General features: G+C 38.7%; 3 protein-coding genes across 18 annotated transcripts; 1 reads left to right on the top strand and 2 right to left on the bottom strand.

Annotated features, from left to right (window-relative positions):
• Positions 1 to 22,097: 22,097 nt before the first annotated feature.
• LOC104101520 (uncharacterized) lies at positions 22,098 to 33,132 on the top strand. Of its 4 annotated transcripts, none has more exons than XM_033657460.2 (15): positions 22,099 to 22,303; positions 22,609 to 22,743; positions 23,834 to 23,920; positions 25,240 to 25,311; positions 25,898 to 26,099; positions 26,918 to 27,036; positions 27,657 to 28,082; positions 28,177 to 28,311; positions 28,977 to 29,096; positions 29,320 to 29,475; positions 29,893 to 30,132; positions 31,475 to 31,632; positions 31,879 to 31,993; positions 32,126 to 32,206; positions 32,601 to 33,132. In XM_033657460.2, the coding sequence occupies exons 1-15, from the start codon at positions 22,175 to 22,177 to the stop codon at positions 32,844 to 32,846; spliced, it is 2,421 nt and encodes an 806-aa protein (XP_033513351.1). In that variant the 5' UTR covers positions 22,099 to 22,174; the 3' UTR covers positions 32,847 to 33,132. The 4 variants fall into 4 exon arrangements, with proteins under 4 accessions (XP_033513353.1, XP_033513351.1, XP_009607277.1 ...); XM_009608982.4 differs by having other exon boundaries at positions 22,100 to 22,303; positions 27,693 to 28,082; XM_033657462.2 differs by lacking the exon at positions 28,177 to 28,311 and having other exon boundaries at positions 22,098 to 22,303.
• A 1,509-nt stretch (positions 33,133 to 34,641) lies between these two features.
• On the bottom strand, positions 34,642 to 41,633 carry LOC104101521 (COP1-interacting protein 7-like). 11 transcript variants are annotated; one of them, XM_009608990.4, is made up of 11 exons: positions 41,446 to 41,633; positions 40,796 to 40,891; positions 40,304 to 40,489; positions 40,062 to 40,173; positions 39,937 to 39,961; positions 39,801 to 39,841; positions 39,660 to 39,694; positions 39,431 to 39,583; positions 35,384 to 37,866; positions 35,158 to 35,235; positions 34,642 to 35,032 (listed from the first exon to the last, which is right to left on the bottom strand). In XM_009608990.4, the coding sequence occupies exons 2-11, from the start codon at positions 40,864 to 40,866 to the stop codon at positions 34,986 to 34,988; spliced, it is 3,231 nt and encodes a 1,076-aa protein (XP_009607285.1). In that variant the 5' UTR covers positions 40,867 to 40,891; positions 41,446 to 41,633; the 3' UTR covers positions 34,642 to 34,985. The 11 variants fall into 11 exon arrangements, with proteins under 11 accessions (XP_009607285.1, XP_009607278.1, XP_009607279.1 ...); XM_009608983.4 differs by having other exon boundaries at positions 39,660 to 39,697; positions 39,801 to 39,844; positions 39,937 to 39,970; positions 41,446 to 41,559; XM_009608984.4 differs by having other exon boundaries at positions 39,801 to 39,844; positions 39,937 to 39,970; positions 41,446 to 41,559.
• A 2,176-nt stretch (positions 41,634 to 43,809) lies between these two features.
• Positions 43,810 to 50,780, bottom strand: LOC104101522 (uncharacterized). Of its 3 annotated transcripts, none has more exons than XM_033657463.2 (9): positions 50,762 to 50,780; positions 49,861 to 50,062; positions 47,030 to 47,177; positions 46,762 to 46,912; positions 46,552 to 46,677; positions 46,359 to 46,439; positions 45,572 to 45,764; positions 45,229 to 45,499; positions 43,810 to 44,404 (listed from the first exon to the last, which is right to left on the bottom strand). In XM_033657463.2, coding segments are annotated over exons 1-9 (1,443 nt in total). In that variant the 5' UTR covers positions 50,764 to 50,780; the 3' UTR covers positions 43,810 to 44,135. The 3 variants fall into 3 exon arrangements, with proteins under 3 accessions (XP_033513354.1, XP_009607286.1, XP_070053193.1); XM_009608991.4 differs by lacking the exon at positions 50,762 to 50,780 and adding an exon at positions 50,325 to 50,502; XM_070197092.1 differs by lacking the exon at positions 50,762 to 50,780 and having other exon boundaries at positions 49,861 to 50,507.
• Positions 50,781 to 72,089: the final 21,309 nt, after the last annotated feature.

Raw genomic sequence — 72,089 nt, 5'->3', positions numbered from 1 at the left:
CGCTTGGTCAAAACCCGAGGTTCGGACCAAAATCCTTTTACCCATTCACCCCTGAGCCCGAATATGTAGTTAGTTTTGGAATCCGACCTCAAATTGAGGTCTAAATCCCCAAATTCTCGAAATCCCTATTTTCTACCCTAACCCCCTAATTCTACCATGAAACTCTAGATTTCTAGGTTGAATTATAGTGAAATAAAGTAAAAGATTGAAAGAAACGAGTTAAGGAACACTTACCTATGATTTGGGGAAGAAAATGTCTTTGAAAAATCGCCCTAGGCCTCCTATCCTTTTGAAAACGAGAAGAAAAAAATGGTTGGAGTCCGAATTAAATGCTCACTGCCCAGCGACCTTCGCACCTGCGGTACTTTGGTCGCACCTACGCATCCGCATGTGCGGACGGGGTGTGCGCTTCTGCGGAAAAGGGCTGGACTAACTGGGACTGCACCTGCAGACATGGTTCTGCTTCTGCGGTCCCGCTTCTGCGAAAAAAAGTCCGCATCTGCGGAAAAACGAAGTTCAGGCCTGGGTCGCATCTGGAGGCTTTCTCTCACACCTGCGAGCTCGCACCTGCGACTAAAGGCTCGCAGGTGCGGGCACACCAGATTTGGTGCACCAGCAGCCTTGTTGAGGTTTGAACTCAACTCGCGCATCGCCCGAATGGCACCCGAGCCCTCGGGGTTCCAAACCAAACATGCACGCAAGTCTAAAAATATCATACGGACCTGCTCGCGCGATCAAATCGCCAAAATAACACCTAGAACTCTAAATTTAGCACCAAATCAAATAAAATTCTCAAGAACACTTTAAAATTTCTATTTTCTCAATTGGACGTCCGAATCACGTCAAATCAACTCCGTTTCTTACCAAATTTCACATACATGTCTTAAATATCATAATGAACCTGTACCGGGCTCCAGAACTAAAATACGGACCCGATACTAACAATGCCAAGCATCAATCAATTCTTAAAAATAATTAATTTTCAGACTTTTAATTTTTATCAAAAATTCATAACTTGAGCTAGGGACCTCCGAATTCGATTCCGGGCATACGCCCAGGTCCCATAATTCGATACGGACCTACCGGGACCGTCAAAGCACGAATCCGAGCCCGTTTTACCAATAATGTTGACCGAAGTCAACTAAAATCAACTTTTAAGGCAAAAATTCTTATTTTCATCAGTTTTCAACATAAAAGTTTTCCGAAAACCTGCCCGGACTGCACACGCAAATCGAGGAGGGTAAAAATGAGATTTTTAAGGCTTACGAGTGCAGATTTGAGTTCTAAAATATAAGATGACCCTTTTGGGTCATCACATTCTCCACCTCTAAAATAACCGTTCGTCCTCCAACGGACATAGAAAAATACATGGGCTGGTGAAAAGGTGGGGATATCTACTCCGCATAGCGGACTCAAGGGTAACTCTTTGACCTCAACTGACGAACCTGCCGGTCTAGAATGGCCACCGGCTCCTCCTCGTAAGTTAAATCCTTGTCCAACTGGACATAGCTGAAATCTAACACGTGGGACGGGTCACCATGATATTTTCGGAGCATAGACACATGGAATACCGGATGAACTGAGGATAACCCTGTAGGCAACGTAAGGCTATAAGCTACCTCCCCCACTCTCTCGAGGATCTCAAATGGCCCGATATACCTAGGGCTCAACTTGCCCTTCTTCCCAAATCTCATAACACCCTTCATGGGTGATACCCAAAGCAATATTCTTTCTCCAACCATGAATGCAGTATCACAAACTTTACGGTCATCATAACTCTTTTGCCTGGACTGAGTTACACGAAGTCGATCCTGTATAATCTTGACCTTGTCCAAGGCCTCCTGAACTAAATCTGTACCCAATAACTGAGCCTCCCCCTGCTCGAACCACCCAACTGGCGACCTGTACCGTCTACCATATAATGCCTAATAGGGAGCCATCTAAATGCTCGACTGGTAGCTGTTATTGTAGGCAAACTCCGCTAACGGCAAAAACTGATCCCAAGAACCTCCAAAATCAATAACACAGGCGCAAAGCATATCCTCTAAGATCTGAATAGTACACTCGGACTGCCCGTCCGTCTGAGAATGAAATGTTGTGCTCAACTCAACCCGCGTACCCAACTCACGCTGAACTGCCCTTCAAAAGTGCGAGGTAAACTTCCAAAAAGAAATTTTATGTGCTAATAATTGAAGCCCGCACGTTAGAGATGTTTTAGAAGACATAATTAAGTAAATAAATTAAAAGACTACTCTCAACACATAATTAAGTAAATAAAAGTGTTATTGTATCTAACAACCACACCATCAAATTTGGCTTTTTCATACTACTCTTCTTTGTTCTATGGTTTATTTTTCAATTCTTAAGAAATATCAACCAAGAAAAAATGTGAACTTGTCAGTACCTATATTGTTAAAATGTGATAAAGGATATTCATCAATAATTTGTAAGTAAATAATAAGTTAAAAATTACGTAAATAAAATATAGTATAAATAATATTCCAAGTTCTCCAGTTTTTGTAATTTATACTTCCAATTGATATTTTGTAAGTACTTAATGAGAAATTGAAGTAGTTACTTGAAGCCTTGTATTTAGCAAGTAACTTAATATTTTTCCAGATTATCAATCTTATTTGAACTAATGTAGTAATCTTATATATTCCTTCGAGGCCTATATAAGTGTACTAACTACTGAATATCAATAACAACAAATTCATACTTCACATCATACACAATTTAAGACTCATGAAGAGTTACATTGTGCTTTCCCTCCTCTCTACGGCAGTACTTTTCGCTTTGTTTGACCCTTCGCTAGGTATAATTATATTCTTCAATATATGTTCGAATATATTTTCTGTTCCATCTTTTCATTTGTATTGATTAACATATAATCTTTTCATGTTTTTGTGTCAGGTGACCCTAAGTTTTCCCCCGGAAGTTTCACGACTAATGGAACATGTGATAAAGTTGACTGTGGCGACCTAGCTCTCTTCAAGTGGTCAGCAAGTCAGATGCCACATAGTTGTGCGTGTTCTGTTTCCGGAAGTAATCAAAGTCTTTGTACATGTCAAATAGTTTGCTAAATTAATTAATACAAAAAAAAAATGGTAATCAATATCAATGTATTGGATAATTGATCAATGTGGAATCATATCAAATTTGTATTGAATGATTGAGAAAATTACAAATAAAATTTCTCTTTATAATATATACTTTTTGTATAATTTTAAGCTCAACTTAATATGGAGAAGCTAGTTAAGCTTGAGTTCAAATAAATACTTATAAGTTGGTCAATTATCATAATCATTTAAATATGATCATTTTAACTTTTGATGGGTTTACCTAACCACATTACTAAGTTATGAGCCTATATATGTTAAAGTTTAAAAGCGAATGCATATATTTATTATTTAGGGAATAATATATGTTTTTATATATCGGACTTTCTATTTTTTCAATAGAACGCTTAAACTTTGTGAGAGTCCTATAACCCTCTAGTCTTTGGTTAGAGTGAAATAAATATCATTTTTTTTACCAGTTCTAATTTTAAAAATAATAGTGTAACTAATACATGCACCACTCATATTTTTCCATGTAAAGTTTTTTATTAACTTATTCATTATTTATTTTCAATTTATCTTTCATTTTTTTTCTTTTTTTCTTTTTCTTTTTTTTCTTCTCCTATATATTGAAACCACTGTGGCAATTTCCTTTCTCATCTTCAATATTGCTAATGGCTTATACTTAATTTTGTCTTTACATTTCTTACACTTAATTTAATGCACCGATTTTTGACGATTTAACCATATTTCTAATTAAAAAAGCTTCACAAAAGCCACCATCGTTGTGAGGACCCAATTCAACGTGACCCAAGAAAGCAACTGAACTCAACCAAAACTCGCATTTTGAGAACTTAACATTTAACTGGCTGTCTTTTAGAGTCTGAAGAACGATCCGAAGGTGCTGCTCATGCTCCTCTCGACTGTGGGAGTAGATCAAGATATCATCAATAAACATAACCACAAAGGAATCCAGGTAGGGTTTGAACACTCGGTTCATCAAATCCATGAATGTTGCTGGGGCATTTGTCAGCCTAAATGACATCACTAGAAACTCATAATGCTCATACCAAGTCCGAAAAGCTGTCTTGGGAACATCAGATGCCCTAATCCTCAACTGATGGTAGCCAAATCTCAAATCAATCTTTGAAAATACCTTGGCACCCTGAAGCTGATCAAATAAATCATCAATCCTCGGCAATGGATACTTGTTCTTTGACGGTGACTTTGTTCAACTGCCGATAGTCTATATACATCCTCATCGATCCATTTTTCTTCTTCACAAACAACACAGGTGCACCCCAGGGCGAGACACTAGGTCTAATGAAGCCCTTATCAAGCAAATCTTGCAACTGTTCCTTCAATTCTTTCAACTCTGGCGGGGCCATGCGGTATGGCGGAATGGAAATGGGTTGAGTGCCCGGAGCCAAATCAATGCAGAAATCAATATCCCTGTTGGGTGGCATCCCCGGCAGGTCTGCAGGAAACACCTCTAGAAACTCACGAACAACCGGCACTGAATCCATGGAAGGAACCTCCGCACTAGAATCACGGACATAAGCCAAATAAGTTAGACACCCCTTCTCGACCATATGCCGAGCCTTCACATAAGAGATAACCTTGCTGGCAGAATGACCAAGATTCCCTCTCCATTCTAATCGAGGCAACCCCTGCAAGGCTAAGGTCACCGTCTTGGCGTGACAATCTAATATAGCATAATAAGGTGACAGTCAATCCATACCCAGTATGACATCAAAAGCAAACATGTCGAGAAGTAGAAGATCTACACGAGTCTCAAGACTCCCAATGGTGACCACACACGAATGATAAATATGATCTACAACAATAGCATCTCCCACTGGTGTGGACACATACACATGAGCACTCAAAGAATCATGGGGCACAACCAAATAAGAAGCAAAATAGGATGACACATAGGAGTAAGTAGATCCCGGATCAAATAGAATTGAAGCATCTCTACTGCAAACTGAAACAGTACTTGTGATAACAACGTCAGATGACTCAGCCTCAGGCCTGGCTAGGAAAGCATAACACCGGGGCTGGGCCCCACCACCCTGAACTATATCCCTGGGACGGCCTCTAGCTGGCTGGTCTCCACCTCTAATGGCTTGACCTCCACCTCTAACTGTTTGGCCTCTACCTCTGGTTGCCTGACCCCTGCCTCTGGTTGGCTGAGCAGGTGGTGCAGCAATTGGTGCCGGAACCATGGCACGAGAACTCTGATGCTGTGAGCTGCCTGTTGCCTGAGGGCAAAATTTAGCAATGTGCCTCGGATCACCACAAGTATAACATAACCTCGGCTGCTGTGACTTCTGACCCTGAAACTGACCTTGTTGACCTGAATGACCACCCTGATAACTCTGGAGTGGAGGTGCACTAATAAGAGCTGGTGGTGCACTATAGGCTAGCTGGTCTGAATAATGCATCTGAGGGCCACGACCACCTGAGGCACCATGGGATGCCTGGAGTGCTGAATGAGACGGCCTGGGAGGATGGCCTCTACCAAAAGTACTCCTGCCTCTAGATGAGGCACCGATGAACTCACCGGAATGACGAGGCCTCTTGTCAGACCCCTGACCTCCCTAAGTAAGAACCATCTCAACTCGTCTGGCAAAATTAGCAGCCGCCTGAAAAGAAATCTCACTCCCAGTCTCCTTAGCCATCTGCAATCTGATAGGCTGAGAGAGTCCATCAATAAACCTCCTCACCCCTCTCTCTCTCTCTCTCTCTCTCTCTCTCTCTCTCTCTCTCTCTCTCTCTCTCTCTCTCTCTCTCTCTCTCTCTCTCTCTCTCTCTCTCTCTCTCTCTCTCTCTCTCTCTCTCTCTCTCTCTCGGTGGGAAGCAGAAGAATGGCATGATGGGCCAAATCCACAAAACGGGTCTCATACTGAGTAACAGTCATACCGCCCTGCTAGAGACGCTTAAACTGATGGCGACGCTCCTCTCTCAATATGATAGGCAGAAACTTCTCTATGAAGAGCTGAGAGAACTGGTCCCAAGTAAGAGCAGGTGACCCAGCTGGTCTGGTCAACAAGTAATCTCTCCACCATTTCTTGGCGGAACCAGTCATCTGAAATGCAGCAAAATCGACCCCATTGGTCTCCACTATACCCATGTTCCGTAGAACCTCGTGACAACTGTCAAGATACTCCTGGGGATCCTCTGAAGGAGCACCACTGAAGTGAACAGGAAAGAGCTTGGTAAACCTGTCCAATCTCCATAAAGCCTCAAAAGACATAGCTGGCCCATCTCCGACCTGTGTCGTAATAACCGGCTAAACTAATCCGACTGGCTGAGCTGTTGGAGCCTGATACTGGGGAACTATCTGCTCCGGAGCAGGAGTGGTGGGAGTCTGGGCTCCTCCTCCAGCCTGAGAGACTACTGGTGCCATGGGAAATGCGCCAGTCTGGGCCACACTCTCCATAAGGCCCACCAAACGGATCAAAGCGTCCTAAAGTACTGGGGTAGCAATGAACCCCTCCGGAACCTGAGTTGGTCCGGCAGGAACAGTCTGGGCTGGAACCTCCTCGTCAAGCTCTATCTGAGGCTCCACTGCTGGGGTTGCTGCTCGGGCTCTAGGCTGCGCCCTGCCCCTGCCTCGGCCTCAACCTCTGCCCTATGTAGGAGCTGCCACTGGAGGCTCTAGCTGCTGCTCAGCTGAGGAAGCGGTACGTGTTCTCGCCATCTGCGAGAGAATAAGAGTAGAAGAGTTCAATCATCATTAAGAAAGCAAAATCGCACGACAGAGAAGAAAATATGTGAAACTTGTTCCCAAACTTCATAGCCTCTGGAAGATAAGCACAGACGTCTCCGTACCGATCCTCCAAACTCTACTAAGCTTGCTCGTGAATCGCGAGACCTAGGCAACCTAGTGCTCTGATACCAACTGTCACGACCCAGAATTTTCCACCGACGGGACCGTGATGGCGCCTAACATTTCACTTACTAGGCAAGCCAACGTTAGAGAATTATTTATCAATTCCTTATTTCCATTCAGTAATTAGCAATAATTAACTATGATAAAATATAACAAGTACGGAATATCATAAATCTGTATTAACTACTACCACCCGGATCTGGAGTCACAATTCATGAGCATTCTAGAACTTACTACAAGTAATAGTCTGAAAGAAATACAACTGTCTCAATGAAAGAAAATAGTAGGACATAAAAAGATAGACGGGGACTTCAAGGTCTGTGAACGTCGACAGATTTACCTTGAGTCTTCGGACAGCGGACCAATAGCAAATCTCGATCAACCTGAGCTGGTATCAAAATCTGCACAGAAAGTGCAGAGTGCAGCATCAATACAACCGACCCCATGTACTGGTAAGTGTCGAACCTAACCTCGATAAAATTGTGACGAGGCTAAGGCAAGGCACCTACAATCAACATGTACAATTTAACAGTGTATACGCAAATAATAGGAATGAAGAACTAAACAGGAAATGTCGGGAGGGGAGATATACTGAGGGGAATACAAGATAAAGAACTACAACAGAATGATCATCGAAGCAGTCAATATACCATGAATAAATAGGAATAGTGAATACAGTAAAGAAGAATGCACGGCATCACCCTTCGTGCTTTTACTCTCAATCTCACCATAAAATTAATAGAAACGGCACGGCATCACCCTTCGTGCTTTTACTCTCATATCATGACACGACATCACCCTTCGTGCATTAACACTCACAATATGGCACGCCCTTCGTGCATTAACACTCACAATATGGCACGGTATCATCCTTCGTACATTAATACTCACAATACGGTACGACATCACCCTTCATGCATTAACACTTTCCCTTACCATAATGCAATGCATAAATAACAACAGAGAGAGAGAATAACAAGTACAAACCTTACTTTAACATTTGGTTCCATAATATCAATCTTAACTTTTCCAACTTAATTCACCAATTAAATGATAAAAACAACCATGGATTCGGGTAATTTAATCAATATTGAGTTAAGAATACTTACCCAGTTATTTTTCTTGAAAAACTCAAGAAAATTTCTTATTCCCGAGCTCCAATACGTCAAAAACTGAAAATGGGACAAAGTCCCATTTTCAAAACTTAAACTCTCTCCCTAGACATTTACTCTACGTGATCGCGAACATTCCCATGCGATCGCGAAGAATAATTTTCCATCACCTAGATTTAACTCTACGCGATCGCGATGCACAACATCACAGACCTACGCGATCGCGGTCCAAACCACGCGATCGCGAAGCACAAATACGTGATTTTCATTTTTGCCCAATTTCCTCTATGCGAACGCGGCCTTCTGCACGCGTTCACAAATAAAAAAACTCACATAGCTACACGATCGCGTCCCGCTTCACGCGATCGCGAAGCACAAAATGTCACTGCCTCACATTAAACTTACGCGATCGCAGATATCCCCACGCGATCGCGTAGAACAAAACCCCCCACTTACCAACTAAGACTACGCGATCACAGACACATTCACGCGATCGCGTAGAAGGAAAACAACTTCAGATATCAGAAAATTCCAGCAGCTGTCCAAGTCCAAATTTTTGATCCGTTAACCATCCAAAACTCACCCGAGCCCTTCAGAGCCTCAACCAAATATACCAACAAGTCCTAAAATATTATACGAACTTAGTCGAACCCTAAAATCACCTCAACCAACGCTAAAACCATGAATTACACCCCAATTCAAGCCTATTGAACTTTGAAATTTCTAATTTCTACAAATGACTCCGGAACCTATCAAATCACGTCCGATTGACCTCAAATTTTGCACACAAGTCATAAATGACATAATATAGGTATTTAAATTTTCAGAATTGGATTCCAATCCCGATATCAAAAAGTCAAACCCCCCGGTCAAACTTCCCAAAAATGAAACTTTCGGCATTTCAAGCCTAATTCCACCACGGACCTCCAAATAATTTTTCGGACACGCTCTTAAGTCCAAAATCACCATACAGAGCTATTGAAATCATAAAAATTCAAATCCAAGGTCGTTTACGCATAGGTCCATATCCGGTCCACTTTTCTAACTTAAAATTTTAATTATGAGACTAAGTGTCTCTTTTCACTCTGATTTTTTTCCGGACCCGAACCAACTAACTCGGTAAGTCATAAAATAAATATAGAGCATAAATTGACCAGTAAATAGGGAGAGGTTATAATACTCAAAACGACCGGCCGAGTCGTTATATTCTCCCCCTCTTAAATAAACGTTCGTCCTCGAACGGGCTTAGAATAATACCTGGAGTCTCAAAGAAGTGTGGATATTTGCTCCGCATCTCTTGCTCAATCTCCCAAGTAGCTTCTCCAACTGGCTGCCTCTCCACTGCACCTTAACTGATGTTATGCTCTTTGACCTCAGCTTTCGAACATGCCGATCTAAAATAGCCACTGACACCACATCATAAGTCAAATTACTTTCAACTGTACTGTACTAAAATCTAGAATATGAGACGGATCCCGACATACTTTCGGAGCATGGATACATGGAACACTGGATGAACACCTGATAGACTAGGTGGCAAAGCAAGTTCATAAGCCACCTCTCCAATTTTCTTAAGTATTTTAAAAGGCCCAACATACCGAGGGCTCAACTTGCCTTTCTTCCCGAACCTCAACACATCCTTCATTGGTGAAATCTTGAGCAGAACCTTCTCCCCAGCCATGTAAGCAATATCACGGACCTTCCTGTCGGCATAACTCTTCCGTCTAGACTGCACCGTGCGAAGCTGTTCCTGAATCACTTTGACCTTCTCTAAAGCATCCTGAACCAAGTCAGTACCCAATATTCTAACCTCACCCGGCTCAAACCAACCCACGGGAGACCGACACCGTCTCCTATATAAAGTTTCATACGGAGCCATATGAATGCTTGATTGGTATTATTGTAAGTAAACTCCGCGAGTTACAGAAATTGATCCCAAGAACCCCCAAAATCAATGACACAAGCGCGTAGCATATCCTCCAATATCTAAATAGTGCGCTTGGACTGTCCGTCCGTCTGAGGGTGAAATGTTTTACTCAACTGAACTTGTGTGCTCAATTCTCGTTGTACTGCTCTCCAAAACTGTGATGTAAACTGCGTGCCCCGATCTGAAATGATGGACACTGGCACACCGTATAAGCGAACAATCTCGCGAATATAAATCCCAGCTAACCGCTCCGAAGAATAATTAGTAACAACTGGGATAAAATGTGCGGACTTGGTCAACCGATATACAATCACCCAAACATCATCAAACTTTCTCAAGGTCCGTGGGAGCCAAACTACAAAATCCATGGTAATACGCTCCCATTTTCACTCCAGAATTTCAAGTCTCTTAAGCAATCCTCCCGGCCTCTGATGTTCATACTTTACCTGTTGACAATTTAGACACCGAGCTACAAACCCACCTATATCTTTCTTCATCTGCCTCCACCAATAGTGCTGCCTCAAATCCTGATACATCTTCACGGCACCTAGATATATGGAGTACCACGAACTGTGAGCTTCCTAGAGAATCAACTCACGCAAACCATCTATATTAGGCACACATAGCCTGCCATGCATCCGTAATACACCGTCATCTCCAATAGTGACTTTCTTGGCATCACCGTGCTGAACCGTGTCCTTAAGGACAAGCAGATGTGGATCATCATACTGGCACTCTCTGATGCGATCATATAAAGAAGACCGAGAAACCACATAGGCCAAAACTCGATTCGGCTCGGAAACATCCAATCTAACAAACTGTTTGGCCAAGGCCCGAACATCCAAGGCTAAAGGCCTCTCTGCTACCGGTAAGTATGCTAAGCTGCCCAAACTCTTCGCCTTATGACTCAAGGCACCGGCCATCACATTGGCCTTTCCGGGATGATAGAGAATGCTAATGTCATAATTCTTAAGCAACTCTAACCACCTACGCTGCTGCAAATTAAGATCCTTTTGTTTAAATAAATATTGTAGACTCAGATGGTCGGTATATGCCTCACACTGGATACCGTACAAGTAATGCCGCCAAATTTTCAAGGCATGAACAATAGCTGCTAACTCAAGATTGTGGACTGGATAATTCTTCTCATCTACTTTTAACTGTCTAGACGCATAGGCGATCACCCTACCGTCTTGCATCAGCACTACGTTGAGATCAATACTGATGTGTCGCAATACACAGTATAAGACTCTGAACCTGTAGGGAACACCAATACTGGAGCTGTAGTCAAAGCTGTTTTGAGCCTCTGAAAGCTCTCTTCACACTCATCCGACCACCTGAATGGAGCATCTTTCTGGGACAATTTAGTCCTAGGCGTCGTCATACGAGAATCCCTCCACAAAATGACGATAATAACCGGCCAAGCCGAGAAAACTCAAAATCTGAGTAACTGAAGATGGTCTGGGCCAACTCTGAACTGCCTTTATTTTCTTTAAATCCACCTTAATTCCTTCACTGGACACTATATGTCCCAAGAATGCCACCGAACTAAGCCAGAACTCACACTTAGAGAATTTGGCATAAAGTCTCTCCTCTCTCAGCCTCTGTAATACAATACCCAAGTGTTGTGCATGCTCCTCCTGGCTACGTGTGTACACCAGAATATCATCAATAAATACTACTACAAATAAATTAAGATATGGCTGAAACACACTATTCATCAAATGCATAAATGTTGCTGGGTCATTGGTTAGCCCAAAAGACATCACAAGAAATTCGTAGTGGCCATAACGCAATCTGAATGCCGTCTTTAGAATATCCGAATCCTGAATTTTCAACTAGTGATACCCATATCTCAAATCAATTTTGGAGAACACCCTCGCTCCCTGAAACTAGTCAAATAAGTCATCAATACGCGGCAAAGGATATTTATTCTTGATTGTCACTTTGTTCAACTGCCTATAATCAATGCACATCCGCATAGTACCATCTTTATTTTTCACAAACAGAACTGGTGCACCCTAAGGTGACACACTAGGCCTAATAAATCCCTTTTCAAGGAGTTCCTGAAGTTGCTCTTTCAATTCTTTTAACTCAAATGGTGCCATATGATACAGAGGAATAGAAATGGGCTGAGTGCCCTGCACCAAGTCAATACCAAAATTAATATCCCTGTCGGGTGGCATACCCGACAGGTCTGCAGAAAATACATCCGAAAAGTCTCGCACGACCGGTACTGAATCAATAATAGAAGTATCAACATTAACATCTCTCACAAAGACCAAATATGACAAACATCCCTTTCCAACCATATGTTGGGCCTTCAAATAAGAAATTACCCTACTAGGGACAAGATCTAGAGAACCCCTTAATTCAACCTTTGGCAACCCCGACATCATCAATGTCACAATTTTTGCGTGACAATCCAGAATAGCATGACATGGAGATAACAAATCCATACCCACGATTACATCAAAATCAACCATATCGAGTAATAAGAGATTAACTCTGGTCTCCAGTTTCCAAATAGTTACCACACACGACTGATACACACGATCCACAATAATAATATCGCCCACCGGTATAGATACACAAACAGGTGAAACTAAAGACTCACATGGCATATCCAGATAATGAGCAAAATACGATGATACATATGAATAAGTGGAACCAGGGTCAAATAATATAGAAGCCTCCCTGTGGCATACTGAAACAATACCTATGATCACTGCATTTGAAGCAACAACATCTGTCCTGGTAGGAAAAATATAGAACCGGGACTGACCGCCACCTAACCGGCCTCCCCTTTTGGGCGATCCCTAGCTGCCTGACCCCCACCCCGAGCTGGTTGGGCGGGCGGTGTAACTGTTAGTGCTAGTGTCGTTGGTCGAGAACTCTGTTGCAGATCCCCACTCAACAGCCTAGGGCAATCTCTCTTGAAATGGCCCAATTCTCTGCACTCGAAACAACCCCTCCTCTGATAGAACTGCTACTCCTGATAACCCGAAGAATTACCTGTAGAACCTGAGCGGACGAGGCATGATGAGAACTCTACGCTGGTAGTGCACTGAATAAAGACTGGCTTGAGTGAGCACTATAAGAACCGTGGCTAGCTGATGCACCACGATGAGCTGGATGACCCGTCTGAGTGTGTCTGTAAGAACGACCCCTACCGCGGTAAAACTAAACCCCTAAAGGAACACCGCTGAAATCACCTGAACTACAAAGCCTCTTAGTCTCCCTCTCAACTCGCTCCTGGCTGCGAACCATCTCAATCTGACGAGCAATGTCGACCACCTCGTCGAAAGTAGCACCAGACACACACTCTCTCTCTAGTCATGAGTAATCGCAGCTGAAAAGTGAGTCCATCTATGAACCTCCTCATCCTTTCCCTGTCTGTGGGAATCAACCAGATAGGATGACAGGCCAATTCTGAAAATCTCATCTCATACTGTGTCACGGACATATCACCCTGACGAAGCTGCTTAAACTGCTTGCGCAGCTCCTCTCTACGGGACTGAGGCATGAACTTCTCTAGGAATAGACCGGAGAACTGTTGCAAGGTAAGGGGTGTTGCACCGACCGACCTATACCTCTCATAAGCCTCCCACCATTTGAAGGCATCCCCAGAAAACTGAAAAGTAGTGAATGAGACCCACTGGTCTCTAGAATACCCATTGTCCGAAGTATCCATTGACACTTATCCAGAAAACCCTGAGCAACCTCTGACTCCGCACCGCTAAAAGATGGAGGTTGAAGCCTCTCAAATCTCTCAAGTCTCCTTTGCTCATCATCTGCTATAACAGGAACTACCGGGGCCTGAGCAGCTACAGTCGGCTGGGCTGGTAGTGCCCCCGGTATGTGAAATCCATGTACTACCTGGTCTGGAGTACGTGCAATAGGGGTATGAGTACCTACCCCGGCTTGAGAAGTGGCAGGTGCGGTCTGAGCCAAAACCACTGAGCCAGACCAGTGCAACTACTAATATCTGGGCCAAAGTCTCCTGAAGGCCTGGAACCTCAATGGGCACAGCTGGTGCCTGAGTTGATCCTGTCGGCTCAGCTATATCTGGAATCTGCTCCTGACCTGGACAACTGGTGGTACTACAGGTGCTGGTCAAACTGTGGTACGAGCTACACCTTGACTTTTACCTCAAACCCGGCCTCTACCACGGCCCCGACGTCTCGCGGCCCTAACTGGGGGCACTAGTGGCTAACCGTCCAATCCGGTAGTACGTGTCCTCACCATGTGTGAGAGAATAAAATAACAGAAATTTAGTTTCTGGAATTAACAAATTCGCATGACAGAATACAAGAAAGTGAAGTTTTCCTAAGGGTTCTGCAGCCTCTCGAAGATAAGTACATACATCTATGTACCGATTCGCAAGACTCTACTAAACCTGCTCATGACTCGTGACTCGTGAGACCTGTGTAACCTAGGCTCTGATACCAACTTGTCACGACCCAAAATCCCAACCTGTTGTGATGGCGCTTATCTCGATTCTAGGCAAGCCGATAATCTCAATTAAACCACAATTTCTCTTAAGTTTGACAATATAATATTTAAATACAATACAAAATCTCACAAATACTAATACAAACACACCCCAAAACCTGATGTCACTGAGTACATAAATATCTAATATGGATACAAGTCTAAAAAAAATAGTCTATAATAATCTAAGACCAAATACAGTAAACAAGGAGATAGAGAAGGAGAGACAAGGTCTGCGAAGCACGGCAGCTACCTTTGAATCTCCAGAAAGTTAACTGTGCGAGAAAATCAACACCCAATATATCCGGAAGCACTTGGATCTGCCCACAAAGTGCAAGGTATAGTATGAGTACAACCAATTCAGTAAGTAACAATAATAAATAAGGAATTGAAGATAGTGACGAGCTACATAGTTATAGTTCATTTTCAGTAATTCCAACAGAGATTAGACATGATTTCAAATCCAGCAGTTTAAGTCAAATCAATTTTATACATTTCATGTTCATGTGATCCGGATATAGAATCTTTCAGAGAATTTCACAACAATGACAGATAGCAACTAAATGCAACAACAAATGAAAAGCAAGTACAACCTCTCAGGGCAACAGTCACTCAACTCGTCATAACAGCTCAACCACTCGGCTCTCAGCCCTTAGCACTCACACTCAATGGGTACCTGCGCTCACTGGGGGTGTACAGACTCCGGAGGGGCTCCTAGCCCAAGCGCCATAATCTGCATGGACAACTAACGTGCTGCACGGACAACTCATGAGCTATAATATTCTGCACGGACAACTCACGTGCCATAATATCTTTACCTCACTGACATGCCCTCGGCCTTACTCAGTCCTCAACCTCTCTAGTCTCTTGGGCTCTCAGAAATCACAAAAGATCAGCCCAAACAAAGATAACATAGTGTATCAACAAATATCTAGAAAGATTGAGGTATAATATGCAAGAAAAATCATGACTGAGTACAAGACAATAATTAGCTAATAATTCAACAAGTACGCGACCTCTGCGGGTCCCAACAATACTATAATATAACCTAAGCATGATTTATAGTCAAATTTCATCAACACATAGAGGGCATATAGCTAACAATAAATTATTCAACTATACAATTTCCACGGGACGGACCAAGTCACAATCCCCTCGGTGCGCGCACACACGCTCGTCACCTAGCATGTGCGTCACTTCCAAAGTAATTACATGACACAAAATTCCGGGGTTTCATACCCTCATGATCAGATTTAAAATTGTTACTTACCTCAAGCCGTGAAATTCTTATTCTGCAATGTCCTTTCCTCGTGAATTGGCCTCCAAACGCCTCGAATCTAGCCATAAATAATTCTTCAATAAAATTCATTGGAATTAATTCCATAAGAAAATGCTAGTTTTCCATAATAATCCGAAATTTAGCTCAAAAATCGCCCATGGGGACCACGTCTCGGAATCCGATAAAAGTTATAAAATATGAATGCCCATTCAACCACGAGTCTAATCATACAAATTTTACTCAAACCCGACATCAACTCGACCCTCAAATCTCTAAATTAAATCAAGAGGGTTTTCAAACTTTTCCAACTTAATTCACCAATTAAATAATAAAAATAATCATGAATTCAGGTAATTTAACCAATATTAACTTAAGAACACTTACCCCATTATTTTTCTTGAAAAACTCCCGAAAATTGCCTCTTCCCGAGTTCCAATCCGTCAAAAATCCCATTTTCAGAACTTAAACTCTCTGCCCAGACATTTGCTCAATGCTATCGCGAAGAACAATTTTCTATCATCCAGATTTAATTCTACGCGATCGCAGACTTTCCCATGCGATCATGATGCACAACATCAGACTTATGCGATCGCGGACCAAACCACGCGATCGCGAAGCACAAACGCGTGATTTCCATTTCTGCCTAATTTCCTCTACGCGAACGCGACCTTCTTCACGCGTTCGCGAATAACAAACTCACATAGCTATGCGATCGCGAGGCACAAAATGTCACTGCCTCATATTAACCCTACGCGATCGCATAGAACAAAACCCCCACTGACCAACTAAGCCCACGCGATCGCAGACGCATTCAAGCGATCACGTAGAAGGAAAACGACATCAGATATGAGAAAATTCCAGCAGTTGTCCAAGTCCAAATTTTTGATCCGTTAACCATCCAAAACTCACCCGAGCCCCTTAGGGCCTCAACCAAATATACCAACAAGTCCTAAAACATCATACGAACTTAGTCGAACCCTCAAATCGCCTCAACCAATGCTAAAACCATGAATTACACCCCAATTCAAGCCTAATGAACTTTGAAATTTCTAATTTCTACAAATGACTTTGGAACCTATCAAATCACGTCCGATTGGCCTCAAATTTTACACACAAGTCATAAATGACATAACAGAGGTGTTTAAATTTTCAGAATCGGATTCCGACCCCGATATCAAAAAGTCAACTCCCCGGTCAAACTTCCCAAAAATTAAACTTTCGGCATTTCAAGCCTAATTCCACCACGGACCTCCAAATAATTTTTCGGACACGCTCCTAAATTTAAAATTACCATACGGAGCTATTGAAATCATAAAAATTCAAATTCGAGGTCGTTTACACATAGGTCCATATCCGGTCCACTTTTCTAACTTGAATTTTCAATTATAAGACTAAGTGTCTCTTTTCACTCCGAATTCCTTCCGGACCCGAACCAACTAACCCGGTAAGTCATAAAAATAACTATAGAGCATAAATTGAGCAGTAAATGGGGGAACGATGTTATAATACTCAAAACGACCGGCCGGGTCGTTACATATATAGTACCTATTTTGGTATTTATTTTCATCCTTATTATCTTAATAAAGGATTACAAAGTGTATAACATTGTTAGATCCACTTAAACTCCAGCAGAGTTTGCAAGAAATATACAACCACCAGAAGTGGTTATATTTCGTATATCTCATTGTAACTAAATTTTGTTAACCACCAGAAGTGGTATATGCCTATGACCACCAGAAGTGATAATTTAGGCTTTCTATGGTTATAATTAAAGATAAGCTAGATAAATATTCTCTATATTACATGCACGCCTCGATTTTATCCTGAAGTAGTAAAATTTTAAAAGAGGTTGAAGCATCACAATTTGATGTGATTAATGTGTGTTCGGATAATTATGTTCGATTTCCTGAAGGATGAGAATTTTTGATAAATATTAATCTATTCTCTGAAGTGAATGTGATAATATTAATAAAGTCGTAAATATGAACGCGCTCTTATTGTAAATATATTATAATTCACATCCAGAAGAGTTAATATGATTGAGAGAATATATACTCAATATTTCGTATTTTAAATTTTCTCTAAAGAACTAACACAATTGAAATTTCCTCCCGAAGTAGGAAAATATTTTGAAGCAGTATCTTTATGTGCTTAAACAAAATAATGAGCTATTCAAAGTTATTTTTGAAGCACATTTTTATTCCCTGGAGTGAATGAAGAAATACTACAACTCACCTCCTGAAGAGGTAAAATAATAGAGGATATAAATATTTTTTTTGTAGCATAAAGATCATTGCCACACGTACTTGTTATACGTAAAACATCTTGGATAATCTTATTAAGTATCATTTTAAGGCAAAAGCATTCTTGTAGAATGCTTTCTACTACAACCACATTAATATATTATGGTTAGTTATTGAGTCCCCGAAGGAAATAACAACTCGTGTATCTTTCCTTAAAAGATGCAATGACTATGTGGTTGCCGTATTGATACAAAATATTCAGATGTTAATGATATTTCTCCTTGAAGGAGATATTTGTCACAAAGTTAGTGGTAAAAATATTAAAATTCTTAATTTTCGTCATTTATAAATTTAGAATTAGCTTTATATTGTTCATTTGATTATGATTTTCTCTCATGACACCAGAAGTGTCTGAGCAATATTTGGTAGTACAACAAAAGCTCATGAAGAGCTAACTGTTTGTCTAGAAGATACATGACACAAGTAGTGTCTGAATAATATTTGATTGTGGACAATAAATGGAAGGCTCCCAAAGAGCTTATTTGTCATTATTATGGTCAAAACATATGTTATGATAAACCGAAATTTACTAATACACATGACTATCATACTAAGACTACAAATGATTGAAAGATTGAAATTCTTCATATTTTCACAATCATACAGGGTAAATATGTATATGAGAAGATACATGCCTTATTCTTCAAATTTGTACTATATCATGTATCACAATATACCAGAAGTTTACTAATGCAAAAGCCGTCACAGTAAATCAGAAATTTACTTATACAAAAGTAGCCACAGAAAATCAAAAGTTTACTGATGCAAAAGTTTATGCCATAGTAAACCAGAAGTTTACTTAGAGATAGCACATGCCATGATAAACTTGAAGTTTTCATTTGCGATTTTTAAATGAGCTATTTGAGAATTCAGATAAGCATATACTGAAGAACTAGAAGATTCTTCAAGAATTCTCTTGTGTTGCTTGTTCTCATAATAACTTGATTATACCAGCTAAAGTTGTGACTAAAATTCCCGAATTTTGAAATATATAAAAGGTGAATATGGGCCCATTCACCTATCATGTGAACCACTTATAGATGCATATATAAGATGGTTACATGTATGTTTATTGTCAACCTTCAGTTTGGCATTTGAAATTGTCTTTCTCAATTAAGAGCATAATTTTCAGATTATGAAATCAAGATAGTTCATCTTGATGATGCTAGTTTATATCCAAGCTAGTTTAGCATTGAATACCTCATATTAATGGCTAAAATATTGCTTATGAGAACAAAGTCTCATGTGTTGGTCTAAGATTTTCTAAATTGCATACATCAACACTTGTATGCATCAGACCAACAAAATATGATAAGTCCTCCCCTCACAATTGGTTTAGGATCAAAAATCAAATATTCTTACTATCTAATAACTTTTGATGTGTGGCATATGATTAATTTCTCTACCACAATGCACAAAGATATATTTCCCAAAGAAGATTGGGGATATGAGTTAGTTTTTCTAGCATTTGGGGGATGGAATAAAACAACTGAAAAATATGCTATATGAATCAAATTATCATTAATATGATCCTCACTTAGAAGATAATTCAAGTTAAATGCTAGAAGCATTTGCTGGTCCAAAACTAAATATCATATTTCAGCTGCAAATGCTCTTATTAAAATTAAAGTCCCTGAAGGATAAAGTTTACTATACGCATGAAGTGTGGTAAACCAATCGGTTCCAAAGGTAACAATCCTTGAAAAGAATAGGAACAAATGATCAAAATGATCATAATAAAGAGGAAATAAGCTTTGGAAGAGCCTACGACATAATATTTCATGAAACTCCAGAAGAAGTTCAGGTACCTGAAAATAAAGAAAGTGAAGAGATCTCAACAAGTTATGTCGCTTGCGAACTGATACGAAATGATCATCGATGATATATTTGACACAATATAATGCATAATATTGTAAAAGATTGTGAGGATCGAACATGTAGTCCAGACACCTGAAGATGTCATGCCATTTAAATGTAAGTCATAACCTATATGACTCATTTGATTAATTATGTATGAAGATCCCTGAAGGATTTAAAATGCCTGAAGCAAATTCAAAATCTCGAAAAATGTATTCAATCAGATTACAAAGATCTTTGTACGGTTTAAAGCAATCTGGGCGCATGTAGTATAATCGCCTTAGTGAATATTTGTTGAAAGAAGGTTACATAAATGATGTTATTTGTCCATGTATTTTTATAAAGAAAATGACATCAGAATTTGTATATACTTGTTGTTTATGTTGATGACATAAATCTTGTTGGAACTCCAGAAGAGCTCCAAAAGGCAACTGAATATTTTAAGAAAGAATTTGAGATGAAAGATCTTGGAAAGACAAAACTTTGTCTTGGTCTGCAAATTCAATATTTAGCAGACGGGATCTTTATCCATCAATCTACCTATACATAAAGGGTCTTAAAATGCTTTTACATGGACAAAGCACACCCATTTAGTACACCAATGATTGTTCGATCACTTGAAGTGAATAAGGACCCGTTCCAACTTTCAGAAGAGGATGAGAAACTCCTTGGTCCTGAAACACCCTATCTCAGTGCAATTGGTGCACTTATGTATCTTGCTAATGCTACAAGGCCTGGCATAGCATTTTCTGTTAATTTACTAGTAAGATATAACTCTTCTACTACATGGATACATTGGAATGAGATTAAACGTATATTGCGATATTTAAAGGGAACTCTTGATATGGGTTTGTTTTATGCTAACAAAGGTAGTGCAGATCTTGTTGGTTATGCAGATGCAGGTTATTTTTCTGATCCCCATAAAGCTCGATCTCAAATCGGACACATGTTTACATGTGGAGGTACTATCATATCATGGCGCTCCATAAAGAAATCTATTATTGCTACTTCTTCAAATCATGTTGAGATAATAACTATTAATGAAGCAAGTAAGGAATGCGTATGGTTGAGATCAGTGATTCATTTCATTCGAGAAAAATGTGGTTTGGAATGTGATAAAAGATCCACAATTTTATACGAAGACAATACTGCATGCATAGCCCAATGAAAGGGAGAATTTATAAAAGGAGATAGAACGGAGCACATTTCACCAAAATTATTCTACACACACGATCTTCAGAAAAATGGTGACATTGATGTGCAACAAATCCCTTCAAGTGATAATCCGGCAGATTTGTTCACTAAGTCTTTGCCAACTTCAACTTTTGAGAAGATGGTATACAAGATTGGAATGCTGAGACTCAAATATTTAAAATAAGGTTTTCATCAAGGGGAGTGAAATACGTACTATACTCTTTTTTTCTTGCTAAGGTTTTTTCCCATGGGTTTTTTCTTGTAAGGTTTTTAACCAGGCAGCTAGAAATGCGTATTACTAAATATGTGTACTCTTTTTCCTTCACTATATTTTTTCCACTGGTTTTTTTCTAGTAAGGTTTTAACGAGGCACATTATCTTTTAATGAACATTCAAGGGGGAGTGTTATAAAAATATTATATTGTGGATGTCCATTCATTACTCTGTTATAGATAATCTTCCTGAAGAAGATTATCCATTTAGTACTCTGTTGAAGTTTATCTACAAGGAGTTGATGCAGGCAGATTGCATCAACTCAATGAAATGATTTGCAACAACTTCTTATTAAACATGCAGGTTGCAAGCAGCTCAAACAGACATCTTACAAGCAGCTGATGCAGTCAGGTTGCAAGCAACTCAATGAAATGATTTCCAATAACTTCTTATTAAACAGGCAGGTTACAAGCAATTCATGCAGACAACTTACAAGCAGCTAAAGAAAAGCCGCAAGCTACTTCCTGAAAAGCCTCGCAGCTGCTTCATTTTTTCTATAAATAGAGGAGTTTTTATTTCATTATGAACATAACTTTGAAAGTTGAATAAAATATCAATATCCTTGTATACTTGTCTTCAATTTATTTCTTTTATAGTCTTTATTTTATAATACTTTTTATATTTTTATTTTTGGGTAAAATAATACACTTTAGAGTGTTTTTTTGTTTTTTCGCCCCTTTTCTCACACTAACAAGTAGCAACTCATTGTGTTTAAACCCTGCACTTCCCAGCATCTTAAACCCAATTGAACATCCGACCGTCTCTGTAAGTATTTAGCATGGAGAAGCTGAAATCAGCAGTTCCAGAGGCCCTTAAGCAAGAAATATGGAAGAGCACACCCACTGAGCTTCCATCAACATGCTCTTCCCTCCTTGATTTCTTCCATCACTTGCCACAATTTCACCAAGTTCTCTCCTCCTCCTCCTTTTCCTATTTCTCTCTTCTTGTGCTTTTTATTTTTATTTTTTTTTATTTTATAAAATATTGGACTAACCCAAATTTGTTTGGGACTGAGGTGTAGTAGTAGTAGTTTTTTGTTGTGTGTCTTTGTTTCCTTGTATTTCTATAATACTTGTGTCCATGTCTCTATTTTTCTTTCTCCTGGTGCTACTGTGCATTACATAATTTAGACAAAGAGTGCCTGTTTCTGTTCTTGCTAATGCTCCAATGCTAATGCTTGAACATTTACATTATAATTTTTGTTAATTCCAGATGGTTAAGGACTTGACGGACCCTGCTATGGCTCTATGTTGCAAGGATCAAAGTGCTGCTTTGGAAGCAAAGCTTAAGGGCAATGAATGCTTCTCCAAAGGAGATTATCCTAATGCATTGCTATCCTATTCCCAGGTCAGGACCATTTTGGTTTTCTCCAAATTATATATAATTGATTTAGAAAGCACAAGCTTTTCCCAGATTGTTTATCAACTTGGTTCTATGATTCATAATCAAACATGATCTTGTAATATTAATATCTATCCTCCAGGAGTTTTTGGCATTTATCAGGTTGAAATCCCATAAAAAATACTAGATGATTTCTTCCCATATGTCCAAGCTTTAGTGGATAGAATTACTTGGTACCTGTTGCTGGTTGGAGGCATCACGTATCCCCTAAAATTAGTTGAGGTGCGCGCAAGTTGGTTCCAACATCACAATTATAAAAGAGAATAAGAAAAATGAAAGCTTATAAACTAAATAAAGTGACAGATAAAAGAAAGACGAAAAGATTTATATTGGTCTCAAACTAACTAGGAAGAGGTATAATAAAACCTACATCTAATCTATAAGACACATTATCTGTTTTGCTCTATTAAAAATTATAGAAAACATGGATGTTGTTGTTGTTGTTGTTGTTGTTGTTGTTGTTGTTGTTGTATGGATGTTCCTTGTAGGAGGGTAGGACTAATTGAAAAGTATTTACATTCTATTCGAACCACAATGGAACCATATATTAACATTAGCCCGTTTCACAATTTCTGAACACACTGATATTTGAGTTTTATATGTGAAGTTTTAAATGTGTGTATCGGAAAGGTATACAGGAGAGACTTCACATTAACTTTATGTTCTGTCCAAGCACTGTTCATGTGAACAATGCGAAGTGAAAGAAGCAGAAAGTGGAGCAAGAGTTTTTAGAGGTGGGGGAAATTTTCATCATCCTTTGAAGTTATGGTGATGGAGTATCTCTCTTCTTTTATTTTGGGGGCTCGTCTGTGGGGAACGAATCATGCACAAGAATGTCAATTGACCTTTATCCACAAAACATTTCAAGACCTACATTCCTTCTACTTATAAAGAAAAAAGGGGACTTACATTCCTTCTACACTGTCTTTGCTGCTTCCTTCTCTTGTTTATTTTCCAATTAAGTATCACTCTTCTTGATGAGTATTTGAACATGCCTAATAAAAGATTGTTGTTATTGCTTTTGTGGTCGAGACAGGCATTGCGTCTTGCTCCAGTAGATATTGATGATATGGAGAAAAATCCGTTAGCAGTACTGTATGTAAACCGCGCCTCTGCTTTGCAGGTGAATCTTATATTTTATTTATTTGCTGGCTGTTTAATTCTAGTTATTTTTTATTATATTATTTTTTACTCTTTTCTTTTTTTGTTTAGCAAACTATTCTCTTTTGAGTTCATCCGCACAATATATTTATCATTAAGAAAACAAAATCAATTTGGAATTGTTCACAGTAGTTTGACGAATTCTAGAGATGCAAGTTCCCTTGAAAAGCTGTCTTAGGACTTGATGACTGAAATTCATTTAAATTTGTCCTAAACTGGAGTGTGATAAGAACTTGGATTGAATTTTGTTTTCAATGTTTTGACAACATCTTATAAGCAAACATATATGATTTTCCTAAGTCATGTATGTGACAATTTTGTCAGGGCGAAGGAAGTGTTGGGTATATTCATCTTTAGATAGACATGCCTGACATTGACATGGGTACAGAGAAATTAGATTCTGTAAAAGTGAATAGAATATACATGGTAAGGGGAACATAGCAAAAATGTGTTAGAAGATGACTTTGTCTATTGTGCATGACCTTAATGATTGAAGGCAACATTAATGCCTAGGAGAATGTGCCTAATGTAGTGCATGCTATCATCATAGTAGATTGAACTTTTGAAGTTCCTAAAATAGATGTAGGAGTGGAATATTCCAAGGACAGAGGTGGGACTGAAATATATAGAAAGAGCCACCAATGTGGCAATGTCTACTCTTTTATTATAATTGATCATAGTCGCTATAGGAAAAAAGTCCGTTTCTCAAGAACTCTTACTTCTTACTGTTTCTTATTTGTATTCCCCTGTTATAAAGTCAATGATGAAGAATGTTGCTAGTAACAACTCATTAGTTCTTGTTAGCAAGACGGTCCTGCCTCGCTAAACTTGGATCAATTTACTTCTGGCTGTTCGTTTGAGGATGAAAACCTTTTCTCTTTCCTTTCCTCTGTGATTTTGGAGTCAGCCATTCTTTAATATACTCTGTTAACTAAAGTTGTCCTTCTTCAAGCTCTCATTTTCTCAGTTACAGTTTGCTAATTCTTTTGAGGACAAAGAATCAAAATTAGCTGTTTAGTATTTCCTTATTTCTGATTACCTTGTCAATCATCGGTTGCTTTTACCTGGACATACTTTTGTGTTTAAACTAACCCTTGCTGAAGTAGCCACTTCATGTTAGGAATTTTCAATTTGACAGTTCCAAACAATTAGATTCTTAACCTGTTTTTCAGGATCAATTATAAAGTCGCCATTTATTCTGAATCATTATTTTTCTCTTTTCGTTAGTAACTGATACTTTTTACTCCTTTATTTACCAAGCTGCATGCTTATTGTCTTCAGAAAATGGGTTTACTTCTGGAGTGTTTGCGAGATTGCAGCAGGGCCCTTAGACTATCTCCACACTATGCAAAGGTGAATGCTCGTGTACCCACTTTGCCCCTTTTTTCTTTTATGAAGTACTTAAACTTTGCCCTATGTACTACAGTATATTGTCTTTATCTTCTTTTTCTTACTTGAAGGAAGAAAGATACAACCTCTCTTTTTGGTCACAGCGAGCAGATGACTATTTACAATGAGAAAGTTTGGAATTTCAGTGTTGTTTCTTCAATAGGAAAAGATAGAGTAAAGTAATAAAAAAACTGATTTAGTTTCTGCTCTTCTTTCTCTGTTTCTTGTTCTTCTAATACATAATTGGCTTCTTAAAGCTAATCTTAGAATATAAGGCCAGTGTGTGCTTGATATTACATTCAGCATAACATACATTAGTCCTCCGTCAAGCATCATACTCCATTCTATTCCATATAATCTTCGTGTTATTTATAGTATTTACTCTTGACAGAAGCATATCAATGGCTACATCAGTTAAATACTTAAATACCAATTTTTTCGGGATCGAAAACTAATATCATTTTACTGTCTTCAGTTTCTTGGTCAAGTGTTCTCTGTTTTTCGTATCAACCGAGTGAAAGTTTTGGCCTTGAATTGTACTTTACTTTAGGCATGGTTCCGGAGAGGTAAAGCAAATATTTCCTTGGGGAAGTTTGAGGATGCAATTCGAGATCTGAACATCTCATTAAAGGCAGAAATCTCTTCAAGTGGAAAAAGACAGATTGAAGCAGAACTAAACATTGCACTAGACAAACACAAGGGAATGGGGAGCTCAGGGAAGAAACCCAATCAAAATATTTCAGAAGTTCCTGGTTAGACTTTGTTGATACAAATTAATGGCATTAAATGTTTTTCTTTCTTAAAAGAACAGCAGTTAATCCTTGAAACCTTCCTAAATAGTGCATAGTGGCAATTTCGCTGCCTATGATATATAACATGTTTCTTCTGAAATTTGAATGAGAAAATATTAACATGCTTGCACCTTCCATAGCTCACTCCACATTCAATGGCTCAACGCTACATATATTAAGCTGATCTCATTAATAGAATTGTTTGATGTGCTTAAAAATTTGGTTGTGATGCTGCTCAACAGAGATCTGTTCTATAGAGCTCGGTGTTACAGTTCAGGACAGCAATCTTAATCCTGTTTCTTATTCTACACCAGTATTACATGCTAGTTTTTCACTTGATTGTTCAAATCAGCTAGTTATGCTTGTTCTGTAGTAAATTTGATCTTCAATTACCTGGTACTCTGCATGTATTGCTAAGCTCAATGTGCATCACCAAAGTTCGACTTGTAAGAATCTGGTGGATCCGTCTCAAACATTTTTATGCCTACTATCTAATATTCTATCTTTTGAACAATAAAGTATACTGTTGCCATATTTTTTTGGCATCTTTAAAATTTATTTTGTTTCTTGGTAAAGTTTATGCACATTCTAGTACTGAGTATTCGGAAGAATCTAATGATGATTGAGGCCCATGCAATCGATCATCATTCTCCCCATCATGTATATGTTTGTGGATGAAGTTGTGTTTATCAAAATTAAGTAACTCAAGATTGTCTTTGCCATTGGTGACGTGCCGCTCTTCTCCTTTGATTTCTTATAATGTAGGTCTTATGTGACAGATGAGCCAGACCAAGTAAAACTTCAGTGTTTGTTTAAGACAACCAAGGGGAGAGGAATGTTTTGTGTGGATGGCGTTTCTGAAGCCTCCTTAGTTCATAAAGAAGATCCTTATGCTGCGGTATAAGCCAAATCCTTCCCCTTTCACAATGTCAATCAGTGTTGTCAAAGGCGCGTTTAAGCCTTGAAGCGAGGCTCAAAACACGTTGAGCGCTTTGCCTCGCTTTGTGGGCGCATTAGTGTCGCATCAAAGCTCTAAGACATACTTTTCCTTGCCAATGAGTGTAATCCTGAAAAGGCGACCTTAAACAATCGATATTTCACTTTATTGTGAATTATTTTTCAATTTCTTTGTCCATATATTTGTTATTCATGCTTATAATGATTAGTCTTGGACTACATACATATTTTTACTTTTTCTTCCGTTGCGCTTTTTTCATTAAAGCCCACGCTTTATTTGCGCTTAAAGCCCCAATGGACCTTAGAGCTTTTTTGCGCTTTTCGCCTTTGATAACATTGATGTCAACTACTCTTCTTTCTCATTTTGTTTGATAATTTTAATTTAGTCAAATGAGTCCGTCTTCTATTATAATATTCTGGGCATCTAAATAATCATTTGCATCCTGCTCCCCCTTTATCTTTAATGGTAGTCTGAATAAAACTGGCACTCTGAGAATTATAGGATTTGTCACAGACCAGTAATAGATATAAAATTGATGAAGCACTAACCATTTTCTCCAGGATTATTTGGTGTTTATCATGCTGAGTTTAATGCAGATTATCTTGAAGAAATGTCGGGAGACTCACTGCCATTTTTGCTTCAATGAACTGCCGGCAGATGCCATTTCATGTTTGTCATGTTCTATACCATTATACTGCAGTGACCAGTGTCAATTACAAGCTGGCGGGCAAAAGATTGATAGGAGTTTTCGAAGTTTTAAGGGTCTTGAGGGCTTACCAAATGATCTGCAGAACTATATTTCAGATGTTCTGGCAGGCAACTCAACTCTAGAGACTGGGCATATTGCTGAGCACAGGCATGAATGTCTAGGTTTTCATTGGCCTTTGATATTACCGTCAGAAGTAGTTTTGGCTGGTAGAATCCTTGTGAAAGTCATTGAGCAAAAGAAACATGCAAGTGTTGTTTCTAAACTTATCGGGATCCTGGTAAATGCTCCAATGCTCAAGCTTTATTTTTCTTGCTAGTGTGTTTGTGTTCCAGGAAAAATCTAATTTGATAGCTGATGAATGGATTTTGTAGGATCTTTCTCACAATTATCCACATCTCTCTCCAGAAAGCAAATTAGAGATGCATATCTACTCAATCATTCTAGTGCACTGTCTTCAGCATTTTTATACAACTGAACTGCCCATTAGTGGGATAGTGATTTCAAAGGCAAGATCCCATCTACAGTAATTCCGTATATTTTGAAGAATTTTCATGCAGGTTTTATGTTGAACGCGTAATGATATTAGACTTCTCTTCTCTGTAAACTAGCAAGTATTTAATCTTGTTCTAGATTCTAGAGAGGAAAAAGAAAAAGGAGGAGGAGAAGAAAAGAGTATGACATGTTTAAATAGGCAGTTATACCCAAAATACAGGCTTGTTATGTTATAAACTTACTTTTGTAGATTTGTAAAGCTATTTCTCCATCCATATTCATTGTTTTGAAGTTTATTCTTAATGAGTTAAGACTATAAAGAGCTCAATATTTTGGAACAGATCGATATAGAGAATATACACCTTATTTCCGTTCTGTTGCGGAGCACTTTTTTTTACTCAGCAAGGTCCTCATTTTTTTCCTCTGATGATTTTGAGGGTTGATGAACCTCTTTCATGGAAACAAACATGTTCTTTGGAAACGAGAGATACAGTAACATCTTTTGTAAGAAGCATACTATGCTGTAATACTTGGTCATTGCCATAGGATTTCCTACATCTTTCTTTACTGTTTGAACTTCGGATGCAGAATTATATAACTCATGCTGGGTGTCTTCCATGGGAAATTCTCTCTAGGCTTAGATTTTGGAAGGTTCTCACTGCCAGTTTTTCCCCTGCAGCTAGTTATTCTTCTTTCTCAAATCCAAGTAAATTCCATGGCAATTGTTCGTATGCAAGCTCCTGAGGTGAGAGGGTCGGTATACGAGCCTGGGAATGCTTTAACCAGTAGTTTAGAACAAGTATGTACTTCTCTATCACACATCTCTGATCTCTATTACATTAGTTACCTTAACTTTTTAGCGTAAAGCGGGACTCACAGGTCATTGCAGAGAGCATAATATATCATTGACCAATTCGGTGTTATATTTCAGAAATTTGAGTTTGATTAAAGCTTCGATCTCTAATTTCAACTAAAATTTCAATTAAAGCTTCAATCTCTGGTTGTAATGTTTCTTTCTACAGGTTAAAGTGGGTCAAGTTGTTTATGTAGCTGGTAGTTTGTTTAACCACTCTTGCCGGCCAAACATCCACGCGTATTTTCTTTCACGCACCCTCTATCTACAAGCCACAGAATACATCTTAGCTGGCTCTGAGCTGGAGCTATCTTATGGCCCCCAGGTACCCTTGTTTAATTATAGCTTCTGTCTTTATTTTTCAGAGTCTAACATTAACATCTTTATCTTGCATATGGAGGCTTTGTTATCAAATCTTCAGATATTCCTATCCTATGAATGCAAAATAGAACTAGTCAGTAATGGTCCACATGTCCAAATTCCTGGGTCGTCTCTCTCATTGTGCTTTAGTAACTGAAGAAGAAAGAATTCTAAGCACTAGATTAATATTTAAGATTAATCAAGAGACGAAGTATCATATACTTCCAAGATCTTCCTGCAACCTTTTTTTAAAAGAAACAAAAGTAAGGAGGGAGGGAGGGAAGTGTTCTAGCTCATGCAACTGCAGCTTCTGGCCTTTTTATTTGTTTATGATCTTTTGATTGTATAATTTGTTGTCAACTTGGGACTGGCTGCTTTGCAGGTGGGGCAGTGGGACTTCAAAGACCGTCAACAGCTCTTGGAAGACCGCTACTCATTCACTTGTCAGTGTACTGGTTGCTCAGAGTTGAATGTTTCTGACCTTGTCATCAATGCTTATAGGTGCACTAAACCAAATTGTTTAGGAGTGATCCTGGATAGTACTATTGCTAGATATGAGAAACAAAAATTGAAGCTCCTCCTTGATGCCCCTGCAGTTTACAGTTCCAGCCCGCATAAGCAGGTACTTTAATGATGCAATTGATTCTAGGACGAATGATGCAGTTACAGTGTTTTACTAGTATCAGGGGAAAATTAGGGATGGTACTGTCTTGATCTTAGAATTAACCTAATGAGTAAATGAAGGGTTACCAGACTAGATTTCTCCTGGAGAGCACATTGGCATGGTATTCAAGGGTGTGTTTGGTATGAAGGAATTTTTCAATTTTCCCATGTTTGGTTGGCTTAAATGTTTTGGAAAACATTTTTTTCATGGACTCATTTTTCCTCTAATTGGAGGAAAATGTTTTCCCTATCAAGAGAAGGGAAAACATTTTCCAAAACTTTTTTCAACCTTCCCCATCCTATTCCCCATCATTATCAACCACACCTACCCACCCCCACCCCCACCCCCACCCTAAATTGAAATATTGTTAATAGAACTTTCTTTTCATGTTGTAGATAGAGTACTTTTTTTTATTTCAACAAATGAGTTATTTTGTTTTTATGATATAAAGAAAATATACTTTTTCATTTTAACAAAAAAAATACTTTTTTTTCATGATGTAGAAAAAGTATTTTCTTTCATTTCAACAAAATGATGTAGTAAAAAGTATTTTCTTTAATTTCAATAAAATGAGTACTTTATTTTCATGTTGTATAAAGAGTACTTTCTTTTCAACCAAAAAAGAGTATTTTCTTTTTAGTTATGAAGCATAAATTTCAATGTTGCTTTTGCGTAAAAAAGTAAAGCAACACATTAGTTCCTTTGGGTTTGTGTGAATTTTTGGAAGAATAATTGAGTTCTTGAAAAAAATATAGTCTTGAAAACGTTGGGTATTTGGAGGGGGGGAGGGGGCACAGGAAACATGGGGACTTGGAGGAATGGGGTGAGGAGAATAGCATAAAAAATTATTTTCCTAAAAAAAAAAAACTTCTACTCTCTAACTAAACACTAAAAAATATTTTCCGGAAAAAGTTTTTCACTAACCAACCAAACAAGGGAGAATAAGTGATAAAACCACTCATTTTTCATGAAAACATTTTCTAGGAAAACATTTTCCATGAAAAGCATTTTCCTTCATGCCAAACACACCCCAAGTCTGTAACATCTCCAATTTTCTTCCTATCATTAGTCATATGGACTCAACCATATAATGTGGTTTAGCTCTTGGCCAAGAAATGGATAGTTCTTTTTTTTCCTGATAAGTCAGGAAAACATTTCTTTACGTGTGAAGTTTTAATGAAACTATCTGCGATTCTGCAGTCACAATTTTCCAGTGCTCTTCTGTTATTACTGGTGTGTGTACACTTGTAAGAAACAACATTTATTCATTCGCCTAACTTAAGCATTTTAAACTATGAAGATTGACAGGCTCAAAGGTGCTAATATTAATGAAGTGGCTCGCCGTATTTTTGTATCTGATTATGAGTTGGAACCTCAACATTGCTTGGTTTGTGGATCATATAGAGATCTGGAAGCTTCATGTGCTGCAACTAGTCAAGTTGAGAGTTTTTGTAAGAGGTACTGTACGCTTTCTCATTTATCATGTTGGATATATTAACTTCAAAGACTTTAGTTAAAAATTGGAAAAAATATATATCAAAAAAGTATTTATTTGTGTTCTCTAAAATTTGCCACGGCACTCTCCAAGATTGGCAAAATTTATTGACATGTGGTCTAATGCCAGCAGAATTTTAGCACATTGAAATGAACGTCTTGCCCTTTGGTTTTATTTTTGAATAGCTTTGACGCTTACCTGCCAAACAGATTGCAAGATGCAATAGCTTCAAATGAAGTCCCAAACAATATTCTTCAAGATGCTTTGAGGTGTACAGATCTTCTCAGAACAATATTGCATCCGTATAACAAGAGAATTGCAGAGGTAAATACAGGGTCCACTCTATTTTGTCCTCTGTTTCCATGAGCAGAATAAAAAAGTTTGCTGTGTTGTTCAATATATTGCCTGATGATTACTATGAAAACTAATATCTTGATCCTGTTCTAAAATTTTCAGGTGGAGGACAATCTTGCTCAGGCATTCTGTTTGGTGGGAGAACTACAAGCTGCACTTGATCACTGTAAAGCATCTATTCAGGTTAGCTCTCTGCAGTATGGAGCAAAATCATTCCTTTTTGCTGTGCATCTGAGATTGATCATCTGCAAATATATTATTTCCTGGCGTGTTATTATGATCCATTCCAACTTTACACTGGTGATCTTGAGAAACATTACGTGCATTTGGTAATTCTGGGCGAAGATAAATTATTCACAATCATTCCATGGAAACTCGAGTACTTCCTTTTATTAGTACTGATAGACTGTTGAGTAGATTACTGCTTAATGCTTTCTTTTGTGGATTGCACGATAACATTATGATCAAAGTTCTCTTATTCTCAGAACTGTGTAGACTTCCATTTTTAGTTATCAATATTACCAGAGTTTCATATCTTAAATAGCAATCTGATGGACGTTTTATGAGTTGTCACCAGATCTTGGAAAAACTCTATGATCCCAACCACATTGCCATTGGAAACGAATTGATCAAGTTTGCTTCCCTTCAGATATTGGTGGGTGATTCTGCTGCTTCCGATAGCATGAGTAGAATTACTGCAATATTTTCGCGATATTATGGGTCGCATGCAGATGACACATATCCATTTTTGCGACATCTTAAAGCTAGCCAAGATGTTGATAAGAGGTTCACATTTCACCCCGTTGTAAGCTCAAAGAACTAAGCTGTAAAGTGAAAATTTGCTCGTGTAAGCACGCTCTTTCCATCTCCTTCACCAAGTAATGCTCACTTCTTAGATCAATCTAATACTTCATTCTCCGGCGGATTTAAGCTGGCTGTGGCACATTTCTTAATTAAATGATTCATGTAATTATTTCCTGTTTGTTGATCTTGATGAATGGCTTCCTGGACTGTCCTGAACATATTTCTTCTGTAGGAATATGGGAATGTATATTTGATTATCCTAAATAAGATAAATGCCAAGCTCCAAGGTTTTGGTCTAGTTGTAAGACCGCGAATTGTGATGTGTGGGATAGGGACACGTCGCGGGATTAAGTGGGCGTTTGGACATAAGAATTGTAAAATTCCGGAAAAAAAAGTGAAAAAAAATTTCAAGTGAAAATGGTATTTGAAAACTAGAGTTGTGTTTGGACATGAATATAATTTTGGGTTGTTTTTGAAGTTTCGCGAGTGATCTGAGTGAATTTTGAAAAACAGCTTTTTGGAGTTTTTAAAATTTTCAAAAAATTTATCGCCAAACACTGATTTCGGAAAAAAGTAGAAAAATTTTGAAAAAAAGTGAAATTTTTCTTATGTCCAAACTGGCTCTAAATCCCGTTGTAGACAAAAATCTGGTATTTAAGTGAAGGATAGAGGACAAGACTACTATCCATCGAGTTCTAAACCATGAGCCACTAGTCCTCAGAGATTTCTCGGTTACCAAAAAAGAAGGATAAATTCCAAAGCAGTTTCATGTAGAGTCCTGGAAACTGGGGCAAAAGTTAATAGGAAGTGATTTTCCGATTCTATCTTTGTATAATCTTCCTGAAATCTTAAAATATAAAGATAGTTGCATCAAAAACTGTAGCGTAATGTCCACTATGTGGCCTAAGCAGCTAACATGGGCACAATAGTCGCTAGGTCGGTAACTCTATCCACCAAGGCTTGGATAGATGAGAAGAAATCACCTAGTATTTGCCTCCGCTGGGATTTGAACCTGAGACCTCAAGGTTCTCACTCACTTCATTGACCACTAGGCCACACTCTTGGGTGCAATTGTTAGTCCTTTGTTTGGTAGTGTTTTTCAATCTATGCATAACTGATACTTGTATTAGTTATACACTTTATTCAGTACTATTCTTATACATAGCAAATCATGACATTAGCAATACCATAATTTTTAATACATGGATAAACATGTATAAAGATACAAGTAGGGTATTTTTGAAAACAATTATGTAATGCATGTTATTTTTAATGCACCAAAATCAAACAGTCGATAAGAAATAATCACATCCTAATTCCATTATTACTGATGCACCCTACGAGGACTCACTTCCTTCAACTGTAAGGGACGCCAAGTTGCTTTCATGAGAATAAAATTATATGAGAATAATATTATAATTATTAATTTAATTTGATAAACTAAATTCGTATGCCACTGCATTATATAGATCATTAGTTTAAACTAGAATTAAGTTCGGAAAACATAAACTTAACTCTCAAAGCAAAAAAAAACTTTAGCACTAATAAGTACAAAAGAGTTGTACTATTAATATAATTTGATTTTGAATTCTCAAATTTAAAACTTTAGTTACATTTCACCTCAATTAGACTAATTACGCCCTCCTTCCCCGGCATATTTGGTCTTGTATCTGCATAACTTAAAAGAACAAGGACAATAGTTAAATGCCGGCTCTCAAAAGGGACATCGATTCTTGGCTGGAAAAGATATTCAAGCCAGTGCAGTGCCTGAATCTTGAGCAAAGCTAGAAGAAGCCCAAGCAACCAGTTAAATATATAAACAAGCAAAGAGCTAAGATGCCTTAATATTTGCAAAATTTTCAGTCAGAAACAGAAATCCTCTGTGCAAAGATTACAAATTAAATGTGGTCAATCACCCTACAAAAGAAACTACATTTCTAACAGTGAATATACAAAGTACAGAGAGACAAATGTAACAAACAATGTAATCCCCCTACTTGTGAAGTATTCCTAAGGAGAGGAGAATAAAGCACCAAATGGGTAAAAAGAAATATGCAACCCCTCTCCCACCTCCGTCAGAAGCAACAGCTGCAAGCCACAATATTAAGACTCTACCTTAAGGCTGATGTTGCTTTCTTGTTGGAACTTAGCTTTCATTTTATTTGCTTCCCTTGAATGCAGAAAGAGAAAAGAACGATCTTGATGCTGAAACAAAAAATACCAAAACATCAAGAATATGAAGGACATATACATCACTAAAAAATTCAATTTTCAAAAAGGCGTAAGACAGAAAATTAAGACGGAACTTAAAACACAACAGGAAAGAAAACCTTTTGTTGTACTTGCTGGAGCTGAGAGCCGGCTCGCTTGCAATTTCTGAGCAGCAATTTTGCCTATACTTGTTTGAGCTGCAAGTATGGATGTCCAGTCTATGTAAGGTTTATCAATAAAAGAATTATGAAACAGAGCTGAAGTGCAAGCAATAACTTAACATAGACAATTAAAACAGTCTACTAGAATAGGAAAAAATGTTTGCTGCGAAGCACAAAGAAATACCGGATAGCTCATAGGCTTCAGAAGACGACTTTGGTTGTCCAGAATGCTTAGCATGAAGCGTGGCTTTCTTCAGTAGATTGTCCGAACTACTTTTGGTAAGAAGTTTAGAATCTTCTGGATCATCCTCACCTTCAGAGAAGAAAGATGGGCTTGAAACACCAGTTGGATTCGAATCAGTCTTACTCTTACGAGTAAAGTTTAGAAGCCGCTTTAATCCCTTTGGCACATCCTTCTGATATATCATGGTAGGAGGATTCTCAGCATTACCCCAGTCGATAACATCTTCACTGCTTTCTTCAAGCAACATTTGAGACAGAGAATGACGAACTCGTGGACTTGAGATTCTTACAGTTGCAACATCAGCCTGAGATTCATTAGGACCAAAACCATCATTACATGAAATGGCTTGATCCTCCTGCTCCTCTATTTCCACCCAGGCGCTAGGGGAAATGTTCGATTCCTCTTCAACCTCGCTTTTCAGTGTAGACTCTTCCATTCTTCGAAAATCATCTTCACTATCTGGCGTAACCTTATTGCAGCTCTCTCTATCTTCATATTTTTGAGGGCTGTTTAACTGAATTCCGGAGTCTTCATCTTCATGAATTTTTAACTCCTCAAGACCCCTGTCCTGCAGTTGATTAAGTGGACCAGAAGCAACAGAGGCCATCTCATTCTCCTCAACTTGAACGAAGTCCGTAGATTCCCTCAAAGATTTTTCAGACTGAGATGAAACTTTGGCCTTTATGACTGGACTATGACCAGATCCAGTACCTGAGCCCTTACGAAGAAAAGGCTTTGCCTCCTTTGATTCCACAGGCACCACACTACTTTTCTTGGTTACCTTGCTGAGTCTAGGTTTAGTAGAGGATGCAGAATCTCCAGAGGTAGGCTGAACTTTGGCTTTCGTAGGTTTGCTAGCTTTTGTCAGAGTCTGCAGTTTCTTGTCCCCATTTGGAACATTCTTTCTGATATTATTCTGGGGTGCTTTCACAGGTTTTGCTTGGGGCTGTAATTTCTCAACCTTTTGGCTTGTCTGAGGAACTGCTGTTGTTGGCTGTGATCTTCTACGGGTAGGTGTAGTACCAGCAGAATTTGTTATAGGAGGAGTTTTAGGAGTTTTAGCAGTTGATGTCCCTGTAACTCTTGGTGACGGCATGGAAGGCCATGACTTCCGCGTTGCTGGCAGTTGCGATGCTTTTGATGAAGCTTTCTTTACAACAGTGGGTTTGGGAGTTTCATCTTTGGTTTTTGCAGATTCAAGGGAGTTCTTGACTGTTCTCTGAGTTCTCTTAATATTTGGTTTTTTACTAACATTACTTGCATTCCCTGAGACAATTGCTGCTTTTCTTTCATCAAGAACTTGTTGCAGTGCTTTAAATTGTTTATCCTTCTCTGCTCTATTCCTAGCAGTTTCACCACGAAGTTTCTCATCCCTTTTTTCTTTGTAATGATCATAGAAACCACCTCGACGCTCAGTGGGACGGCTTTGGTGTTTGCTATCACTAGCTGCCGAGCTCCGATATTTGGTAGGCTTGGTTTCCATCATTTTCGTGAGCAATTGGTTTAGCTCTGCTTCCTTTTGTCGAGTCCATTCAACTGAGGCATTTAATTTTTCATCTATTTCTGCACCTTGGTTAGGAAGAGATTCCTCTCTCATAGCCTTTGGACTATGTGCTTTTTCTTCAGGTAAGTTGTGTTCGAAATCAGCAGCAGTAACATCGGCGTCAAGGCTTTTGGGAGGAGAGTATGAATCGGGTTTTATTTCCAAAGTACCCTCAGTTTCTTGATCTTCCGATTTATTGATAGCCATGGAAACTGGATCATCAGACGCCACATCAACAGAGCCTTTAGAACTTTCACACACCCCTGAACTCCATCTTCTCAATACAGCTTTATTAGCACCAATTGAGCCGTTTAATAGTGACTTTGTCCTCTGATAATCAACAGTTCCGCCATTCTGTTTGTTTTCAAAGAGACTGATTGCATCTTGCACACTCATTCTGCACACATCCTTCTCAGCCTTTTTCGAGGTTTGCTCAGAGTCTTCCTCATCACTACCGCTGGCAGCTGCATCTTTATGAGAGATTGACCTTTCTCTGGCAGGAAAGTAATTTAGACTCTTAATCGTTAAAGCAGTGGATCTTCGTGACCCAGAGCGCCCAATTTGGACTCTTCGCATTGGAGATGCAGACCTTCTTGGAGATGCAGATCTTATAAGAGTCCGACTTCTTTCGGCTGACGGTTGTTCCTCCTCACTTGTACAGGAAGATTCCTCATTACCTGATGAGTTTTGCCTCTCCATCTGTGCAGCTTTTGCAGGGGAAGCACTATATGTCACTGGTGTTTCCGACTTTGATGTTCCGGATGTTTGAGAATTGCCCTCTACTGAACCAACTTTGTCATTTCTGACATCAGTTCTTGAAAGAGACAACTCTTTACCCGGAATCTCGTGGCTCAGTGCAATAAACTTCTGTAGGCAGTTCCTGAAACGACAACATACAATGCAGTCATTAACCTGTTGCACACATCTTCCAGATGAATTAGGTTCAAGTAGTAGAAAAGTATTGGGGCGGCCTAAGAAGTATTGGGGAGAGGTGATCAGACAGGATATGGCGAGGCTCCAGATTTCCGAGGACATGACACTTGATAGGAAGATGTGGAGGTCGAGTATTAGAGTTGTAGGTTAGGATGTAGTTGAGTCTTAACTTACTTCGTACCATTGTGGGACTAGCTAGGTAAGGTTTTTGTCTAAGATAGCTAGTGACAATGTTGTGTTTTACTACTTCACTTTTCAGTGCATGTCCTGTTTACTAGCTATCGCTTTTGCTTTGCATCTTTTTTCTGCATTTCATGGTGTTCCTATTTTTCCTATGATTGTTGTGGTGATACTAATATTGTCTCCTTTTGTCTTTTTGTTTTCTTGAGCCGAGGGTCTTTCGGAAACAGCCTCTCTACTCCTTTGGGGTAGGGGTAAGGTCTGCGTACACACTACCTTCCCTAGACCCCATTAGTGGAATTTTAATGAGTTGTTGTTGTTGTTGTTGTAGTAGAAAAGTGAAAGAAGAGTATCACTAACTTAACCACAATTTTAAAAGAAATTAATCTGAAACAGAAGTTTTAGCTTCCAAAATCTCAGGCGAAGAAAGTGACCCACCCCCTAAAATTAGACAAATAAAACAAAAAGAAAAACAAATTTTTTTATTAGATTTTCTTTGCCCTCATTGTTAAGGCTATTTCGTTCAGATTTTGGAAACGGTCTCTACTAATCGAAATGAGTGATCATTAGATCACTAACTGAATACAATTAAGTAGGAGTAAGGTGGCGCTTCAACTGGAAAACAAATTTGTTTTTGGAACAACTAGCATTTATTTTGGTTTCTGGGAACAATGTGCATGTGGAAATTTATATGCGGAAAATATCACTAAAGCCCTAAAACACTTTTATTGGTGTAAAATAATATCTTGGAACCAAATGAACACTTCCATTTTCAACAAAGAATATTCTGCTGGAGAAATGGTTAAAAGAAAAACAGGGGACAAATTAAAGAAAAAACACTTTCGGCTTTGGCTAAAAAAGTCATTTTCACTGATTTGGAAACTAAAGAACAAGTATTGTTTGGTTTCAGGAACAAAATAAGTACAGAGAATTGATTAATTCAATAACTGTCTAATCAAAATACTGAAAATCAGCTGATCTACTCCAAACTTGATAGACCCTTAGATCTTGCTAGTTGACAGATGAAACAAGCGTGGAAACCTTTTTGATAAGGTAAACCCAACCCCCGAAATCCTCCTGCCAGGAGTCAACGTGGCCTTCTCCACTTAGCACCCTTGATAACTCGAAACTCCAAATTCTTAAGTGGAGTGCCACTGCCATTGGAGCAACGGGCAACCTCACTTATCGAAAGGTTTTCCTCCCGTTTATGATAACTCAAAATACAAAAGGAAATCATGGTTAAACGAAAAAGAAACAGCGCATTGACAGAGCATATAAACAGCTGAAAAATGATTAAAGGGATTGGACTCTTCCGGCCACTAGGGCCTTACCTCATTTCAACAGCTCCAAAATAGTAAGAAAACTTTTCTATGTTAATAACATCCTCAAAAGAGCATGTGGTGCCAGCAGCTTGGTCGATAGCAGCAGCTAGTTCCCCTTTTAAAGCAGTCAGCCTCAACTCGATCGCCCTCAGCAATTCATTCCTGTATACCATTAGATTATTTGGAGATGATAGATTAATTTCTGGATTAAGAAAATGAAAGATGGATAGGGACATACTTGGAAGCATCTGATGAAGAAGAGTTATCATCTGCCTGGTGTGGTATCAAAGATCATGTTATCTTTAAACGTGTATATACAATAACTTTCGGAAAAGACAAGAACTAAAAAATAATCCAGGAATAGAAACAGATAATTTACTTGCTGCGATGATGACACTGCACCACTTGAGTAATCGCATTCTGCTAAAAGTAAGAAAAACCATATTAGTTGCTATTTTCTTTCTTTCTTTTGTCAGTTTGAGGATTTTACAAACGCAGAGAACAGTAAGACTAACCTGTTTCATCGCTCCCAATACGATCCTGAGGACCCTAAAAGAATAACAAGCTCAGTATTCTGCTTGTTACAGGTTCTATAGATTAATTGAAGGGTCAGAATGATTATAAAGAACAATAAAAGCACCTTTGAATACAAAGAAACATGAAACTTCCGAGCTTCTTCAAGCTGAGATATTTCATTTACCATGGCCTTGGCCATATCTATTGTAGGTGATGAGCTGATAATACGAAGAAACCTGGAAAACAAAGATTGGAATATGGGGATATGGAAGCTTACAAAAATCTTTCGAAAACAGTTTGAACTTTGAAGTAAATGATGAGTGAATAACTGATTTAAAAAAATAAGTAAATGATGACTGAATGAACCTGATCAATGTGGATTTTGTAAACCATTTTGCGTCACTAAGATTCCCTAGGGGTCTAAATCTGAAATTGGCATCTGATCCCTTTGAGTGCAAAGATTTGATTTTGGGAGAATGAAGCACCAATTGCTCCAGAAGACCGGAGGTTAGTGTTTCTAACTTGTTTCCATAGCAGATATGCGACTCGTACCTGCGCCCAAAATATAGTAAAAATAGGAAGAAATAGTATCAGGAGAACCGTGATCCACAAGAAGAATTCATGTCAAGTGCACCAACTATTGGGATTTAAGTAACCAAAGAAAACCTCAACTGGTCTATTCTCTTGCTACACTAGGAACAAACTAAATTTCCGGTCTCCCCATTTTCAAAAAGGGAGAAACAAAAAGTTAACGAATCCTCATGAAGCGATCAACACAAATATTGCTCACTTAATGAAAATTATGAAATTGACTGCACCTAGAATACAGCCGGTCGAATTAAAAACAAAAGGACTAACCTGTTCTGGCTTGGGAAAATCTGAAATTCAACATAGTCCATCAAGACATCAGCATCTATTCCATCCTCCATTTTTTAGTCTCTTAAAAGCCTAAACCTGGTCAAAGGAAGCTAGCCAATTAGCTCAATGTAAGATTGTCAAGATTACTCTCAACCCTTTTAGGTAACTGAGACGTGCATTGATTTCAAGAAAGAACTCAGTTTGATCAAAGAAGACTGAAACAAACACAAAATTACACCAAATATAGAAGTGAAGTAACTATCAAATCAAATACATCACTTGGGAACACATTATAGTCTAAGGGGACGAAAATCAAGCAAGCTGAAAACAGAACCAACCAAACAGTGACAAAATTAAATTTTTACCTGACCCAACAACTTGAATATAACTAAATCTCAACTGTCTATAGGTCAGTAAGCTGGAACAAGACTAAAACAATGAAGAACAGACATAACTGCATCCAAAATCAGATCTACCTTCAAACAAAATTTTGTCTTTTAATTCAATCTATCATTGTTTCTTTTTTAATAGTCACTATTTCAAGAACTCAATATGCAGCAAAAAGAATGTCAAGTATTCTTGTACTGTATAAAATATCTACTTGGGTTTCAGCAAAGTGTAAAATGCAGGTTGAAAAAGAGGAGACTTACAGGAAATGGAGCACAGCCCTCAAAGTTGGAGAAAAGAAAAAGAGCTTGTTGGTGAAGATCTCAAATGGGGTTGGTCCAAATCAAGAACATAACAAAGTTAAAGTCTTTATGCTCTTTTCATTCTTTTTCCTTTGATAAAAGTTGTGGTCACAGCCCACAGTTGGAGTAAAGAAGAGAACTTTGAGTGCAAGGAAGAAGATGAAAAAGAAGGGGGTAAATACTTAGAGACAGTGTGTGACTGTGTGTTGGGTTTGAGAAAGAAGCAAATGTTTGTTCAGTTGGGGGTGGGTGGAGAGTGGGAGAGTGGGGGATGAAAGCGGTGATTGCGTTTGAGAAAAGCTTATTCCTACTACTACCGCAGACATCGATGATGTCTTTATTATTGCACCGAACACTTGTGGCGCGTGATGTCACGTTTCACTCCTCTTCAATACTTCCTTTCTACATTCTTATTTGTAAGGGATTAGTATTAATTTTATTAGGTAATTTGAGAAACGGGAATAAAGATTTCACATGGGGTTATGTCATTTGATTTATGCACCGTCCAGTGATTTTTATTGAATGTATCAAAGTCAAGAGATGAAGTTCATATATTGCCTGCATCGAAATGAAATGATTATACTATAATGTTTGAACTAGAAATTTGCTGAGGAAAAGTCCTCTTTTTATTTTGCAAATAAAGTCAAATTAACCGACGACAGTACTCATGTTCCACGCAGCAAATGCTACTGTTTTGAAATCTAAACCGTAGCCTCATAATGTATAATGATTAATGACTATATTCTTTTTTTTTTTCATATATAATTTTCTAACCCATGTTTAGTATTTGTATTACAGCATTCGTGTGACGGTAGTACCTATTAAAGAGGAAAACGCTTTCTACTATAAAAAATTTCATGTCAAAGAACTCGAACCCAAAACTTCTGGTTAAAGATGAACGAATCGTTCGATCCTACCACAACTCGAATGGTATAACTATCTATTCTTTAAGCATAGTCATGTCAAACTATTCAAAAATTCAACAAAGAACTTCAATGCGATAGAAATTAAAGGGGGCTATAGAGAGACAGGTGCATGGGAATGGCGGGCCTATAGCTTGACTTAGAAGAAAGAATAACAACCCACACCACAAGGCAAACACACAGCCACTACTAATTTTGTGAGCCTAGAAATTTTAGCAAATCTTGAAGCAACGGTGATTCGTAAAAATAAAGATGCCTAATTTCCAATTTGCGAATCCACCATCCATGTGGTTTATGGTGACAAATTTCAGAGCCCAGACAGCAGATTCGATCCCACCACAAAAATAACAATAAATCATGTGATGTCCCACAGCACCCCACTATATCTCCTCCCTTCTTGTCTCTATTCATTCGCATTACCCAATTTGTTGCCTTATTTAAAATTTTGATGTACCCTCCTATTAATTCAATTCAAAATTTTATGGGTTGCTCTAGTGGTAAGCATACTCTACCTCTAACCAAGAGGTTGTAAGTTCAAGTCACCCCAAAAGCAAGGTGGAGAGTTCTTGGAGGGAGGGAGCCGAAGATCTATCAGAAACAACCTCTTACCCCAAGGTAGAGGGTAAGGTCTGCGTACACACTATCCTCCCCATACCCCACTAGTGGGGGATTATACTGAGTTGTTGTTGTCGTCTTAGTAAATGTTGGTTCCCAAGATGACTCACCCCTTCAACCGCACAGACATCCATTCCCTTAGTGTGTTTAACTTGTTAAAATTGTAGAGATAAAAGCCAGGCAGCAAGGTTAACAGATTATACCCATACCAACCCGAGCCGAAAAGATAGACATTTAGCAGAATGGATGAAAAAGAAATTACAGCCATGGCCTTAACGAATGATGACTTGGTGCTAATATTATCGCCACTAGGTAGTGAAGAACATAGTCATTTATCACACACAGCGTAAACTAGGTAAAACTAACTTTAATTACAGACCAACTCTTTTTCTCCTTTTCATTATCTTGAGAAAGGGTTTATCGGAAACATCCTCTACTCCATCGGGTAGGGATAAGGTCTACGTACACACTACCTTCCCAGTGGAATTTTACTGGGTTGTTGTTGAGAACTTGGAGGGTAGACCATGTGGTCTAAGCAATGGTGGGTGCCTCAAGTAGTTATTTTTCACATTGTACAACGGAAAAAAGGAAACCTTTTTTCTTCTTTTGTTTTTGAGAAGAAAAAAGAAAAACCTTGACCATGCCGTTTCTGGGTACAGATGTGTTGGTTGCCTTGGGGTTGACATTAAGTAATTATAAATCTTGATTGCTCTAGCAACCAAAATTTTAAGCACAACTTATGAACTCATTGTTCACAGTTGCGCAGTTAAACATTGCAACATCAGAATGACTGAATCAAATGAGACTTCTTACTGGTTAACTCGCTCTGCCTACGAATCAGTAGACAGCCCTAAGTTACAAAAGTACTAGTAGTTCACTACAAATCATCTGCAGAATCTCTCAATCTAAAAAGGGTAATCATCCAAGCAACCGCATTACAAAACAGACAATACAGTCCAAAGAAAATAGATGACACAACTTAAACCATTCCTCCACGGGGAGTAACAAGACTAACAAACACCACCCTAATGATACAAATGTTACCTGACGCATTCCTCCTCATCAGGAACAATCTTAGACATATCAAGGAGAAGCAGGAGAATTAGTCAACCTTCAGTTAGACCATACATGGACTAGTCCAAGCCTGTTTCCGGTATAAATCTCATTGCGCTCTTCGTCATAGAAAAGGGCAGTAATATCTTCTAGGGCTTCTGCAACCGTGCTCCTAATTCTGGAAGCTTGGACCCGCTTTTGTGAGTTGCAGCATTTGCCACCGGGCCCACTGGAACTGGCACTACAATCATCAGCAGTGAGGCCACTGGTTGCTTTTATTTTAGCAAGGCATTTTCCGGTCAGAATATTGCTGACATTAATAGATCCCGCTGCCAAACCAGAATACTCATGCTCAGAAGAAATTCATAAAAGTATATGAAACGGCAAAAAATAAATAAATAATAAATCCCACTAGTCCAGCCATCCAGGTTACATATGTGCTCCCTAGCTCTAAGCTTACTAATGTGTGTGAGGCACTCTGTAATACATGAATACATATGTGGCAGATTGATCAAATTTATCATGATATACAGCCATCCAAACGCTTATCGACTCCTTGCCATTTTAATTGGCCTACTTTATGTAGAGTGGGTCCCAAAATTTTGACCTCTTCTATTAAAATGGCTATTTTTTTTCATCCAACAATCACAACTTATATAAACTAATACTATAATAAGTTATTTCAAATAATGTAACATGTTTCCAAACAACCTCTTTATCTTTTCACATTTCAGACAATTATTTAGACTCCTCTATACCAAACAACAACAATAACAATTTGTCCATTCCTAGCTAGTTCGAGTCAGCCATATGAATCCTCACAAATCATATCAGTCAAGTTAGACCCGTACCAATCCAATATTTGAAGAAGATGATGATGATAATAATAACAAAAAAAACTGACTTTAATAAGAACAATAATAATGTAAATGATGATGATGATGATGATGATGATGATAACAAGAAAAAATAACAGTAGCAGCACAGCAGCAGCAACAGTAGCAGCAGCAATGATAATGATAAGTCAATATCCACCATTCAAAGAGTTTACTCTTAAACAGCATGAAGCCAGGTCACTTAAAATGGAATTAAAGAAGTATTGTTGTTTTCAGTCATCAAGCAAGACTTGAGAAATTCCTGAAATCTAACATACCATTTCCTTCAGATAAGGGATCATCGGAATCAGCTTTGCAGTATGAAATAATAAGATCCTGATCACTAGTTATGTAAATGTTGTTAGTGTTGCAATCAGGATGCCATAAAAGGTGATCCTCAAATGAAGTAACAAGCTCCCCGCGGAAGTTCCAAACAGCTACTGTTCTGTTTCTGAATGTCAAGAACAACTGGTTTTCATACAGAAATATGAATGCTGAGGGGGTCATGAACTCAGTCCTGCTAACTTCTGTCAACTCAGAATTGCGTACCTACATCCAGTAGACATTAGAAATGATGAAAAAGGAAGACAGATGAGTTGTTAAACATAGATAGCTACTCACATCCAGAATCTGAAGATTCTCGTTCTCTTGCTTGACAAGAAGCTTTTCATTAAACTGTTCAATGAAATCCACCTTCTTATTTCGGTGAAGAAGATGGTTGAAAGATTTAAGAACAGTACCGTCCTCAATGGACAGAATCTTCAGAGGTACGTGGCCACTAGCTTTGGTAAATATCAACAACATGATTCCTGGACTGCTTAAAAGAAAAGAGGGGAAAGATTTTTAAAAAATATATAGGACAGAAATCCAGGTCTTCCGAGTCAAACCACAGCAAAATTATGGAGAATACACTCGTAAAACACAAATAACTGAACTCCATTTAGTGAAATGAACCCACATTACCTAGAACATCCTTTCTTCACTTGGTCATAGTTTCAAATATGAGATCTTGAAATATTATGTTATTATAACAAAAACAAACAAAAGCTCTTATGGAACATCTGGACACACAGAAGAAAACAGAAAGACGAAGAAATAGAAACGGAGCAATACACAAGATTGACGATATAATAAACTTAAAATGGGTAGCGACTCAAGCAAACATGAAATGGGCACAAGTAAAATTGCCATTTTAAACCATTCCCCCAGAAAAGCTAAACTTTCATTTCTAGCTAAAGCATTTATATGGTAGTCTAACAGGGATCAAGTATAATTACAATAGCTTATTGACTTGGAATGACGCCCGGAGGAAGAAGCCTAAAATGCAGACAAGTTTCCACACAATTACTCATGCAACAAATACAACGACCAGCGTTTCTGTAGAGACGATGCAAAGTAATGAGTTTACCTGATTTTAATCTCTTGAACATTTTTGTCTGAGATTGAATATAACATTGAATAATTCTTCAGGTCAAACACCTTGTATATGCTGATGAAAGTGAGAAGAGTTCCGTAAGTACAACAGCAAATTAACAACAATAAAAAACATATGACCTTTTGTCGGGTCTCTTTGAAAATAAAAACAGGAATAGAACAGTCACCTATCCTGGGCGGAGTAAGTAAGTACTTTTCCATTGACATCATCGAACTCCACAAAACCAGGCCATTTTAATGACTCTGACTCGAATAGAGCAAAGCCAGCATCTGGTTTACCCCTCCGAATGTATCTAATTTTATCAACTATATAAGATTAGAAGTTGATAAAAAGAACATATGAAAGAGAGCAACCAAGCGCAATAGTTATCACATACTCAATCCTTGTGGTTCTGCATTTCAAGGAACTGAAATTATCTGAAGCATAGACTGAAACAGTGATAAGCGAGTCATTGTTTTTATTGTAAAACAAGCTTCTTATAACTTCATCTGGACTGACGTTCAGAAAGCATATTCTCTCGTTAGTCTCTGCATTTGTAAAGATATGTATTAATTTACTTAAGGTCATGGCACCTACACAGAGGTGCCAGACAAAAGCAGGGATAAAAATATGCAGGAAAAAAATATCAAGACAATATGCTTTACCTCGACTAAATGCTGCACATACACCAGATTGCGCGAGGGCAAAGACAATATCACGTGCAGCAACTATCTCAATTATCTTTGATCTTTTCCTGAGAAAAGGAAGTACCATGGCACAATGTCCCTTAGGGTCATGGGTGTCATATTCCTCCTGAGATCACATGTAATTACAGAGAAGTGTCAGCAGAATTAATTAACAAGAATATATATGTGATGAAAATAGCATCTTCAACTAACTGAATACTATTTTTTGATGAAATACTGAATCACATCCAGGAAACAAGCCATAAATACGTGCTACATCATTTCAAGAAAATACATGTATCTAAAGATCTAGCAATGATGAAATTCTTCTTTTGAATAAAACCAGCCCTCAAAAGGCCACAATCTGTAAACCATGTTCTTGTTTCCTCAGCCTGATAGCTATGCATGCTTCTAGAAACACAAAAAGACAACTCTCACTAAATGCTTTTTTTGGGCAGAATAGCGTAATAGACACTCATACTTGCATTGTTTTGACATCCCGGTCCTCATAATTTACGAGTTTTCATCTAGACACCTCCACGTGATCAAAACTAATATTTTAAACCCCTCTAACCGTTGACCGAGCTTGTGTGGCTTTGATATGTCTGAGATGGACAAATTGCGTGTAATTCACGCCTGCAAAGAGAGTGATACTACTAATTTTGATTATTATAAAAGGATTAAAATCAAAAAAAATTGAAAAGAAATAAAGTTATAAAATTAATCAAAACTAAATTTTGAAAACCCAATCTCCTCTCCTCTCCTCCCCTCCCCCATTTTCTGCTCTTCCTCAGTTTCTCCCCTCCTCCATGTCATTCCAAACACCTTGTCCCCCTCCCTCTTTTTTCCTCGACACCACCGAAAACAATGGCTAAGGCTTCAAAATTTCAAAATCAGATAGAAATATATTAACTTTCTATGTTTTTAATAAAATAACCTTTTATTTATTCTTTCATTTTCTATATATATAATATAATGAAAACCCAATTGATTTCTCCACTTAACTTCTAGAAGTTCCTTTGTTTTCTTCTTCCTTTTTTTCTGTTAACTCAAAATAAATTGATCAGTTCTTTACTAAAAACAATGACAGAGGCAACGAAATTCCAATTAATCAGTTCTTCAGGTGATTTCGAGATGTTGGCGGTCCGATTTGGGGTTTTCCTTTTTTCTTTTTTACAAGGGATGAAGAAGAGATGGGGGATTTTATGGTGATTCCCACCGGTGATTTTTAGAGGAAGGTGGAGGCTGCCGATTATTTGGTTACAGTGAAGAGAATTTTTTGCGACGGCTAATTTTTTTTTTTTATGTGGTTACCAGCGGTAACATTGGGGAGAAGTTAATGGGTGAGGCTGTACTTATGGATGAAGAAGGGTTCTGCCTGATGAGATATGGAAGGGTGATCTTCAGTGGGGGTTATGGAGTGGTTCACGGTAGTGAGATAAGGAATGAGGTGTACTATGGAATGGTTCTTGTTGGTAAAGGAGTCGTTTGGGATTTTTCTTCTTTTCTCTACAAGAAAATACTTGCTGAGAAAATAAATAATGTGGCAGTCTTTTTCCGAGGTGGCTGCTGATGTGTTACCCACTCAGCACAATTGAGGTACACACTCGGTTAGAAGTGTTTAAAGGATTGACTTTGATCAAGTGGACATGTCTAGATGAAAACTCGTAAAGTATGAGGACCGGAATGTCAAAACGGTGAAAGTATGAGTGTCTATTAGGGTATTCTGCCTTTTTTTATAACCGTCGTGTCCAGCCAGCTAGCCAGAATTCCCACTAACCTTGGTCAATTGTTCATGGAAATATTTAATTTCAAGAATCTAGAAGGTGAAATGGGATTAAGCTGGGTTTGTTGTTGTTGTTGTTGTTGTAATCTAAAAGGTGAACAAAAAAATCAATCATAAATTAGTCAGGCATCAATTATGGAACAAATCACATAAAAAGATCCGTTATCTGGATAATCAACTTTGTACACGAAATCAGCAAAAGACTTCGCATCATAGAACAAGAGGTTCGAGAATAAACATGCAAAAGGCATATACTGCTTAGATATAAACCATCAGCTCTCTAATACCACCTGCTCTCTTAATGCATCCCCTCAACAAAGCAATAAGAAGTCTGTTTCATACTATTACTCACTGGTTCAATTAAAACGTTAAATTAATTTAAGTCAAACAACTTAAGATGTAATATCAACTCATAGACATTGAATATCACAACTGTAATGGAACATAATATATTTTTGTGACGGATAACATCTAATAATTATCATTATTTTGCCTACAAAACGGGAAATTTAAGTTATAATTATATGATGTCATAGTATTCCAGTTAATATTCTGACTGTGCTAATGAAGGGGTGATTCTTACATATCTTCTTCTTCGCTTCCCTATTTCACCGTAAACAACTTTTACGTTTACTTCTATATTCACTCTGATAACTCCAGTGACAAAACTGTTAATAAACACACACTTTACCAACCACAGCCTTACATCAATTCACCAATACAATTACAAGTCCACAGTCCACTTGCCAAAATCCTCATTTCTTCACATAAAATTACTCAAATGGAAACAAACTGTTAATTTGCCTATTAGGACCCCAAACAAGTATCAGCCATTGACGAATCACGAAGTAATCAAATTTTAGGTCATAAACTCAAGAACTGACTATTCGTATCCCCAATTCCTCTCAACCAACATAAAACCAATAATTCTGTAATAAATCAAATCTCCGCTTACAGAGTAACACAAAAGCTGAGCAATAAATTAAATCCAACACCAGGAATTGAGCAAAAGGATCAATCAAACCTGTAAGCGAATGTTCCGAAAGCGCTCCTGGGCATCGCTCATACTAAAAGAACGGTCACGTTTCGAAGAAATCTCCCTCCGTTGTAGCTTCTTGACGCTATTCACAAACCCATCAACCCCTCCACGTGGCCGCTTCTTCGCCACCACCCTCCTCCCACAACATGGACGAGGACTCGCACATATTCTCCGCCCATCCATTTCCCTAAAATCAAACACACAAAGATCCACAAAATCTAAAACCTAATACAAGGAATTGCACATTATGTACACAACATAACAGCTTCAATTCACTATTTTGTAGGTCTAAAGGGGAAAAAAGAGATTTGGGTTTTGATTAAAACCCTAAATCTCAATAACCCAGATGGAAAAATTAGGGCTTTTTAAACCCTCCACAAAGAGGCTCACTCCAGCACAGTTTTGAATATGAAATTTTGCATAATAAGTCTTTTGGTATAAAGACTTACACTCAACAAAGTTAAATCTTCACTAGGATTACAAGAGTGACTGAAAACAGTGTTCGGATTTGGGAAAGAAGGGGTGAGGGGCCGGACATGAAAGAGTGAGAAAGCAATGTGTTGGATTTTAAAGCAGCTTTGACGTCCGTCTTACATTTCAAAATAACATCTTGATACATTCATTTTCTATTAATCATGAGTACCAGTCCCATATTACTTTCTTAAATAGTGTTTGGAACAATTTACATGTACATTGACTAATTTGTTAAAATATCTAGTTACATTCAATTAACAATACAAGCATCGAATAAATCTACTCGCCGGAATAACCAAAATGTTAAGAAATGTATGAATTTATCTAATTACTTTTACCGAATTCAAAATTATCGAACAAAAAGGAATTAAATTTAATTCGAATTACTGCAATTAGTAAAATGATTACTCACATTTAGAGTGGAAATGTGGCACGTGAGAGTTTTCCGAGGTATGGCGGCATGTGTTGTGCCGTCATTCGGCCGAACTTATTCCGATGTTGTTTTGAATCAACTGATAAATCATCAGCACTAGATTCAAACCTTGCTACGAAAGTAAAATATAAAAAGAAATTAATTTGAATTTAAATTATTTAAATTAATCAAATAGTTACTTTTGGAGTGGATCTGCAGCAAAGAAGATCACGGCGAATTTTTGTGCTATCTTGAATCAACTATTTGATCAACGCTGAATTCAAGCATTGATAGAAAAAAACATAATAGAAAAGGAATTAATTGAAATCAAATTACTTTAACTAGAAATAAATTTACTATTAAAGTGGATTTGCTGCAAAGAGGAGTCCCCAGAGGTATGGTACTAAAGTTGTATCGTCATTTAATTCGGTGCTAGCTTGAATCAACTTATAAATCATCAACATTGAGGCATAATTCATTCTCTAGATGAATTGCGAGATAAGCCACCCAACACGCACTAGTCTGACATCCTTTAGCTATTCTTTTGTTGGAAATCACGAAGAGGATTTCCAAATCGAACTAAACAGGAGGGGAGTTGTTATCGATATTGAAAACGTCATTAATTTCTCGATTAAAAGAGTATTTGGCTAAGCTTATAAGTTTGTTAAACCAGCTACACATTTTGATTTATCAACGTACTTGATGAATACTCAAAGTACTTTGTATACGGTTAAAATCGAGCCCAGCCAATTTTACTATTTAACCGAGATCGGGAAATTGTATCGAATGACAGTCTCATAATGGAACAAACAAAATTATGAGGACTAGGTACCGAGTTCAGAACCGAGGTACCGGTCGAGATCGAGGCTAGTAGCGATCGAAACCAAATGAGACAGACATCGAGCAAGATCGAAGATAGCATAATAACAAAAAGGCGAGATATCCGTGACTGGTCGAAAATCATGGCATAAATCTCGGAACAGATCAAATCAGAAACGGTTAATTAGCTAATCATGTGATTTCCTTCTGTAATTATAATCATACCATAAGTGGGATTCCTTTACAATAGAAAGGGGGTTCTAATCATTTGTAGGACACGGTTGACAGATATAAAAAGCAATATAATTCTCTTTCTCGTTTATACTATTGTTCATCAGCTTGTTATACTTTAATTGTTCTGGCATCAACCAGTTCGAGGGTATCCAAACTCGAAGGCTCAGTTCCATTCTAACACCGATTTGCTTTACTTTATTATTAATTTCTATTACCCATCCTCATATTTATCTATCGGCATTAAGTGAAATAATGTATCCTTAGAACCACATTATAAGTTTAATTGTTATCCAACTTTAAGGGTAAACAGTGTGTCACCCACCGCGGGGCCTAGGATAATAGTGATTGCTTAATACTGATTCCGATAACACACACTGCTTTACACTTGTTCTCGTAAGAAACTTTGTTTTCAGGATAAACATGTCAAACTCACATGCAGTGCCTACACATGGTGACAACAGCCTCGGATTTTACGGGAAAAATGACAACATAGTTGCCCCTGGAATCGAGGTGCCTCAGACTGACCTCGAGGGAGCACCAATTGCAAATCCCGTCGATATCAGTTCACATGTCGCCCTAAATGCAAATTTGGGCGTTGATCCCGAAGGTAGTGTACGCAGGGAAGTTCAATCAAGTGGTCGAGGTACGCAGGGAGGAGAAGATGGTGGAGTTAGCCTCCAATTGATATTCGAAATGTTACAGGCTTAACAAGCTGCTATAGCACAACTACAAAATCAACACCTAGTAGGATCGAACCAGAAGTCGTCCACAGGACCGAGCATGTGCTGGAAATGTCGAATGCCAACGAATCGGGGGCTGACCCCGCCATTATGAAAATGTTCGAGGAGCTCACTAAACGGATTGAATAGGGAGAAAAGAAAATCGAGGCAAATGGCAAGAAAGTAGAGACATACAACTCCCGGGTTGACCAAATACCGGGGGTACCGCCGACTCTAAAGGGTGTGGATTCAAAGAAATTTGTACAGAAACCTTTCCCTCCAAGTGCGGCTCCGAAACCCATTCCAAAAAAATTCCTAAGTACAATGGGACCACCGACCCTAATGAGCATGTCACTTCTTATACATGCACAATAAAAGAGGATGACTTGGAAGACGATGATATTGAATCTGTTTTACTGAAGAAATTTGGAGAAACCTTGTCGAAAGGAGCAATGATATGGTACCACAATTTGCCGCCTAATTCCATCAATTCCTTCGCCACGCTTGCAGACTCCTTCATAAAAGGCACATGCCGGAGAAATAAAGGTTGCAACTAGGAAGTCGGACCTCTTCAAGGTGAAACAAAAGGACAACGAAATGTTGAGGGAATTCGTATCTCGGTTCCAGATGGAAGGCATGGAACTACTACAGGTCACAGATGATTAGGTTGTTCAAGCCTTTACTCGGGGTTTGAGCGAACGCAGTTCAGTGGCATCATGAAATCTAAAACGGAATTTAATTGAATATCCAGCAGTAACCTGGGCCGATGTACATAATCGGTATCAGTCAAAGATCAGGGTCGAGGATGATCAATTGGGGACCCCTTCCGGTTCCGTTTATCCAAACAGGCCCGTCGGCATAACTCAAAGGGATATCGACAGAGAACCCCGGTCGAACAGAGATTTGTATCAACCATATAACGCAGATCGTAGAAACAACGGCCTAGGACATAATCCCATCTGAAATGATCGAAGGAACGATCGAGGACAGAGCTCTCGAGACTCATGAGCAAAAGTGGCTTCGATAAACATGTCGATCCCACAGAAGCACCACGATTTACAGAATACAACTTCAGCATCGACGCATCAGGTATTGTGTGAGCCATTAGGAGAATCAAAGATTCTAGATGGCGCAGACCCCTACAAACCGATCCATCCCCAAAAACCCCCAATCAAATATGCAAATACCATGGTACACATGGTCATAGAACCGAAGACTGCAGACAACTAAGGGAGGAGGTGGTCCGTCTATTCAACGAGGGTCACCTTCGAGAATTCTTGAGCGACCGAGCTAAGAACTATTTCAGAGACAGGGATGCAAACAGGAAAAACGAGCAGGAAGAACCACAACACGTGATTCACATGATCGTTGGTCGGTTCGATATTCCACAAGGGCCCATATTCAAACGCACTAAAGTGTCAATCACCAGGGAAATACGAACTCGAGACTATGTGCCAGAAGGCACTTTATCATTCAATGATGAAGAAGCAGAAGAGATCTCACAAACCCACAATGATGCTTTGGTAATCTCTATACTTATGAATAAAATTCAGGTTAAACGTGTTTTAATTGATCCATGAAGCTTGGCCAATATTATTCGATCGAGAGTCGTGAAGCATCTTGGCCTACAAGATCAGATAGTACCCGCAGCTCAGATTCTCAATGGCTTCAACATGGCGAGTGAAACAACTAAAGGTGAAATCATCCTACCAGTAAATGTAGTCGGAACTATTCAAGAAACAAAGTTCCATATGATCGAGAGCGATATGAGATACAACGCACTGCTCGAAAGACCCTGGATTCATAACATGAGGGCGGTCCCCTCGACCCTTCACCAAATGATGAAGTTCCCAACACCGGATGGAGTAAAAATGGTGTATGTGGAACAACATGCTGCAAAAGAGATGTTCGCGATCGACGAAGTAATACCGGTATCGGCGTTTTCATCAATAAAGGGATCAGAGTCCAAAGGAAAACGGGAAGCTGAATAGCAACCACAGCCACCAGCCTCGGCTCAGTCGGAGAAGCAGGTAACGAATAAGTACGATGACTACTGGATCCCTCGATCCTTCATACTCCCCGAGGATTCCGACACCACCAAATCGACAGCCGAAGATCTGGAGCGAGTCATACTGATCGAGTATCTACCCGATCGAAAGGTATACCTGGGTACGGGGTTAACCCTTGAGCTCAGGGAAAACTCATTAAATTTGTTATCAATAACATGGATTATTTTGCTTGGTCCTACCTAGATATGACAGGGATCCCGTCGGAACTCTACACATCGACTGAGCTTGGACCCGAAGTTCTGCCCGGTAAAATAAAAGAGAAGGCCCCAGTCCGAGGTAAAACATGCATTCATCAAGGACGAGGTAACCAAACTTCTCAAAATAGGATCCGTTCGGGAGGTAAAATATTTCGAATGGTTAACAAACGTAGTCGTAGTCCCTAAAAAAGGAAATAAACTTAGAATGTGCGTAGACTATAAAGATTTAAACAAAGCATGTCCTAAAGACTCTTTTCCTCTGCCAAATATCGATCGCATGATCGATGCCACGACCGTCCACGAGATCCTTAGTTTTATCGATGCCTACTCCGGGTACAATCAAATACAAATGAACCTGGAGGATCAGGAAAAGACTTCGTTCATCACTAAGTACGACACCTATTGTTATAATGTAATGCCGTTTGGACTAAAAAATGTTGGTGCAACTTATCAAAGCTTAGTAAATAGGATGTTCGAAGAACAAATAGGTAATTCAATGTAGGTTTATATTGACGATGTGCCAGTTAAGTCCATGCGAGCAGAGAACCATTTGACACATTTGCAGGAGACTTTCGATATACTAAGGAAATACAACATAAAACTCAACTCGGAGAAATGTGCATTCGAGGTCGGCTCGGGCAAGTTTCTCAGCTTTATGGTATCAAGATCAACCCCGATAAGATCAAGGCAATTGAAGACATCACAGTCGTGGACAATGTTAAGGCCGTACAAATATTAACGGGTGCGTAGTCGCCCTATGCCGATTCATCTCGAGGTCTTCAGATAGAAGTCACAGGTTCTTCTCACTGCTCAAAAAGAAGAAGAATTTTGCATGGACCCGGAATGCCAACAAGCACTGGAAGAATTAAAGTGGTTCCTCTCGAGCCCGCCACTCCTTCATACTCCGAAAGCGGACGAGCAACTCTACTTGTACTTAGTAGTCTCGGAAATCACGGTAAGTGGGGTCTCAGTTCGAGAAGATCAAGGTACGCAATTTTCGATTTACTATGTTAGTCGAACTTTAGGTGAGGTCGAGACCCGGTACCCACACTTAGAAAAATTAGCGTTTGCCCTAATAAGCGCCTCTAGGAAATTAAAACTATATTTTCAGTATCACCCAATCGGCGTGGTGACTACTTATCCACTTCACAATATTTTGCATAAGCCCAAACTTTCGGGCCGATTGACCAAATGGGCTGTCGAGATCAGTGGGTACGATATCGAGTATCGACCCCGAACGGCTATCAAGTCTCAAATATTTGCGGACTTCGTGGCCGACTTTACGCCATCCCTCATACCCGATGTCGAAAATGAACTATTAATAAAGTCGGGTACATCATCGGGGGTGTGGACCCTCTTCACATATGGTGCTTCGAACGTGAAGGGGTCCGGCTTAGGCATCGATTTGAAGCCACCCATGGGTAATACAATTAGACAAGCTATCAAAACTGCCAAGTTAATTAACAATGAGGCCGAGTATGAGGCCATGATTGCAGGTCTTGAGCTAGCTAAAGGTTTGGGAGCAGAAGTCATCGAGGCCCAATATGACTCCATGCTTATGGTAAACCAAGTCAACAGAACCTTTGAGGTTCGAAAAGATCGAATGCAGAGTTACTTGGACAAACTACAAGTGACTCTACATCGGTTTAAAAAATGAACCTTACAGCATGTGCCTCGAGAACAAAACAGTGAGGCCGATGCCCTCGCAAATTTGGGGTCATCAGTCGAAGACAACGAGATTAGCTCATGGACTGTCGTACAACTTTCAAGGTCAGTAATCGAAGAAGGCCACGTCGAAATCAACTCCACAAGTGTGACCTGGGATTGGAGAAACAAATATATCGAATACCTAAAGAACGGGAAGCTTCCATCGGATCCTAGGGAATCGAGGACTCTATGTATGAAGGCCGTACGATTCACATTTCCCGAAGACGAAACACTGTATAGAAGGATATTCGATGGACCATTGGCAAAATGTTTGGGACCAGGAGATACCGACTACGTCCTACGAGAAATCCACGAGTGCACCTGTGGAAATTATTTCGGTGCCTAATCATTGGTTCACAAAGTCATTAGAGCAGGATACTATTGGGCCGACATGGAAAAGGATACAAAAGATTTTGTTCGAAAGTGCGACAAATGTCTAAGGTATGCGCCGATGATTCACCAACCCAGAGAGCAACTCCACTCAGTCTTATCCCTATGACCATTCATGAAATGGGGAATGGATATCATCGGTCCTCTACCATCGGCCCCAAGTAAAGTTAAATTTATTTTATTTATGACTGACTATTTTCTCTAAGTGGGTTGAAGCACACGCTTTCGAGAAAATTAGAGAGAAAGAAGTCATAGATTTCATCTGGGACAACATTATATGCCGATTCGGGATGCCTGCTGAGATCGTATGCGACAATGGAAAGCAATTTGTAGGCAGCAAAGTGACAAAGTTTCTCGAAGATCACAAAATAAAGAGGATCCTGTCGATGCCATATCATCCTAGTGGGAACGGACAGGCCGAATCGACAAACGAGACCATTATTCAAAATCTAAAGAAAAGATTGAATGACGCTAAGGGGAAATGGAGAGAAATATTGCCCGAAGTCCTTTGGGCATATCGAACAACGTCAAAATCCAATACGGGGGCAACACTGTTCTCTTTAGTATATGGCGTCGAAGCTCTGATCCCGGTTGAAATCGGGGAACCTAGAGTCAAGTTTCGATATGCAACAAAAGAATCAAATCACGAGGCTATGAATACAAGCCTCGAATTGCTAGATGAAAAATGGGAAGCCGCCTTTGTTCGGATGGCCGCATAGAAACAACGGATCGAAAGGTACTACAATCTAAGAGCTAATCTTCGACACTTTAAAATCGGGGACTTGGTTCTAAGGAAGGTCACCCTCAATACTCGAGACACAAACAAAGAAAAACTTGGCCTGAACTAGGAGGGACCGTATCAGGTCCTCGTTATCATCGGAAAGGGATCCTACAAACTTGGCACGATGAGCGACGAACAATTACCAAACAATTGGAATATATCACTCCTCAAACGATATTACTGCTAAGGTACGACCTTCTCTGTTTTCATTTATATTTTATACTAACTATTTGCATCGAAGGATTCTCAAACGATATTACTGCTAAGACATCGAAGGATTCTTCAAACACAAAGTCCTTAGGTCTGAAAGCACGTGTTGCACTCTTTTTCACTTAGACCGGGTTTTGTCCCAAATGGGTTTTTCGATGAAGTTTTTAACGACGCAACCATTGTTCATGCTAACTTAGAGTAATTCAACAGTATCCGAGGCTCATTTACAATCAACCTCAAATACTGGAGGGCATCACCTTCAGATAGGAAAATACTTCGTGCCGACAAGGTCTCGATAGGAAAATTTTGTAAGGGTGAAACGGTCGAACGAACCATGCCCGTGTAGATTACTCGAGCCCTAATGTCAAACATGTACGCATGTTAATCTATTAAAAAAGTATTTTTCCTTGCCAGATATTTCATGCCTTAGAAATTTTTTTACTTTACAATGTCATGCTTTGTTGTGGAAACTAACTTAAGGGATAGTCACAACTAAAGTTCGAACAATTGACCCCACACTCGGGGACTGCTATCCAAAGAATCGACATAATCGAATTACTAAAATCCCGAGATCGTAAGACCTCAAAAAAGGCAACCCTCGATTTTTAGGCCACGACCACCCCACTCGGGAACAGGGGAACAAGCCCAAAAGGTGAATCCCAAGTTAAGAGCTACAGCCAAACTAACACGGTTCGGAGGCGTCCGATTTCTGTTATAAAATATGCCTTCGAATATTTTCATAAACCGGTTAAAAAGGCTACCCTCGACTGAATTACTAAGGGTCTCGATAATATCGACCCTCGAAAAACCCTAATGGGTACAAAGTTGTTCGAACTCTCGAACAAATTCTTTATTTCATGCTAAGGCACAACAGATTTTATATGATTAAATAATAAACGTTTCAAGCCGAAAAGGGGGAGAAAGCCATTCTTTTTACTATGGTTGTATCAACCTAATTCAAGAGCCTAAAAGGCCATTTTATTTTTGAGTTCGATAAATCTTCCTCACTCAATTAAAACCTAAGGGTCACCTTACTCCGAGTTCGAACAAGTACTCACTCGATTATAAAAAATACAATAGTCCGGGTTCGATCAAATTGCCTAAGCCTCGAACTTATGAACAAAGTTTTCATAAGGCATGAATGAATTTTTTTTCATAAGGCAGAAAATGAAATAAATACAAGTCGGAAAGAGATTTTTATATATATGAGAATATTTACAAGGTCCGATCAGGATCCTACACAAAAGATCAAAAGTGAAAAATCCTAAGGTTCCTAATTTACTTCAGGGGGAGCTTCTTCTCCATCGAGGTCCCCCCTTCTCCCCCCTCTCTCGGACTCGCTCTTGCTCTCGGTGTCATCATCATCATCATCGGAGGCCAGCTCTTCAGCATCAACTTCATGCTCTCTAGCTTTTATTATCTCATCGGTAAGATCGAAACCTCGAGCGTGGATTTCCTCGAGGGCTTCCCTCCGAGATTGGCATTTGGCGAGTTCGGCATTCCAATGTGCTCGAGTTTGAGCGGTCTCGATTGCCTCTCTCGCTTGGACTTGAGCAGCTTCAGCATCGGCACGGTAGACGGCCACGATCACATCTGCCTCGACTGTAGCCTTTTCGGCTTCAGATTTGACCTTTTGCAAGTTCGGAAGCCAATCGAGCTTCGAGCTCCTCTATTTTCTTTTCCTGAGCCGAGCTCTTCTTCTTCATGCCTCGAAGCTGACTTTCGACCGATGACAATTGGGCTCGAGCAACCTTTTTTTCTGCAGCAAAGCGGTCCATACCTTCTTTCCATCCTAAGGACTCCGCCTTAATCATGTTGATCTCCTCACAGAACTACTCTATCCTCTCGACCTTCTACTGCAGCTGTGAGAGTGAAATGTTAGCCACCGTTCCCGAATCGAGCCCATGAACTTTTAAGATTTTCATTACTTGCTCGATCAGGTCGGTCTTATCTTTGTGAGTCGTGGCCAACTCGGCTCGGATGTCCTTGATCTCTTCTTCTTTTTGCCCACCGAGAAGGTTGAGGGCATTCCTCTCCTCGGTAAGCCTTTGAATGTCGGCCTCGTACCGACTCAGCTCAGCTCGAGACCGAGAAAATGCCTCTCGATGAAGAACTAAGGCCTACGCAGAAAGAAGAAAATAAGTTATAAATGAACATAAGGGCAATACCAACAAGGGGAATTAAGGCTTACCTGATTCAGAGCTTGCTGCGCTTCGTTGAAAAGACTCGATGCCCCGCCCAAGTCCTTCTTCGAGACCTCCAAGTCGCTCAGGCCGGTAGCATCTTCGACCCTATTAAAGTAATCACGGAAGGAGTCCTCCTTTCCGTGGCCTCCTTTGATGGAGAGGGACTTCAAGGCCCGAGCCTCTTGAATTATCTCCTCAGAAAATGAGGGGAGCAGCGGGGAACCTCCAATTTTTATTGCCCCAAGTGGATCACTTGGGGCGTATTATCCATCTCGAGGGGCCTCGAGACCAACCCCTACAACCATACCCATTCGTTAGATCATTATGGTGGGAGGCATCTTCAATCCTCGAGGACTCAGGAATTTCACCCAAGTCTCTTCCCGAGACCCCTTCATCTCGAGACGGAGTCTCTGCAGCCTTCACCGATTCAGTGACCTTTGGGGTCTCGGTGCCCATTCCCACTCGGGCTACCATCCCGGAGTCTTCTTCTTCCCCTTCTTCGTCTTCCTCCCTTAGACGCCGAATAGAGTCTTCGGTCAGGAGGATGATGTTCTTCCTCGAATTACGAGCCTTCTTTTTCTTAGGTTCTGAATCCTCGGAGGTTGAGGTCATTTTCCTCTTTTTGTCCTTCGTCGGTTTCGGTGCCGGGATCGAAGTATCCTCCTCACAAGATAAGGGCCTCATGATAGCATCTTTGCCAAGGCCTGTGTGAAAGGAAATTAAGTAAGAAATGCTTTAACAAAATCATTAAAGACGTGGAAAATGGGCCTACCATGAGTTTTGGCCTCCCATCGACGCTTTGATAAATCGCGCCATGAGCGATCGGCATACGTAGAGGTCGAGGACAAGTCCCGAACCCAGCTCTTGAGGTTAGGAATTGCATCGAGCATCCAAGCGACCACTACATCACAGAAAAGGATATCGATGAGAAGAAGCAAAGGAGCAAAACAATAAATAGGAGCTAACAATGGGATTGTACTTACGCTTCATATTCCATTTCTCGGGAAATGACATCTTCTCGGCCGGGATCAGGTTGGAAGTCCTCACTTGAACGAACCGGCCCATCCAACCTCGGTCCTTGTCTATGCTCGAGAACAATACTTTGGTAGCTCGGCGTTGAAGTTTTATCAACCCGCCTCGATTAAGGCGGGGACTGTACAACCTGATGAGGTGGTCGAGGGTGAAAGGTATCCCCCGACTTTGCTCATAAAGAATTGGAGCAGAATAACAATTCGCCAAAAGGAAGGATGGACTTGGCCTAGGGTTGTTTGATATTGACGGCAAAAATCAACGACGACGGGGTCGAGGGGGCCTAGCGTGAAAGGGTAAGTGCAAACACTTAGAAACCCTTCCACATGGGTGGTGATGTCCACTTCGGGGGTCGGGATCGCCACCTCTTTGCCCTCCCAGTTGCAGTCTTTCTTTACCTGCTTAAGGTATCTCTCAGTTATCGAGCATATATATACCTCAACACTGGCTCGCATCGACCGGGAATCAACGAGGCTTTATCGGTCTTAAAGTCGGAAGTGAGGACGCATCCCCCGGGAACACACTCCTCAGGGCGCGACTCTACCGGTGTTTTGTCGCTGGCCGTCCGCGATGAAGAAGCGTTTTCCTTTTGAGGAACAGTTTTTGACGTTTTCTCCATTTGGATTTGAAGTTAAAAATAGATGGCGATGATAAGATTTGGTGTTCTAAGAAGAGGTTAGTAGTGAAAATCGTAGATTTGCAAAGGAAGAACTTAGAAGTTGTAAAAAGCTTTGGAGATTGAAAATTTGAATGTAAAAGTTCGAAATGGTGAAGAGATGAGCTATTTATAGATTTCATAACGGCGGTTCAAAATTGGCAGTGGCCGACCATCGACTGACGCACATTTAATGCCTTGGTAACTGTACAGATAGGACATTTCGGTCACTTCCGTCACGAGGATGACATCATGACAGGTCGAGGTAGAAAAATCGAAGGCTCAATTCGTTTCTTGTCATTACACTCCAAAAAATGAGGGGACTATCTGTATACGGTTAAAACCGAGCCCACCCGATTTTACTATTTGACCGAGACCGAGATATTGCATCGAAGGACGACCTCATAACAGAACAGACTAAATCACGAGGACTAGGTACCGAGTTCAGAACCGAGGTACCTGTCGAGACCGAGGCTAGTAACGATCGAAACCAAACGAGACAGACATCGAGCAAGATCGAAGATAACATAATAACAGAAATGCGAGATATCTATGTCTGGTCGAGGGTTACAACGTAAACCTCGGTGACGGATCTAGGATCATGGCGTAAATCTCAAAATAGATCAAATAAGAAACGGTTAACTAGCTAATCATGGGATTTCCTTCTGTAATTCGAATCGTACCATAAGTGAGATTCCTCTACTATATAAATGGGAGTTCTAATCATTTGTAGGGCACGATTGACAGATATAAAAAGTAATATAATTTTCTTTCTCGTTTATACTATTGTTCATCAGCTTGTTATACTTTAATTGTTCTAGCATCAACTAGTTCGAGGGTATCCAAACTCGAGGGCTGAGTTCCATTCTAACACCGATTTGCTTTACTTTATTGTTAATTTCTATTACCCATCCTCATATTTATCTATCGGTATTAAGTAAAATTACGTATCCTTAGAACCACATTATAAGTTTAATTGTTATCCAACTTTAAAGGTAAACATACTTATAAGCCAAAATTAGCGAAAAGTCATAAGTTAGTTACCCTAACTTATGGTTTTTGGATTATAAGTACTTTGTTTTGATCAATATTTTTAGTATTTTATTCTTTAAAAAAATAATCTCAAGATACCTTTCCAAAAATAAAACTCCTAACTTCCTCCCCACTCTATATCTATTATTCCTTCTTACAAATGAACTTTTAAATTTAATATTTTTTGTAAATAACTTTAGGGTAATTTAGTTATTTAACAAATAAGTAACTCATCAACATTTTTTTACCAAACATAATAACTGCTTATTACTCATTTCAACACTTTTTTCAAAGACATAACTGCTTATTTATAAAATTAATTTCAATACTAATTTCAAAATTTAAAATTTATCAGCTATTTTCAATAGTGTTATCTTAAATAGTGTCTGGAGCAATCTAAATGCGCATTGACTAATTTGTCAAAGTATCTTGTTACACTCAATCAACATCACAAATATCGGATAAATCTCCTCGTGGGAATAACCAAAATGTTCAGTAATGAAACTTCTTTTACTGAATTCAAAACTTAGTACAAGCAAGCAAAATAAAAAAAGAAATTAATTTTAATTCAAATTACTTCAATTAGTAAAATAATTACTCACTTTTAGAGTGGATCTGTGGCATACAAGAGTTTCTCGAGGTATGGCGACATGTATTGTGCCGTCATTTCAGATTCCAAACTGATTCTGATGTTATCTTGAATCAGCTGATAGATCATTAACACTAAATTCAAATCTTGCTACGAAAGTAGATAGAAAAGAAATTAATTTAAATTTAAATTATTAAAAAATTAGTCAAAGCTACCGTTGGAGTGGATCTGCAGCAAAGAAGATCTCTTGAGGTACGACTGCCCGTGTTGTGTCGTCATTTTGGACTCACAGAGAATTCTGCGCTATCTTGAATCAACTATTAGATCTTCAACGTTAAATTCAAACCTTGATAAAATAAGTATAATAGGAAAGGGATTAAATTGAATTCAAATTTCTTTAACTGGAAAAAAAATGTACTCTTAAAAAGGATTTGCTACAAAGACGAGTCTTTATAGGTATGGTTTCTAGTGTTGTGTTGTCATTTTGGATTTCCAATTGATTTCTGTGCTAGCTTGAACCAATTTATAGATCATAAACACAGAGACACAATTTAGAGCCTATTTGGATTAACTGATTGTAAATAGCTGATAAGCTTGTAGTGTCGAAAAGTTTTTTTAAGTGCTAAAACTGATTTTTAAAATAAGCATTTACGTGTTTGGGTAGAAGTGCTGAAACTGATAATAAGCAATTGATGTGTTTGATTAAAAAGTGTTGATAAACTATTCTTTTGTTAAAATGACTAAAATACCCTTGAATATTTTTTAAAAGATTATAAATTAAAAATTTCTTTGTAAAGAAAAGAATTAGTAACGAATATGGAATGAAGAGAAAGTCAAGAAATTTATTTTGGGAAAAGTATTTTGTGAATTAGAAAATATTATTAAGGATAAACTAGTAAAAGTGTTGGTCAAACTAAAAGTGCTTATAAGCTGAAAAGTCATAAGTTGGAAGTGATCAGCTTATGACTTATGGCTGATTTTAGCTTATAAACACTTGGCTTATAAGCACTTTGAGTGTTTACCAAACGCGTAGATAAGCCAAAAGGTACTTATAAGCAGTTTGGTCAGCTTATAAGCTTAGCCAAACACCCTCTTATTCTTTTGATGAGTTGAGAGATAAGCCAACCAACACACACCGGTCTCACATCCTTTTGTTAATCTTTTGTTGGAAATCACAAAGAAGATTTCCAAATTGACCTAAGCAAGAGGAGAGTTGTTGTCTATATTGAAAATATCATTAATTTCTCGATTTAGAGAGTGTTTGGATCTTATAAGTTTGCCAAATCTGTTTATATTTGATTTATCAATGCGTTCGATAAACACTTTAATCGCTTATAAGTAAAAAACAGCCAAAAGTCATAAGTTTGGGTGTTTGACTAAGATTTTTAATATTTTATCCTTAATAAAAATTTTAATTTTCAAAATACTTTTTCAAAATAAAAAGAACTTGTAACTTCCTCTTCACTCCATATGTATTCCTCCCTTTTTCTTACAAATAAACTTTTAAATTTAATTTTTTTAAAAATAAATTAAGAGTATTTTAGTTATTTTAACCAGTAAGTAGCTTATCATTATTTTTTCACCAATCACATTAACTACTTATTACACATTATTTCACTTCTATCCAGAGATATAACTGCTTATTTATAAAATTATTTTAACACTAAAATAATACTTTTCAACATTTAAAACTTATCAACTATTTATAACCAGTTAACTAACAGCTTGTTTGGATGGTTGATACATGTCGTTTCATAATATATCGTATTATATTTTACTGTATTGTATTATATTATATTGTATTGTATTGTATTATATTGTATTGTTTGATGAATACAATGCTTGGATAGATTGTATCGTTTTCCGTCATTTCATGATGTCACGCACCAAAAATATGAAGAATAAACTTGCAACATTACTAAGAAAAAATAGAATAGGAAGTAGAATTATTATATAAAAAAGTAGGGTAAAGGATAAAATATAATTATTTAATAACAAAGAAGGACAAAATGAGAGAAAAAAGTAAGGTAACGACGCCACCACACCAAATCCTTCATTATATAAAGTGACACTTTTTGTCGTTACGTAGACTGATTTAATGATACGATACAATAAAATTTAAGTAACAATCAAGTCAAATATTGAATTCAAAATAACAATACGATACAATACAATGGGTAACAACCATCCAAACAAGCTGTAAACGGACTCTAATCTTTTGATATACCTTATTGATAATGAACATTTGAAAACTTTCAAATTTTAAGTTTGGAAACTTAGTTTTTGAAATTTTGAATTTTTAAAAAAGGATTTATAATCTCGGATCTTTCAAAAGCTCCAAAAACTAGTTTTTTAAGTTTTTACTACTAGAAATCTGCCAAAATCCGTCCAAATCATACCGACCAAAATCGGTCGGAAAATATCTAGATTGGTTGCAAAAGTCAATTAAAATTTTTTACTAAAAAATACCGATCACTTTCGGTCGAAAAAGGGGTCCCACAATAAAGAAAAGTATTTAAACTGACACATAAAAATTTCGATCGATGTCGGTCAAAAATTGGTCAATATTTGACCATGACCTTGTTAGACTTGCATATTATTTATGAAAAAATATTTAACTATAAAAAATTCAAGTATACCGACCGAATTCGGTTAGAAATTTTGATTTAATTTTTTCCGCCGAAGCTCAACTATTTTTTTCATAACAAAAATAAGTTTTTAAAATTATTATGAATGGTATTAATGGTCAAAAATAGTCAACCACTTATATATTATTGTTATTTACAATATATATATATATATATATATATATATATATATATATATATATATATATATATATATATATATATATATATATGTCACGACCAAATTTTTTCTCCGTTGGGTATCGTGATGATACCTAGTCTTATGGACTAGGTAAGTGTAACGACCCGACCAGTCATTTTGAGTGTATTAGCCCCAATCCCCTATTTATTGTTTTCCCCATACCTGTTTCTGCTTATGTGACTTGTCGGGAGGTCTTGTTTTTAGTTTCGGAGTGGTCTGGGACACTTAGTCCCTAAAACGGAAGTTTAAGTCTCAGAATTTTGACCGTAGTCGGAAGTGTGTGAAGGCGACTTCGGAATGAAGTTCCGTCTGTTCCGTTAACTCCGTTGGGTGATTTTGGACTTAGGAGCATGTCCAGACTGTGAATTTGAGGTATGTAGCTAATTTAGGTTTTAAATGGCGAAAATCGATTTTTTTTAGAAATATGACCGGGGGGTTTGACTTTTTGATATCAGAGTCGGATTCCGATTCCGGAAGTTGGAGTAGGTCCGTAATGTTGAATATGACTTGTGTGCAAAATTTGAGGTCAATCGGACGTGATTTGGTAGGTTTCGGCATCGTTTGTGGAATTTGAAAGTTTAGAAGTTCTTTAGGCTTGAATCCGGGTATAATTGGTGTTTTGATATTGTTTTGAGTGATTCGAAGGTTTGGCTAAGTTCGCATAGGGTTATATGACTTGTTAATATGTTTGGTTGAGGTCTCAGGGGTGTTTCGGATGCCCATCGGAAGGAAATTTGGACTTAGGCATTACTGGTTTCTTCTGGTGTTCTAGTGTTTCGCACCTGCGGTGAGAGCCGCAGGTGCGATCCCGCAGAAGCGAAGAGGAGGACACAGATGCGGGCAAGTCTGGATTGGACTGGAAGCGCATGTGCGAGGTTAGGAGCGCATCTGCGAAACCGCAGATGCCGAAGGGGAGGCGCAAATGCGGAAAAAGGCCTGAGTGGGAAGGATCGCAGAAGCGGGAAGGGCCCGTAGGTGCGAATATGTGACCGTAGATGCGAAATTTGGGAGCTTAAGTAGGATCCGCACCTGCGATGGAATTTCCGCAGGTGCGGCATCGCAGATGCGACAGAAGGTCCGCATGTGCGGTTTTGCTGGGCAGAGCCTATAAATAGAAGACTTCTAGATTTTTTACTATTTTCACATTTTGGAATTTGGATTTTGGAGAATTTTGAGGAGGATCTTGAAGTGTTTGCTGAGGTAAGTTCCTTGTGCCTATTTATCTTCAATAATGGTGATTACCCACTAATTTTATACCTAGTTGGTGAGTTTTTGAGGTGAGATTTGGGAGATTAGGGCTTGAGAATTGGAGAGTGAATTTTAGGGATTTGGAGGACCAAATTATGTCGGATTTTGATGAATTTAGTATAGTTAGACACGTGAGTGAATGGGCTTTCGGGTTTTGTGACTTTTGTCGGATTTCGAGACGTGGGCCCGGGGGGTTGAGTTTGAGCCTATTTCGCATTTTGGCTTATAATTTCGTATTTTTCTTGTGGAATTGATTCTTTTAGCTTATATGAATTATATCGTACTGCTTGTGGCTAGATTCGGGGCATTTGGAGATTGATTCGAGGGGCAAAGGCATTGCTGAGAAGTTTTTTGCGCGGTTTAAGGTAAGTAACAATTTTAAATCTGGTCATGAGGGTGTGAAACACCGAATTTTGGTATGATGTGACTATTTTGGAGGCGACGCACATGCTAGGTGACGGACGTGTGGGCGTGCACAATGGAGGATTGTGACTTGGTCCGTCCCGTGAGACTGTAAAGTCGAATAGTCTATTGTTAATTACATGTTCTCTCTGTGTTATAGAAATTTAACTGCAGATCATGTTAGAAATGATGCTTAGGCTATGTGATGATACTGTTGGGACCGCAAAGGTCGCATACTTGTTGAAGTATTTGCTAATTGTTGTCTTGTACTCAGTCATGGTTTTACTTGCGTATCATATCTCAGCCTCTTCTTGATTCTTGTTGATACACTATGTTATCTTTGTTTGGGCCGATCTTTGTGATTTCCGAGATCCCTAGAAATTAGAGAGGTTGATGACTGAGTGAGGCCTTAGGGCCTGTCTGTGAGGTATTGATACTATGGCATGTGAGTTCTCCGTGCAGCACGTGAGTTATCCGTGCGGTTCCACATATTGATACTTTGGCACGTGATTTGTCCGTACAGCACATGAGTTGTCCGTACAGTTCCACATATTGATACTATAGCACGTGAGTTGTCCGTGCGGATATAGCACTTGGGATGAAAGGAGCCCCTCCGAAGTCTGCACACCCCCAGTGAGTGCAGGTACCTATTGAGTATGAGTATTGAGGGCTGAGAGCCGAGTGATTTGAGCTGTTGTGATGAGCTGAGTGACTGTTGCCCTGAGAAGCTGTACTTGCTTTATTTTTTCATTTGTTGATGCACTTAGCTGCTACGTGTCATTGTTGTGAAATTTCTGAAAGATTATATATCTGGATTTACCTGCACTGTAATGGTATAAAAACTGATTTGATTTGAACTGTCGGATTTGAAAGCATGTCTATTCTTTGCTGGAATTGTTGAAAATGAACTGTATTTGTATAGCTCATCACTACTTTCTTAGTTCCTTATTTATTTCTGTTGCTTGCTGAGTTGGTTGTACTCATGCTACACCCTGCACTTCATGTGCAGATCCAGGTGTGTTTGATCACGGAGGTCGTTGAGTTCATGCGCAATCGAGCACCGGAGACTACGAGGTAGGTGTCGGCGTCCACAGACGTTGTCTCTCCTTCTATGTTTTCCTTCTTTTCTGTATTGATACTTAGAAACTATTTTATTAGACTGGATATCTAGATACTCATGACTCCGTGACACCCCAATGTCGGGCTATTTTTTTTGCACTTATGTTTTATTTGGGGTTTGCCCTCGTTTTTATGAAAAATAAGTTATTTTAAATATCTTAATTCATTTCTGTTAAATTTTGGAAAGTGTTTTGAAAATGTCGGCTTGCCTAGTATCATGATAGGTGCCATCACGACGGGTTAGGTTTTGGGTCGTGACAGTTAGCCTAACATTTACTGAATAACAACAATAATTAAATAACATCTAACAACTTTTGAAATAGAAATTTCTATAAAATTTACAATTTTCAAAATCGGTAGTACAAGTCATAAGCTCTATAGAGTTTGTTACAATTTTCTAAATACAACTGTTTGAAATAAAGTAAACAGTGTGAACACAAATCATAAGGTGACTCCGAAGCCTACGAACGCAACAACAGGTTTACCTTGAGTCTCCACAATAACAGTCCGCACAACTAGCTAATTATCAACTGACTTTGAAATACCTGGATCTGCACAAAAATATATAGAAGTGTAGTATGAGTACACCACGGCGGTACCCAACAAGTATCAAGACTAACCTCGGTGGAGTAGTGATGAGGAATAGTCAAGACACCTACTGGACTAAACAACCTGAACAAAGTATAAGTATAGAAACAATAGAATATAATATCTACATAAAGACAAGGTGATATGACTAACAATGCAATAATTGCAATAGGAAAGGACAACAACAAGTATCAGCGGAATACCATAATAATGACACAGAAGGGTAAACGTAAACACCACCTAAATCTGAAATCACAGATATAGCAAGGACAATTAATAATTCAGCAACAACGATCGCTTTCACATTAGGTTTTTGTCAACAAACTCCACGAGGTACCGAACCTCGAATAAATCACAACTTACGGGTTCCAATACCTGAACCCTAACACTTGGCATCATGTGCCCTCATTTCACTTCATAACCGTACTGACGACTCACGTGCCAAATATAGCCATTCTCACATAGAAGGCAAGTAAATACGGGTGTTCATCTATACTTAACAATATCAAGAAAACTTCTTAACCGATAAGAGTGCTCAACTATGTGTATGCTCGTGCAAGTGTCCTAACATAGTTCATGCCAACTAGTAAGTACAGGGAAAGAAATGGACAACACGTAGAATATTTTCACACAACTTTCCACAAAATAAAGCTCACACAGATAAGTGTACCACTACACAAGTATCAACAACAAAAATGCCCTCAGGCCATCACAAGTCATCACAAATCAATCCCTGACACAGCCCACCTTGTCTCGCCACGTGTGCAATAGTAAAATAAATATTCGCCTTATCTCGCCACACGTGCATAATAATGTTCCCACCGTATCTCGCCACATGCGCAACCAACATATAAATATATATATATATATATAGCTCGCCACAGCTCGCCACACGTGCATAATAATGTTCCCACCTTGTCTCGCCACATGCACAACCAACATATATATATATATATATATATATATCCCGTCTTGCCATGTCGCACGTACAAATATCAATAGTAACAATAGCACGGCAGAAACCTCGTGCAACCTCATAACAAAGAGATGTCAACAAAGGGCACTCCTAAGATACCGTCTCGTAGTCCCAAAAGTAAATGCTCAACAGGGGATCTCCCGAGGTACCGCCTTGTAGTCCTAAAAGTAAATATGTAAGATAGGGGGATCTCCCGAGGTACCGCCTCGTAGTCCCAAAAGTAAATATGCAAGATATGAGGATCTCCCGAGGTACCGCCTCGTAGTCCCAAAGTAAATATGCAAGAATAACAAGTACAACAACAACAATAACAATAGTACAAGGGTACGACAAATAAGTCAACTTAAAAATTCCAGAACTCAAAAAAACGTAGGAATTAAGTCACAAGGAGTGGCCATAATAGAGAATGCCAGTCATAATAAGAACAACTCAACAAGAAAGGAAATATTATATAACAACGGTCCACAATGTACAGTTCGACAACAAGGGAGCTAACACAAGTCGAATGATCCCAAATAAGGACAAGTCAACTAAGATATAAGATATCTAAACTTCTTTCAAGGTCGGGAAATTACGAAAGAGACACAACAAATTCAATTAAGGATAAGCAACAGAAAGATAGTCATAGTCTCAATTAAGGATGAACAATTAAAGAAAGGATAATTATAACTTCAAATAAAGACAAGCAGTTGGGGGAAAGATAACATGATAATAGAAGAGATAAAAATTTCAGTTACGACACATATGAATCAACTAAACAACAATAGTGGATCATGAAGCAATTAATTATAATAAAAGCAGATAGAAGTGAAACTAGCAATTAATAAACGTAATTATAACGAAAATACCAGCATAATCAGTGAATACAAGGACCTAAGAACCCTAAAAGGTCAACTTTCCACAAATAAGTCCGAGCACGTACTCGTCACCTCGTGTACACGGACTACAATTAGCATAGAAGACTCAAATCCTAAGGGGTAGTTTTCCCATACGAAATTAGACAAGATACTTACCTCGAACCAAGCTCAATCAATCCGTAACAATGCTCTTTCCACGAATATCCAGCTATGAATTGCCCAAATCTAGCCAAAATCAATTACATAACATATATATAACTACAAGGAACTAATCTAGCTAATTAAATCAGAGCTAAAGCAAGAAATTGGTAAATCGCCCTATAACGCCTCCCTTGGCCCACGTCTCGAAATTGGGTAAATTCATAAAATATGAACACCCATTCACTCACGAGTTCACTCATACCAAAATTACTCAAATCCGATACCAAAATCTCGATCAAAATTCCAAAATTCGGCCTAAGAACGTTTCTAAACTTTTCCATAAATTTTCAACCCCAAATACTAAATTAAATGGAGAAAACAACTATAGATTAATGAATACAACCAAAAACGAGTTAGGAATCATTACCCCAAAGCTTCCTCTGAAAATCCCTCAAAAAATCGCCAAATTCAAAGGTCTCAAGTCCAAAAATGAAGAATGAAATCAAACCCTCGCACTTAGCCCTTTTTCTGCCAGTCAAACCACTTCTGCG

This window comes from Nicotiana tomentosiformis, chromosome 3, assembly GCF_000390325.3.
Source record: "Nicotiana tomentosiformis chromosome 3, ASM39032v3, whole genome shotgun sequence".
NCBI lineage: Eukaryota > Viridiplantae > Streptophyta > Magnoliopsida > Solanales > Solanaceae > Nicotiana > Nicotiana tomentosiformis.
The sequence above is the reverse complement of the archived record's forward strand: the minus strand, read 5'-3'. Positions and strand labels throughout refer to the sequence as shown.

Coding starts and splice junctions, on each gene's coding strand:
- LOC104101520 (XM_033657460.2), top strand. CDS start 22,175: ATGGAGAAGCTGAAATCAGCAGTTCCAGAGGCCCTTAAGCAAGAAATA. Junction 22,744..23,833: donor CATTGCTATCCTATTCCCAG/GTCAGGACCATT, acceptor TGGTCGAGACAG/GCATTGCGTCTTGCTCCAGT. Junction 23,921..25,239: donor ACCGCGCCTCTGCTTTGCAG/GTGAATCTTATA, acceptor TATTGTCTTCAG/AAAATGGGTTTACTTCTGGA.
- LOC104101521 (XM_009608983.4), bottom strand. CDS start 40,866: ATGGAGGATGGAATAGATGCTGATGTCTTGATGGACTATGTTGAATTT. Junction 40,490..40,795: donor ATTTTCCCAAGCCAGAACAG/GTTAGTCCTTTT, acceptor TTTTGGGCGCAG/GTACGAGTCGCATATCTGCT. Junction 39,845..39,936: donor TATTGGGAGCGATGAAACAG/GTTAGTCTTACT, acceptor TCTTACTTTTAG/CAGAATGCGATTACTCAAGT.
- LOC104101522 (XM_033657463.2), bottom strand. Junction 46,678..46,761: donor TGCAGAACCACAAGGATTGA/GTATGTGATAAC, acceptor TGATAAAATTAG/ATACATTCGGAGGGGTAAAC. Junction 45,765..46,358: donor GTTCAAGAGATTAAAATCAG/GTAAACTCATTA, acceptor TCTTTTAAGCAG/TCCAGGAATCATGTTGTTGA.